General features: G+C 39.5%; 2 protein-coding genes and 1 pseudogene across 2 annotated transcripts; all 3 read left to right on the forward strand.

Annotated features, from left to right (window-relative positions):
- The first annotated feature begins 14786 nt into the window (after positions 1-14786).
- Positions 14787-25359, forward strand: HRG (histidine rich glycoprotein). Its single transcript, XM_090280123.1, is given in 8 exon segments — positions 14787-15047; positions 16914-17030; positions 17883-17973; positions 19044-19210; positions 20462-20542; positions 23247-23348; positions 24445-25245; positions 25248-25359. Coding segments are annotated over 8 exon segments (1647 nt in total). The 5' UTR covers positions 14787-14798; the 3' UTR covers positions 25287-25359.
- Positions 25360-29602: 4243 nt separating this feature from the next.
- LOC150021037 (T-kininogen 2-like) lies at positions 29603-58638 on the forward strand. The gene is given in 11 exon segments (XM_090275180.1): positions 29603-30019; positions 35318-35428; positions 36417-36501; positions 37776-37948; positions 39311-39418; positions 44235-44319; positions 45201-45364; positions 54598-54705; positions 54819-54905; positions 56332-56409; positions 58397-58638. Coding segments are annotated over 11 exon segments (1410 nt in total). The 5' UTR covers positions 29603-29824; the 3' UTR covers positions 58613-58638.
- LOC150021038 (kininogen-1 pseudogene) lies at positions 56417-58162 on the forward strand (annotated as a pseudogene).
- Positions 58639-66275: the final 7637 nt, after the last annotated feature.

Raw genomic sequence — 66275 nt, forward strand, 5'->3', positions numbered from 1 at the left:
TTCAGAGTGTAATCTTTATGTGCCATTTTTTTCACTAAATGACCGTATACTTATTTCCATTCTAGATACAGTCCAAGAGGCTAATATTTTTAAGTATACATGATATTTAATCATATTGATTACAATCAGCCCTCAAATTACAGAGCACTTAAGTAACTTCCAGTGTTTCATAGTTGTGAAGAAAAACACTATATCATTTTGTGTAAATTGATTTTATTCTTTTGATTATTTCTCTTGAGTATTTCTTCCACATGACATATCTGGACCAAAAAAAAAGGGGTATGTTTTCAACTATTGTTAAACTGAAAGTTTGGACAGTTCTCAGTGACAAAGGGCCACACATACATACTATTTTCTCAAGGCCTAACTATAGTATTTTTAAATCTTTATTGAGGTATAACAAACAATCAACTGCACATATTAGCAGTATGAAATTTAGCAAATTTTGAAACCATTTTGATATAAAAATAAAGAACATATCCATCTCCACCGAAAGTTTGCTTTTACCCTGTTATCCCACTCTGCTGCACTTCCCTTTGTCTCCAGAAACCACTAATGCACTCTTTGCACTATACATTAGTTTGAAGTTCATAGAATTTTATATAAATGAAATCATAAAGCATACACTCTTCTTTCTTTGCCTCTTTTAGCCAGAATAAATATTTTTAGATTTATCTATGTTGTGGCATGCATCAATATTTCATTATTTTTATTACTGAGTAATATTCTCACAGGTGGTTATACCACAGTTTGTTTACTCATTCATCCGCTGACGAACACCTGGGTTGTTTCCAGTTTATTTTGGCTGCTACAAACATTTGTATACAACTTTCATTTTAAATTATATTTTATTAACTACACTATTACAGCTGTCCCACCTTCCCCCCATTTGCTCTCCTCCATGCAGCAAACCCCACTCCCTCAGGCAATCCCTACACCATTGTCCATGTCCATGGGTCATGCATATAAGTTCCCCGGGCGCTCCATCCCCCATACTGCACTCTACATCCCCACGGCCACTCTGCAGCCACCCATCTGCACCTCCCAATCCCCTCACCTCTTCACCCACTCCCCCACACACCCCTCCCACCTGGCAACCATCAAAACGCTCCCCGCATCCATGATTCTGTTTCTGTTCTTCTTGTCCGCTCAGCTGTCTTTTAGATTCAATTGTTAATAGACGTGCACTCATTGACATTTTATTGTTCATACCCTTGATCTTTTTCTCAAGTAAGCCCCTTTGACATTTCATATAATAATGGTTTGGTGATGGTGGACTTCCCTAGTCTCTTCCTTGTCTGGGGCATTCTCCATCCGCCCTTCGATTCCAAATGACAGCCTTGCTGGGCAGAGCAATCCCGGCTGTAGGTCCCCGCTCCCCATGACTTCGAATGCTTCTTGCCAATCCCATCCAGCCTGCAAAGCCTCCCCTGACAAACCAGCTGACAGTCTTATGGGAACTTCCCTGTAGGCAACAAACCGCTTTTTTAGACTCTCTCTATATCTTTAATCTTTGGTGTTCCAATTACGATGTGTCCTGAAGTGAATCTCCCCGCATCCATCCCGCTCGGGACTCTCTGCACTTCCTGGACCTGCATGTCCATCTCCCTCACCAAATTAGGGAGGTCTTCTTTCATTATTCCTTCAAATAGGTTTCCAACCTCCCGCTCCCTCTCCTCTCCCTCAGGAACCCCTACCAAAAAAAAAATGTTGAAATGCTTGAAATTGTTCCACAGGCTGCCCATACTATCCTCGTTTCTTTTTTTTAATTCTTTTTTCTTTTTGTTGTTCTGATTGGTTGTTTTTTGCTTCCTTATGTTTCATACCATTGACTTGATTCTCAGCTTCATCCACTCCATTGTTTCCCTTTAAATTGTTCTTCATTTCACTTAGTGTATTCTTCATTTCTGACTGGATCTTTTTCATGCTGTTGAGGTCCTCATTATGTAACTGGTACAAATCTCTGATGTAGACAAGTGCTCATGCAACTGATTCATTTTTTTTTTTTAACACAGTGACTGCAGGAGAGTGAAATGCTCAATAGCATAAACCCTGGAGCTAGCTTCACCTGGACTTGAATCCCAGCTTTGACATTTCATAGCTCTATGACCTTAGGCTAAGTTAATCTTACTGTGCCTCAGTTTCCTTATTTGTAAAATAGGGACAACAAGAATACCTTTCTCCTAGGGTTGTTATAAATATTAAATGACTTAATATGTGCAAAATACTTAGAACATAGTAGACACTATAAAAATATTAGCTGCCTGTGGTCCTTGCTGGTGTTTCCTCTACTAGATGAATGAACTGAAATGAATTACAATGGCCTAATATTTCTCTAACAAGGAGTTTCAGTTTCCTGCAGCTGCTGTAACACATTATCACAAATTGGGTGGCTTCAAACAACAGAAAATTTTTTCTCCACCATTCTGGAGACCAGGAGTCTGAAATCAGGTGTCCATAAGACTGCTCCCTTTGGATGCTCTGAAGGAAATGCCATTCCTTGGGTCTGTCAGCTTCTTGTGGCTGTCAGCATTCCTTGCCTTGTGATTGCCTCTCTGTGCTGTCTTCCCATCACGTTTCCTCTGTGGATCTTTCTTCTCTTTCTCTGACCCTTTATTGTATAAGAATACATGTGATTGCATTTAGGGTCCACCTACATTATTTAGGATAATCTCTTCTCAAGATCCTTAATTTAATCACATCGTTTGCCATGTAAGATAAGATTCGCTTTTTTGTTGTTGTTATGATAAAGTCATATTTAGAAGTTCTTGGGATTAGAGAGTGGTTATACTTTATTTGAGGGCCACCATTCAACCCAGTACACAAGGTCATAATAAAATGTAAGTGGATGGGATGCACCACTGATTCATTCTGTGATTAGTCACCTTTGCTTTTGGCCTATGCATCCTACTCTCTAGTATGTCCAAAACCATTATTTACAATGATAGGTATGACATGAATACACAGACAAATTAATGTTCATTGTCAGTGTTTGTTAGTTCTTGGGAAGGACTCAGGGATGTGGGCCAAGTGTTCAGAGGACTGGTTGGCCTAATGCCCTCTGGCATACAGAGAGGCTCCAACAAGAAAAGACATCTTGGTGGGTTCTGCTCCAAAGGAAATAATTTGGGGGGAACTTTATTTTGTGATTAAGTGCAGCCTAAAATCCTCATCAATTCTGGCTTTAAACTTGGATAAATTTGGTGCTTATTTCAAAAGAGAACAGTGTGATGGTTCATTAATCAGGACTCTCAGTTTCAAGTGACAGAAAAATCAATTTAGATAGGCTTAAGTAAAACCTGAACTTCTTAACTGTCATAACTGGAAGATTCCAGCTTCAGCTCTAGATTGATGCTGTGGTTCCAAAGATACTACTATCAGGACCTGGTTTCTCTCTCCAGCTCTTGGCTCTACTTCTCTACTTCTTTTACTGGCGCCATTCTCAGAAAGGCCATCCTTTGGTTGTGCCAAGACAACTGTAGAATCTAAGAGCTTGTATCCTCTCAGATCCAAGGGATGTGTAAAAGGCCAGTTCTATAAAAAATGTAAAAAAACCAAAAAACTTAACTGGGCTTTGTTGGATCACATGCTTATCTTGAAACAACCATGGTTCTGGTTGGCTGAGGAGCCTGGAGAGGATGAACTCTTTCATGGGCTTAGACTAGGGAAGGAGAAATGGGGTAGTTACCATAAGAAGGAAGAATGAATGTTGAAGAATAACTACTATAGATGTGACAAGATCTTTGGACTGAAATGACTGAAAACAAAACCTGGATTCTCTTGAAGGGAATATGGGATTTCCCCCTAATTTTATACTTCTATTTAAATTCCCCTTTCCATTTGGAAATCAACGAGTTGATTTGAAGCAAAGGACCCTCATTTAAATCCCATCTCTGTTGCCCCTTTGTAGTTGTGTGACCTTAAGAAAATTACCACACATTTGTGAGCTTCATATTCTTTACTGGCCCAGCATTAAGATGCATGTGCACACACACACACACACACACACACACACACACACTCATGACAAATATCTTATTAGGACCATCCATCACCAGGATGCATTTTGCCCTTACAATTCTTTTCCTATGGTCTCAAAACATCTCTGAAATCCTTACCATTCAACTCTTTTATTGGGTTTAAAGCAAATGTGTTTCTAGAGAGCCAGGTAAAAAACAAAAACAAAAACAAAAATCTAGTAGATCCCAAGGAGAGGCAACATGAAGTCCTCCATCACTGACTACTCATATGCCATCTTGGAGGGGATGAGCCAGATAAAGTCATATTGTGAGATGATTTTTATTGCCACATGCAAGGCAACCATCAAGAAAAAGTGGTCTCTCCATCCTTCCACATCTGTTTTAAGATTTTTCTCTCACTACTTCTCTTGTCATCCAGGCAGGGCCTTCGTGTTCCCTGGAGATACTCAATGCCGTAGGGAATCTCTACATTGAAAAAGTATGTCTATAGTTTTTTGTTCCCTAAGGGTCTCCAGTTGCAAGATGACACCTCTCCTCCTTAACCACCATTCTCATTCTCACGGTGAAGTGGATATTCGGTAGGGAGAGTGACATGTGATCGCTGTTTGATTAAAGCAGTCATGTGAGGCATGAGTGCACAATGGGTTCAACTCTCTTTCAAGGGATAGTGTATATCTTCAACCTTCTATTTTGGTGTAAGAGATTTTTTGAGAAGGATACTGGGTCTCGTTTCCAGTCTCCTAAGATCAGTTGCAGATGTATCTACAACAGGTGCTAACTCCACTTCTGAAATCTTACTGGTCATAGGTTTTAGCTATCACTTAGAAGATAATAGGAAGAAGAACAAGGAAAATGGAATGGTAGGTTTCCAGAAAAGAAATGGAAAGATTTGAAGACAGGGACATTTCCAGGAAAATAAACCTTTTAGAGTGTGAGCATCCATGTTTCTGTCATGCATGACTGGGATCCCGAGAAAGTAGGAGAAAAAGGTAAAAAGGAAGAGAGGGCCCCACAGGAAATATGATGTGAGCAGACACAAAGACCAGTTTCACCACTGGTTTTAGGCTGTCCCTAAGCTTCTACAGAGAAGCTCAAATGACATCTTTCCTTGGTTGGGGAAAGAAAAACACACTTAGTCATTAAGTTCTAATATGTTCCAGTTACATTAAATTATACATCTAATTCTTTCAACAAACTTTTGTGAAGTTGGTACCATTATTACCCCTTTATCAGTGGGAAACTGAGGTTCAGAGAGATTAAGCTTCTAAGGGCATGTGGTAGTTTAAAAATATGTCCACAATTTTTTTGATATGACTTCTTTGAAAAGCTGGTACCCAAGTTCCCTCTCCTTGAATGGGGGCCAAAATTTGTGGCTTGTATTTAGCAAATACAATGTGACAAAGTGATGGTGTGTGACTTCTGAGATTAGGTCATAAAAAAAGATAGCTTTTGTTGGCATCCTCTCTTGGATTGCTTGTTCTGGGGGAAGCCTGCCACCATAATATGAGGACACTCAGGATGCCCTTGTTTGAACCCAATGTGGTTAAGTCCCATGTGAGGAGAAGATAAGGCCTTCTGCCCACAGCTGGCACCAAATGTCCAGCCATATGACTGAGCCATCTTAGATGCAGATCCTCCAGCCCCAGTCAAGCCTTCTGACAATGGCAGGTTTGGCCAAAACCTTACCTGCAGTCTCATGAGGAACCCTGAGTCAGCACTGCTCAGCCAAGCCGCTACTGAATTCCTGACGCACAGGAACTGTGAGTGAAACTACATGTTTGCTGGTGTTTTTAACCACTAAGTTTTGGGAGTAATTTATTATGCAGAAATAAATAAATAAATGATACAGTCATGTGTTTAGGAAGTAGCTCTTGTACCATTTTCTGTTTGCCTAAATTGTCACCTAAATAGAAACAACCAAATAGAAAGATGGTAAATAAAACTTAGAGTAATTTGTTACTTATATATTAAGTTCTTTTAAAATTTCTTGAGTATATACTTATTGAGTATTCTATACCCCAAGAACTATTCTAGATTCCAGGTTAGCTTTCACACAACTGAGCTTCTCTCAGGCCTAGCTCCTGAAACTGATTTGTGGATAAGTGTCGGGCTGGTGGCATCAAAATCATCTGGAGAGCTTTGGTAAATCCCTGAGAGAGTTTAATTTAGTAGGTATGGTAATTTTGATATTCAGCTATATCTGCCACTGACCTAGAAAACTTAGGGGCTGTCTCCAAAGTCAGAGACAGGTGTCCACAAACAACTGTTACAGTTGAAAACTGATTCTCCAAGTCAACCAACATTGCTCATGACATATATACCTTCACTGAAAATGATGAAGGAATGTATGGTGAGACTTATATATTGTGAAATGCTTGGATATGATGCTTCCTTTGGCTACATACATGCAATCAAGTTGGCACAACAAGGAAATCTTTTAGAAAAAAGAGTAGAGAAGGAAAACTCTGACTCCAAAAAACCTCCGCTGCCTTGCGGCATACCTCTTCAGGGGAAAGGCTAAGGGAGTAAACCCCGACAGAAAATCCGGAGCCGGAGTCCCTAAGGTGGTTTGACGTTGTAGTCAATACCCGCAACTCCTGCGGCGCACCTGAAGCCAAGCTGTATTGACTCCGTCTTTCCCTTGGACCCTTCAGCTGCGAAGAGAGGGGGGGTCTGCTGCATGGGCAACAGCAGACCCTCCATATCACCCTGCCCAGGCTCTGTAGCTTCAGCTTCACTGGAGAGGACACTTCAGCGTCATCGTAAGATGTCGATTCAACACGGGAGGAGACAGATACCGTGTCACTCCCGAGTTGGACTGCACAGCCATTCTCGGCGGTGCAGATAGACTCTTAAGAAGCTACACCATCGTCTCTCGAGACGGACGGCTGCCTACGATATATATTAGGTTTATATTCATATATACACACAGATATATGTAATACATATAGATACACACACACACATATATATCTTTTGAGGTATGAGAGGTATTATGGGCTGAACTGTGACCCCCAAAATTCATATACTGAAGTCCTAACCCCCAGTACCTCAGAATGTGACTATATTGGGATATAAAGTCTTTAAAGAGGTAATTAAGAGCCCTGTCTGGTGTGGCTCCATGACTGAGCTCCATACTGTCATCTGAAAGGTCACTGGTTTGACTTCCAGTCAGGTCATATGTCTGGGCTGCAGGCCAGGTCCCCAGTTGGGGGTGTGCGAGAGGCAACTGATATTTCTTTTCCCTCTCTTTCTCCGTTTCCCTCTCTCTAAAAATAAATAAAACCTTTTTAAAAAGTAAAGAGGTAATTAAGTAAAATGAGGTAATTAGAGAGGAATCTAATCCAATATGACTGGTGTCCTTATAAGAAGAGGTGATTAGGACACAGAGGAGCACAGGGAGAAGACCATGTGGGGACACAGAGAGAAGGTGGCTATCTACAACAGGTCAAAGAGAGAAGCCTCAGAAGAAACCAACCATGTGACACCTTGATTTCAGACTTGTAGCCTTCAGCATTGTGAGAAAATTAATTTCTGTTGTTTAAGCCACACTTTTTGTGGTATTTTGTTATGGCAGCCCTAGCAAACTAATACAACAGGGAATTTGCAGATAGAACTACTGTCCTCTGTCCTGGAATCTGTTTCTTAGAAGAGGCACATAGGCTTTGGCATAACTTGCTTAAGAGCAGTAGGAAATATTCATACTCAATTATTCTTATCTGCTTCCTCTAAGAAGAAAGAATAAGTAGGGTGTAGTGGAGTTTTAGGCCCTATTTCAATCAGGGTCTGGCAAAAAATACAATTTTACTCAGATAGCTTAACTCAATAGACTTTAACAAAGGGTCAAGTTAAGGGAACAACAAGGGATGCTGAAACACCTGGAAAAGAGCAACAGTGAGAAGCCTTGACCACTCTAGGCCTGAGAAATCTAGAGGCAGGGTGGCCCTACCCAAGCCCAGAGGGAGTTGGAGCTATTGGAGGAGGGGCCACCTGGCAGGAACAGCCCTGCAGAGGGATGTGCCGAGGTGAGCAAGAGCAGGGAATAAATACCTTGACCTCTCCTTCTCCTCCCATTGGCTTTTTGGCCCAAATAGTCAACTAGCTTGCAGGGGTGCCTGGGTCACTCAATCCACAGTAGTCAGCCTCCTGAAAAGACAAAGAATGGACCTGGGGGAAAACAGAGGAAAATCATTGCAGCTCTACACAGAATTTCCCAAAGGTGTTCTATAACACCCTTGTATACTTTTCTCAGTAAAAATGGGTGTGGAAGGACTCTGGACTTTGTGTCCCTTGTTGGATGGACAAGTGCACCATTAACAGGATGCAGGAGGAAAAGTAGGTTTGACTGAGGAGTTGCTGAGTTGACTTCCTTAAATCAAAGGAAGTATTGTTGTTGACTTCTATCATCTGACAATGTTGACTCTTGCTCTTTCTTTAAATTTTCTCAAGTAGACTTTGTCCTACATCCTCCAAGTCCTTCTCTTGCCCTTCGACAACTTCTCCTAAGGCATTTAGATTCCTCTTTAGCTCATCTCTTAGGTTCTGTTTCACTAGCTTTGGATTCTTGATCTTTTTTTGTTACTCTGCAAACTTCATGCAGGCAAGCTAATCCAATAGTCTTCCAATAGTCTCAAATAATCAGTATTCAATAGTGTTCAAATAATCAGTGCTTTGCAAATTGCTGATATTAATCTTCTATGCTAGAACTTCAAGATTTGGGCATTTGTAGTTATGTGATATTGAATTCTTTTTGATGAATATTTAAAAGTAACATCTTTAACAATATGAAAATGAATGATCCAGTTAAAAGATTTGAACAGACACTCATAAAAAAGATGTATAAAGGCAAAAAAGTGTAGAAAAAGATGTTCTACGTCATGCCATTAGGGAGTTAAAAATTAAAACAATGATGAGATACCATTATTTATCTATTAGAATGGACAAAATCTGAAACACTGACAACACCAAATGCTGATGAGAACATGGAGCAACAGAAACTCTCCTTTATTGTTGTTGGGAATGCCGAATGGTTACAGCCAGTTTGAAATATAATTTGGCAGTTCTTGCAAAACTAAACATACTCTTAACATACAATCCAGCAATTGCGCTGCTTAATATTTACCCAGATAAGTTTATAACTTATGTCCAAATAAAAACTTGTGCATGCATGTTTATGGCAGCTCTACTCATAATTGCCAAAACTTGGAAGCAACCTAAATACCTTTCAGTAGTTGAATGGATAAACTGGAACATACAAACAATGGAATATTATTCAGTTCCAGAAAGAAATGAGCTATTAAGCCATGAATAGATATGAAGGAACTTTTAAGACATATTACTAAGTGAAAGAATCAAATTTGAAAAGGTGACCTATCCTATGATTTCAATTGTATGATATTTTGGAAAAGGCAAAACTACTGAAACAGTATAAAGATCAGTGGATTGATGAGAGAGATGGATAAAGAGGCAAAGCACAGCATATTTTAGGGCAGTGAGACTTATCTGTATGATACTATAATGGTGGATATAAGATGTTACACATTTGTCTGAACCCAGAGAATGTATGACACCAAGAATGAACCTAAGCGCTGGCTGGCGTGGCTCAGTGTATAGAGTGCCAGCCTGCAAACTAAAGCATCACTGGTTCAATTCCCAGTCAGGGCACATGCCTGGGATGTGGGCCAGGTCCTCAGCTGGGGCAATGCAAGAGACAACCAACCACACACTGATGTTTCCCACCCCCTCTTTCTACTTCCCTTACCCTCTCTCTAAAAATAAATAAAATCCTAAAGAAAAAAGAAGAATGACCCTTAATATGAACTATGGACTTTGAGTGATAATGATGTGTCAATGTGGGCTCATTGATAATAAGTAAATGTACCACTCCAGTAAGAATATTGATAGTGGAGGAGGCTGTGTAGGGAGGGCGAGCAGGGAGTATATGCGAATCTTTTTTATTAAGTGTCTTCTTTACAAAAAGCGGGATATTATAAAATTCTTTCAAATGATTCAGTGATCTCCAAAGAAATCAGAAAATTTTAAGGATGTTCCTTTTAGCATTATTTGTGAGAATAAGAACAAATAATTGAAAACAACATGGATGGCCAAAACTAGGGGAATATTAACATATTTCAAACACATATAACATACAATAGACATATCTTTGAAAATAATCTTTCTGAATAATATTTAATGATTTGGGAAAGTCTTCATGGTATAACCTTAAGGGAAAAATACAATGTTTAAACTATATAACAAGAACTTGTTAAAAGTGTTTTCTTTGGGAAAGGGGTTGAAGAATGAGGGATAGGAGAGGAAGATTTAATTTTTACTATACACATTCTGTAACATTCTATGTTTTGTAACTGTGCAGAGATTATATTTATAACTAAAATTGTATAATTAAAATAACTCAAATTTGAAAAATAATATCTTATTTAAAAAACAAAACATTTATAAAGCTTATATGGCTTCTAGCAATAGCTTTCAAAAATAGAAGTTGTAAGTAAACAGTCACAGTGGAGGGAAAAAAACTGTATATACAGAATAATTTAAAGAATGTAAAAAAACCATGTTATATTCAAATAGAAAATGTCTATGAAGAAATATATAATTGTTAATAATTTTTCTTATGGTAGTAGAATTAGAGGTGAGTTTTTCTTTATACTTTTTGTATTTTCCACATTTATAAGGCTTACATGGCTTCTAGTAATACTCCTCAAAAATAGAGGTTGTAAGTAAACACTCAGCCACAGTGGAGGGAAAAAAAAGCTTTAAAGAATAAAAATTGTGTTAACTGGCTTGTTGTGATCCTGTAACCAGGATACCCAGAAAGAACCTGAATGTCAGAATGAATACATGAAGGTGCAGATCTACCTACCTCTGTCTTCCCTTATAACCCTCTTGTGAAAAGTCACTACTCCCCTCTCCATCCCACATCTGAGGCCATTCTCTGGCTCAGGAATGTCAGGAAGCTTTCCCAAAGCCACTGAGAAGCTAATGTCAGTTCCTAGATCAGACAGTTCCCCAGGATAGACTCTCTCTCCTACTCACCAGCATTCTGTCCCCTCAATTGGCTCCCTGAGATGTCTCATCTGAAGATACCCTGGTTATTGGTATCACTAGCATTGTGTCTCTATTTAATAATCAATAAAGCAAGGGGAAGAGAAGGCATGACTCTCGTGAGTACCCCCTAAGTCTCAGCAGAACAGTGACTTTTCCCTTTTCCCACCACTCTCCCTTCACTAGGATTTGGTTTGCCCCTGATAGTCTGTATTGGATATGGACAATTTAGCCATAACAGAAAGGCTTAACTAAGAAGATCAACTCACGGAAATATAAAACAGGTTTTGATTTAATCAATAGCTTTCCCTCTGCCCACATTTGGTTAGAGTCCCTTAATGACATCTTGGCCAGAGTCCATACTTCTCCTGCCATTTAAAGTTACACCAGAGTGGTACTGTTTGGGTATTTAAAAGCTGGTTTTTGTTCTTTTTTTAAGTATATTTTATTTTGTTGTTACAGTAGTTCCAATTTTTTCCCCTCTGCTCTCCTCTACTCAGTAGCCCCCTTCCCTCCAGCAATCTCATCCCCCTTAGTTCATGCCCATGGGTCGTGCATATAAGTTATTTGGCTTCATACTTTCCTATATTATTCTTAACGTCCTCCTGTCTATTTTGTACCAGCCGATTATGCTTTTAATCCTTGCACCATTTCCTCATTTCTCCCTCGTCCCCCACCCAGCTGATAATCCTCCAAATGACCCCATACCTATGATTCTGTTCCTATTCTGCTTTGCTTAGTTGGATTTTGTTTTATTTTTTAGGTTCAGTTGTTGATAGTTGTGAGTTTGTTGTCATTTTAGTGTTCATAGTTTTGATCTTTTTTCTCTTAAGTCCCTTTGACATTTCATATAATAATGGCTTGGTGATGATGGACTCCTTTAGCTTCACCTTGACTGGGAAGCACTTCATCCGCCCTTCCATTCCAAATGATAGCTTTGTTGGATAGAGTAATCCTGGTTGCAGGTTGCCTTTCACCACATTGAATACTGCTTGCCAGTCCCTTCCTGCCTGCAAAGTGTCCTCTCAGAAATCAGCTGATAGTCCTATAGGCACCCCCCTGTAGTCAACTCTCCGCCTCTCTCTTGCTGCCCTCAGGACTCTCTCTTTATCATTCACCTTTGGCATCTCAGTCATGATGCATCCTGGTGTGGTCTCCTCTGGGTTCAGCTCGCCTGGGACACTCCGTGCTTCCTGGATCTGTGTGTCCATCTCCTTCGCAAAATTTGGAAAGTTTTCCTCATTTTTTCAATTCTTGCTACCTCATTCTGAACTGGTTGACTTTTTTTTTTTTTTCCTGATGTTCCAAATCATTGATTTGAACTCTGGTTTCCTTCCCTTCACCATTGATTTTGTGTGGATTTTCCTCGTTTCACTTAGCATAGCCTTCACTTCTTCTTTTATGCATTTGCCATACTCAAGCATATCTGTCAAGCCTGTGAGAATCTTTATCACCAGTGTTTTGAATTCTGTGTCTATTAGGTTGTCTATCTCCTCATCTGTTAGGTTGGCTATCTCCTCATCGCTTAGTTCTCCCACTGGAACCTTGATCCGTTCCCTCTTTTGGGCCATACTCCTCTGTCTCCTTGTTCTGACAGGTTCCTGTGTTTGTTTGCCTCCGCATCCCAGGTAGAGCTGTCACTCCAGTTACATTGTAAGGGGTGGAGCCTTAGGGATTTGTCAGTACAGGGCGACCTGTTTCACCATGTTGTGTCGCTGTATGTGGGGGAAGGGTCCAAGAGGGAGCAATGCCGCTCACCCAGCACTCGCCCCTCTTCCAGGCACCCCTCCCACTCTCACACCAGACTGGCGCTCCTCCAGCTGCTGTCCTGGCTGTCATTCCCAGAGTGGGTGGGTCTGTGGACATTCTAGGACCATGGGGGCCCTTTAAACAAGCAGACTCTGCTGAGAGACTGGCAGTTTCTGCTTCCACCCTGATCGCGACTGGTCTGCACAGTCAGAAGCAACGAGGCTTGATTTTCCCCGGTACTGGGACTGTGGGCTGTGAGGTCTGGTGAGAAGCTGGGAACACTCCCCAGGTGTCCCTCCTGACTTTTTAAAACATGTGACTGTGCCTTCTGCTGGCCTGCCACTGGTGCCGCTGCTGCCACCGCTGCTACTGCCACCACAGCTTGTCCCCTCCACCCCTCCTACCTGTCTGGATGAGTATCTCTTCTTTATATCTTTGTTTGCTGGAGTTCCATGCAGTTTTATTTTCTGGAACTTCTAGTTGTCTCCAGTCTTGAGGTAGTTGTATTCCTTCTTAGCCATGGAGGGAGACGCAGTGTGTCTGTCTACGCCTCCATCTCGGCCGGAAGTCCTAAAAGCTGATGTTGTTAATGTTAAAAGTTCAATCACGAACACAATTCAAAATGTGTTTCTTCCACTGTTAGCACTCGCTAAACCAGTTTCTGACTCTGGGAATTGAAATCTGCTGTTCACGTACCCTGCCCTACCCCTCTCTCTTTCAATTCTTTCCCTCAAGTTTCTGCCTAGGGACCCAGTAGTTTTCAATTGTGACTGTACGTTGGAATCATTTGGGGGTTTTAAAACTACCACTACCTGGGTCCACCCTCAGAGACCCCGGTTTAATTGCTCTGGGGAGAGGCCTGGATATAAGAATTTTTCAAAGCTCCTCAGGTGATTCGAGTATGAAGTCAGGACTGAGCACCATTGCTGTTGACATTTACAGACACTCACCACAGAGAAGACAGCAGGAGGGAGATGCTGTCTGAGTGACTGGAAGTGGGGCAGGCACCTGGGCTGATTCTCTCTGGTCCTCTCTGATGCTGCTGGGTGCTCCTGGAATGAAGGGCCCATACAGGTATATTGGTTTCTTTGGAGGAATAAGGCTGAGGGATCAGCTTCATCCCAGCTCTGGCCCCCAATGTTGAGCCCCACCACCAATGGCATATCCTCTCTAACCCCTTCTCTGTGATGAGTGGACATCAGATGGCTTGACTTCTACCTTCATCATGGTTCTCTTGCACAGGAACCCACATTTTTTGGCACACTTTAAGGGCCATAGAGAACTGGAAAGATATGGAGTGTTGCCAACTTCCTCTTGGGCACAGTAACAATAATAATAAAAACAAAAACAACAATAATAATAACCATTTATTTTGCACTGGAATCTGTGCCAAGAATTGTATTGGTTACACAGTTTGTTTTCTTATTTAATTATCATGCAATCCTGCTGAGAAGTATTACTCCCCATTTTATATATGAGGAAACGAAGACTCAGAGAAGTTTCATAGCTCACCCAGCATCACACAGTTAAGAGAATAACAACACAGAGTTGAAATTTAGGTCTGACTTCAAACTGAACTCGGTTCCTTTTTTGTGTTAACCGTCTAACCCCGCCCTTAAATTATACAGCTGCTTTCTACTAAAGACTTCTAGTGCTTTAATCCTAAGACGGGACGGATGGTGGCAATTTATGGCTGAGACAGGCAGGCAGATGGAGGAAAATTACTTTACTCCTAACCCTACCCCCCACACCAACAAAGCAGTGCTCATGGTCAAAAACACACTTTGGATCTGGTACCTACTAGAAATATCCAGATTTGTGCAGATAACAGTTTTACCGACTCACCAGAGGCATGTCTCAACTTTCTGTCCCCAGGACCCATTAATCATTTACGGCATGTTGACAGACATTTTAACCAGGGGTCAAGGTGAACATTCCCAGTTACACAACAAAAATGGACAAAAACCATTTAATCAATAGTGTGTGTATGTGTGTTTAAAAGTCTGTATGAAATTCTCTGCTGTGGTATACCATAGCAAGGGATGGTTTTCACATTTTAACGCAATGAAGGCATTCACAGCAGCTCTGCTTTGCATCCTCTCGCTCACACTGCAGCGTTCCCGTGCTGTGCGTCCCATGGACTGCAATGCTACTGAGCCCCTGGCTGGGAGAGCCCTAGACTTGATCAATAAAGCACGTTGGAATGGCTACCTGTTCCAGTTGCTGAGGGTCGCCGATGCCCACTTGGACAATGTGGTAAGGAATTGCCAATGGCAGAGCTGAGTTGGAAAACCATGTACCAGGGGCAAATGTGACTCTAGCCCATAAGCCTACTTCTTTGCACAATGGAATGGCTTTGGTCAGGGTTTTCTGTTTAGTTTCTGCTGGTGGCTCTAGGCTGTCTTATTTTTTTTCAAACTAACATTTGTTATTAGTATGTCTTTAACTATGCATCAATCTGTGACTACTTATAAGCACTGATGCTGAGTCCAATCAAATGCTAAGTACTATAAGAGACAAATTAGAATGAACTGTGGTGCTTACCCTCATAGGAATAATAATCAGCTCACACACACACATAGACAAACTATGTAAGGTAGGATATATTTAAGTGGCCAAGTGAGTGGTATAGATGCTGGACAATCTAATGAAAAGTGATCTATTATGATGAATGAGAGAAGGCTTTATTTGGGTCCCCACAAATAAGCAGGATTTGAACAGGAAGATGGTCTGGGGAATTACAAGAATACCACCTCTCTGTGGGTAAGAAATCAGGAAGGAGGGAATTAGAGAGTAATTAAACATAAGCAGGGGTATTCCAGAAGCTCTGTGTGAGATTTGGACAACTAGCAGGGTGGAAGAAAGAATGTAGGCTTACCTTGATGCAAAGCAAGCCTACGATCTTCACACAGATCAGCAATTTTCAACCAGTGTGCCGCAAGAGGCACGCTGGTGTGTCACAAGTGTTTTTAAAACATGCAATACCTGACAATTTAGTCAGGGACACTGACCTCTTTTCCCTTAAATTGTCAAATAAAAAAATGACAACAGCCAACACAACAATAGTCACCCATTGTGAGTGAATAAAAATTATACCTGTTTTTTGTCAGATCAGCAAAATATTTAGTTTTTGGTGAGCTGCATAATTTTAATAATTAATTTATGTGGACCATGAAATGCAAAAGATTGAAAATCACTGACTTAGATCATATGCTTGTTTGGAATAGATCTGAGGGCTTGATAGAGATTATGGAGGGAGGCCTCCCTCCCCAACCCCCCAAAATAACCTACCCTTTGGAAGAACCACTAAAATCAGGGAGGCCACCACAGAGGACAAGCAGATAACTTTATACTTGCTAAAGTATTAGAAGTGGAGGCACTACAGTTTACAGAGAATGAGTGCAGGGATTTAGGACTCAACCAGCAATTCAGTGGCTACTAGTCCCATTCCAGGCACTCTGTCACATTATAGGACACAGAATGAATTGGTCCAGTGCTGAATGTGGTATAAGGGGGGAGGGGCACAGTGTGCCTGGGGAGATGGATGCAGGTGACATGGACATGAAGCAGAAAGCTATTTCACATGTTCAGGAATGAGGAGATGAAGATCAGACCCAGACAGTGGGATTTAGGGCAATGAGAATGGATAAAAGGCATGAGACAGTTCAAAGAAAAACTGTTCTGTAGGGCGGGGTGAGAGGATTGGTGTTTCTCTCTCATATCAATGTTTCTCTCTCTTTCAAATCAATAAAAAACATATCTTATGGCCCCAGCTGGTGTTGCTCACTGGACTGAGTGCTGGCCTGAGAACCAGAAGGTTGCTGGTTCAATTCCCAGTCAGGGCACATGCCTGGGTTGCAGACTGGGTCCCCAGTTGGGGGTGCACAAGAGGCAACCTATCTATGTTTCTCTCACACGTCAATGTTTCTCTTCCTCTCTTTCTCCCTTCATTTCCCTCTACTTAAAAATAATAAACAAACAAATAAATAAAATATATACCTATTAAAAATATATTTTCTGGTGAGGATTTAAAAAAATAAAAGAAATCAAGAGATTGCTTCTATTGAAAACATACTGAGCTCACTCATGTTACTTACCTGTTGCTTTCCTGGAATTTTTCAGGAATCCATGGTTGTCTATTATTTAGTCTTAGATGTGAAAGAATCTGACTGTCTGGTCCAGTCCAGGAAACACTGGCAAGACTGTGAACCAGCTATTTCTAGACGTCCATCTGATATAGTAAGTGAACATGATACCATTCTCCTCTTCTTATCATTCTTGACTTCTATCTACTCTATTTACTTGGTAGCTGTATGCTGAGGCTAACACAGCAAAAGAGTAAGACCAGTTTCTGCCTTTGGACTTATGAAGATTATGTCAACCTTGAATAATATTCTCTTGAAAACCATACCTAGAAACCCAATTCAAGATAAGTCAGTGGGACCTATGGTCCCTTGGCATAACATGACCAGCTGTGAGACCTTGTGCAAATCACTTAATACTGCTAGACTTCCATCTCCTAGGTTGTAAAATAAGAGGAAGACTTTGGAGTAAATAGATTCTAAGATCCTTTCTGGTTCTGAGAATCTATGGACCTAGGAACCTGTGAACTTGTAATTGTGTCTTATGAAGACTCTTCCCATTAGCAGGAATGGCCACAGGGATTAGTTGCAATTACCATGAGGAATGGGATCTTGTTCTGTACATTGAACATGAGTACTCAGGCACCAGGATCTCTGCCACAAGAGAAGAACACAAAGATGAAAAAGCACAGATCTAAGATTTCAGTTCCAGAAAACAAGACATGTACATACCTAGAAATTTTAGCATTTCTTCCCCCTGAAAATGTTTAAGATATAGTCATGATCTGCTTAAACAGTTTTCCTCTGGTTCTCATAAGGGTATTGGATGCCTAAAGCATCTAACTTACAGAAACACGTTAAGAAAACACAGATTTTTGAAACAGGATTTGTTGAGAGAAACCACAAGTAAATTTTAAATGGATAATAGGGTATGATGCTTCACCTTTTTGTTTCTTCATATCCAACCTGAAGAAAGCATTAAGTAACGACAAACACCTCTTTCTTACAGGTGATTGGACAATGTAAGGTAATAGCTACAACATGTTCGAGTGATTTTCAGGATCTTAGAGTGAATGACTTCAACTGTACCACAAGCTCTGGTATGGTAATCTATTAAAATGCTACTTAATTCTAGATTAATATAAAATTCAATCATACAGTTGTATTTAACATAACACTATGATGTATATATCAAAAATGAAGCCCACATTCATGGACTTATTACTCTCTTGAGAAGAGAAGCAAGAGGGGTTTCCACTGTTACTGGTGCACTTAAAAAAAAATTCCATATGTAAAAATAGAAATCTACACAAGGCAGTATACCATCATTGTAGAGAACATGGGCTCTGGGATCAGATATTCTTGAATTTAAATCCCAGCCTCTTCATCTACAAGTTGAATGGTCTTGAGGACCTCTTTAAGCAGTCCTCATTTGTGAAATAAAGCTAATAATAGTATTAGCTCTTTGGGCTTTATGTAGAATTAGATAAGATATCCTGTGTAGTATACTTCCAAAGTACTTAGCACTCAGCATCTAAAAGTTATGTACTAATGTCTCATTTAATTGTACAACAAGACTATGAAAATTATGATACTTTCTATTTTAGAGTTAAAATAAGTTCAAAGAGGTTCAATGACTTGGCCTCAGGAACACAGTCAAAATGTGGTGCACATAACCCTATTCTATGTTCTTTCTGTTTATTTTTTCAAAAAAAATTATCACAGAATTATTTTTAAAATAGCAAATCTCAAAATGATTAAGCATACAAAAATTCAACAACCAAGCAAATTTTTCAGGTTTCCTGAAAGAAGATTGAGCTGTATCTTCTCTCTCTGTACAAAACTTCCTGTTAATGGTGCTCTCCCTCCTTGGGAGAGATAGGAAGAGTTCAACACAATGTAACACTTTATGAATGACGAGAGTGGGGAGTCCTGAATGGGGTCACAACAGAACCTTGAGCATCGAAGGGATCTAGCTGTAAGGTTAGCTCTTCTGCTGATTGGCTGATTGGCTGGAACGAGTTTCTTACCCTCTCTAACCCTCAATTTGCCCGTCTGTAAAATGAAAGCCTTTGTTATTCTTGCCACCACACTTATATGCATTAAGTCACATCACTGGCATTGCTGTTTCCAATCCGCTAACCACAAAGCTGCCATCTTCTTTCTCCAGTCTTTTCCACACTGGCCAACACTAAAGACAGCCCAGTACTCCTTGATTTCTTTGAGGATACTGAGCTCTACAGAAAAGAAGCAGAGAAAGCCTTTGAGAAGTACCGAAGGGAGAATAGTGACTTTGCCTCTTTCAGAATGGACCAAGTGGAGAAAGTTGCAAGAGCGGTGAGTCTCCAGTAACGTCTAGTTAGAGACTGAGGGCCCAGCCTTCAGTCTTGCAGGTACAAACTTAGTAGCCCTGATGCTTTTCGGTGACCTCACTCAGCCAGTTGCTTTTTATTATTATAATTAAAATTTTTTCAATTATACTTAACATTCAATATTATATTAGTTTCAGGTATACACAAATTCAAAAAGATATATGCATCCTTATGGTCATGGCAGGATTATTTATAATAGCCAAGATATGGAAACAACTTAAGTGTTTAATAGAAACTTAGATAAAGATGTGATATATATATAACTCAGCCATAAAAAGGAATGAAACCTCACCATTTTGACAACATGGATGGACCTAGAGGATACTATGCTAAGTGAAAGAAGCCATTGAAAGACAAACACCAACTGTTTTTAAAATTGACACCCCTCTTTCAGTCTCAAGAGATAGGCAGCAGATACCACAGAACTGCTCTCCTGCAGTTATTTATTTTTGGGAGTTGTGGGGAATGTGATATCTAATAGAGAGGAGGTGAAACAAAAAAAATGCAGAAGACAGAGGGCATATTAGGGTTATATGAATCATTAAAATCATCTGGTCCTGACCTCCTTGTATTGCAATGGAAAACTGAGGCTCAGTAGTATGGCTGAAACTGGACAGTTCTTCCTCTCAGTCCAGGGACACAGTGCCTCCTACACAGAGTGGTCTTGTAGAAGAGCTAGTTGATATTTTCTGGTATTTTGAAAATATGAAATTAAATAGAGTATGGTACATACAGCAATGGAATAAATACAGTGCAGTTACTAAAAAGAATGTTTTGGACCTATCTGCATTGGAAAGAGTTGCAAGATATATTGTTAAGGGGAAAAGCAAGTTATGGAATAATACTTAGCCTATGATGCCCTTTATATTAAATAATTAGATATATGTGTATATATACCACATACTTAAGAAAAGGCAAGAAGGAAAAACATATCAAATGAATGACAGTGGTACCACTGAGAAGAATAAGGTGAGGTGCAGGAAGAAAGACTTTTCATACTATGCTTGATTATGTTGGTATTATCGGAACCTTTTCAAGGAAATAGTTTTCACCTTATCACTTATGTGATAAATTTTAAAAAGGAAGAGACAATAAGAAAAATGGCACATGCTGTTGATTTTGAATCCTCATAGTGCCCTTACAATATATTCAATAGTAGGTATCTACTGCCTTTTAAAAATTGTTCCTGAAACTGCTTTGATCCTATTTGTTCTAGAGAGGAGAAGAAAGAACCAATTACTATGTGGACTTCTCTGTAAGGGATTGCTCTCATCACCATTTTCCCAGACACCGTAATGTGAGTATAATAGATGTCTGTGAAATGCTAGGTAATATTTAGAGGCTACTTATTATGTACCCAATATACTTGTAAGGACTTTCGTCGGCAGCCGTCCATCTCGAGAGACGATGGCGTAGCTTCTTGAGAGTCTATCTGCACCGCCGAGAATGGCTGTGCAGTCTGACTCGGGAGTGACAATCCCTGCCGCACTTGTTACAGGTGAAGGCAGATGGCTGTTGTTGCTGCTGTTGACGCTGCTTCCGCCTCGATCTTTTCTGGGCCGCCTCCTCGTTGTGCGCAGCCTCCGCGCGTGACGTACCTTGCCTGACCGCGAGCCTCCAGGCTAGGCGGTCGTCTGCTTGAACTTCCCTGAAGCTACAGAGCCTGGGCAGAGTGATATGGAGGGTCTGCTGTTGCCCATGCAGCAGACCCCCCCTCTCTTCGCAGCTGAAGGGTCCAAGGGAAAGACAAAGTCAATACAGCTTGGCTTCAGGTGCGCCGCAGGAGTTGCCGGTGTTGACTACAACGTCAAACCGCCTTAGGGACTCCGGCTCCGGATTTTCTGTCGGGGTTTACTCCCTTAGCCTTTCCCCAGAAGAGGTATGCCGCAAGGCAGCGGAGGTTTTTTGGAGTCAGAGTTTTCCTTCTCTGTTGTAAGGACTTTACACATATGCTAACTTATTACCCACCCCCCCTGTGAACTAAATACTGTTTTTATCCCTGATTTACATATGGGGAAACTGAAATATGGAGAATTAAATGAATCATGAGAATATCATTTTATAAATATACGTGATATATACCTAAAATTAACACTAAGTTTTGTTTTTTTTTTTAACTCATGAAGATTAAAGACTTAGCTAAAACTAAGAACTAGAATGCATTAAGAATGTACACTATGCCCAACCCATGGACATGAACTAAGGGGGGTGGGATTTCTGGAGGAAGGGGGTACTGGGAGGAGGGGAGCAAAGGGGGAAATTGGAACTATTGTAACAACATAATCAATGAAATATACACACACACAAAAAAATGTACACTTATGGGTACTTTCATTCACTTTATCTCATTTACTCCTCATGGTGGCCCCATTTGATAAATGGGAAGGTAATAGGCTAAGTAAAGTAAGTGTCTTGCCCAATATTCACAACCAAGCTGATATTAGAATCTATTTCTATGCTCAGTCCAGTGGGATTTTTCCCTTAGTAATTTATAAATTGATACTCATGTGCCTTCAGGAAGATGTTATGAATGATATGCATCATTTGTATAGTAACTTATAGTTTACAAAACACTTCCACATATATTATTGCCTTGTTGGAGCCCCGTGACAACCCCATTGAGGAGAAACAAGTGTCTGCTTCCATTTCCCTGGGACAGAAGGGTCTAGAAGTTTAAACACTTAGCCAAGGGCACTTAGCTAGAAAGTGTTAGGACATAGGATTTTAATGGTAGTCTTCTGATTTCAAGTCCAGCATTTTTCTGGAGTGTAACAATGTATTCTCCAGGGCCAGAAGAGAGAAAGCATTTATTAATTCTTTTCTGGCTGTTCAACTTTTCAACTTGAAATACTTGTAGAATCCTGCTTAGTAGCCACCAGAAAAGACATTACATCCCCACTCCTACCCCAACTATCTTGGTGTGGATAATTCGAACCAAGTGCAGAAGCTTGGAGGCTGGCAAAGCGGAGCTCAGTCCAAAGTGCTTTATAGCATTATCTTATTTAATTAAGCCCTCCCACAACCTGTGGGTAGATAGTATTGTACTCACTTTACAAACAAAGACACTTTAAGAAATTTTATGCAACTTACCTAAACCTCACACAACTAGTAAATGACGAAGCCAGGATTAACATAGGGTCTGTCTGACTCCAAAACTATATTCATAACCTTAATACTTAACAGTCTCTTCTAAAAAACGTATCTTTTTGTAACTTTGACAGCTGGGTTTAGGGTTCTCTGGAGCAGAAGGGCTCCAGCCAGTTGTAGCCTCTGAACTTAGGCCAGCAGGCAGTCACTTTGACAAGGTCTGTGCAAACCCATTTTTATACTAGCTCCTTCTTTTTCAACACTTTTCTCTGAGGAACTGGTTGAAGTTGTACAAGTCTCACATTTATACCACTCTTCATTCCTTGTAGGCACAGGCAATTCAGGTCTTCAGTACAGGAAGGTTGACCTAAAGTCAAAGCATCAAGGACATAATACTCCTTACTACCACCCAAGAGGAAGCCCAATGCTAGTGACCAGTCATGGAAGAGAACCACAGCAACTTGTGCCCTGGCTGGCCAGTGTGGCTCAGTTGGTTGGGCATAGTCCTGCAAGCCAAAAGGTTGTAGGTTCAATTCCTGGTCAGGGCACATGCCTGGGTTGTTGGTTTGGTCCCCAGTTGGAAGTAATCGATCAATATTTCTCTCTCACATCAATGGTTCACCCCTCTCTTTCTCCTTCCTGTCCCCTCTCTCTAGAATCAATACAAGAAAGAAAGAAAAAAGAACCACAGCAACTTGTAACGAAAACCTTTGGAATCTGTACTCTTCCCAAAGTGTTGACTAGGAAATTTTGATAAATAACTGGTGGAGATATTTGATAATATTACCCTGATTTTTCTGGAGCTCTCTCCTTTTCACATTGGCTGGAAGTTCACAAGTCTAGGACACCTTCACACTACCTACATATATACACACAAATACACACACACTAATAGGCTTCTTTCTTATTTGTAGGTCTTTGGGTTCTGCAGATTAGATTTGTCCTATGTTGTCGGAACCTCTGACATGGAAACTGCAAAGGATGTAGTCATAAAATGTGAAGTCTTCAACCTTACGGTGGGTAGCCTAAGAAGACTGTCTTGAGCAGTGCCAGACTCAGTGATATCTTCACACAGTGTTTTTTGTTCTTATGGCTGTGTGTGTGTGTGTGTGTGTGTGTGTGTGTATGAGAGAGATGAGATATGATGGGGGGGGTGGTTTAAGAGAAATACAGAGAGAACAGCCACTGGGGGAAGGAGTGCAATTGCTGGTATAACACACAAGTGTGAAATTTTTTCCAAGAATTGCGAAGGGTAAGATTTGGCATAGAAGTAAAATCATGACCAATTTAACCAACCTTTAATGAATTTGAAAATGGCCCTTGCAGATAGTACTGCAGTGCTGAGACTTAATAATTCTAGTTTTATTATTAGGCAAAGAATCAAAGGGGAAGGAGTCAGTTTCAAATTTATCTATAAAGGTATATAAAATAAGATGCAAAACATTATTTATTGAGAATATGTGTGTATAGAAACCTTTGTTATACACTCAAATATTCTTCACAATATATTTTATTCAGTAAAAAAAAACTGAAAATAATTCAAACATCCATGTGCCGAACCAAAAAAACTGTGGGGAGAGCAAGTTAGTCGGAATGAAGATGGCTGCATAAATTTTTTTAAAAAAATTAAAACCTGAATAAGGAGAGTGGAGAGATGAATGAAGTGCTCACCCTTTCAGCAGTAAGATATGCTTATACCATAGAGTCTCGGAACTCTGTTGAGAGCCTAAATTATAAGGCACTAGTTTTGCAAATATTGGTCTACAGATGAGTACCATTCTATAGTATAAATTTACCACTTTATGTTGAAATGAGAAAAATAAAGGTAATAAGAAAAGTTTTTTGTGCTATATTTCATTTAAAGAATCATCCTTTACTCTGAAATGATCAAATATTATTCCCATTGTGAAATGACGGTGGAAGATGACAGTTTTTGTTTGTATTTTAAATGTCAACTTTGGCTAGATAAAAACTTGAGATTCCTTTTCTAGTTTCCTACTTTTAAAATTTATTTGTGGAATCCAAAAATATGGTAGCCATTGGCCTAAATCAAGTGAAACATCTAATTTCTCCTTTACATGGCTATATTCACTTTTCTGTGTCCTTTACCAGAAACATAGAAACTTCAGTGATGTACAGCCCCATCTGGGCCATCCCCCCCATGCTGGTGCTCAGGAGCACTCTCCTACTGACAAGACTCTATGTAAGCACAATGGATCCAGAGATTACCGCCATCCCCACAAGCCTCATAAACTTGGATGCCCACCTCCTCTAGAAGGCAAAAATCACTCAGACAGACCACCACTTCAAGTAGGAGCTCCTCGACTATTGCCCCCTTCAAGACGTCATCACCTCCATTCTGGTACCAATAGAACCCACACAGCCTCTCATAATCATAGTTCCAGTGAGCACCATCCCCACGGACACCATCCTCATGGGCACCATCCCCATGGGCACCATCCCCATGGACATCATCCTCATGGGCACCGTCCCCATGGGCACCGTCCCCATGGGCACCATCCCCATGGTCGCCATCCCCAGGGACACTCCCCCCATGGCCATGATTTTTATGGCCATGAACCCTGTGACCTACCATCTCATAGCCAAGGTCCCCGAGACCATTACCACTGGGGCCATGGCCCCCCACCTAGACACTCAGAAGAAAGAGGTCAAGGTAGAGGACACTTTCCCTTCAAAAGGAGACAAATTGGATATGTTAACCGACTCCCTCCATTAAAGAAAGGTGAAGTTCTTCCTCTTCCTGAAGCCAATTTTCCCAGCTTCTCATTGCCAAACCACAATAATCCTCTAAAGCCAGAAATTCATCCTTTCCCTCAATCAGCCTCTGAATCATGTCCAGGGATGTTTAAGAGTGAGTTTTCACAAGTCTCAAAGTTTTTTGCACATACATTTCAAAAAAAAAAAAAACCCTGAGTTCCTTGAAAAATGAGTAATGTTCTGAGTTAGAACCATAAATAAAATGTAACCAGTAAAAAATGCAAAGTTACAAATTACTTTAACCTTACTCTCCTATTTACCCTGGCTGGTTTGGCTCAGTGGATTGAGCGTCGGCCTGCGAGCTAAGTGTCGCTGGTTCGATCTTCCAGTCAGGGCACATCAGAGAAGGAAAACTCTGACTCCAAAAAACCTCCGCTGCCTTGCGGCATACCTCTTCAGGGGAAAGGCTAAGGGAGTAAACCCCGACAGAAAATCCAGAGCCGGAGTCCCTAAGGCGATTTGACGTTGTAGTCAACACCGGCAACTCCTGCGGCACACCTGAAGCCAAGCTGTATTGACTCCGTCTTTCCCTTGGACCCTTCAGCTGCAAAGAGAGGGGGGGTCTGCTGCATGGGCAACAGCAGACCCTCCATATCACCCTGCCCAGGCTCTGTAGCTTCAGCTTCACTGGAGAGGACACTCCAGCGTCATCGCAAGATGTCGATTCAACACGGGAGGAGACAGATACCGTGTCACTCCCGAGTCGGACTGCACACCCATTCTCGGCGGTGCAGATAGACTCTTAAGAAGCTACACCATCGTCTCTCGAGACAGACGGCTGCCGATATGACTCTCCTATTCAGGATAGGACAAAATGTGGGTCGGAGAGGAGACAGCGTGAGATGAGCAAGGCAAATGGAGAGGAGAGAAGAAAGCTCAGTGTCACAAGTCAGAGTTGATTCTCTCACTGGCTACTACACCACTCAAGACAACTCTTTGCTCCTCAGAATTTCTCTATTTCCTGGACTTAGCCCCTTTAATTCTAGTATCATTCCTTTATTAATACATATGCTATAGCTGGGCATACCAAGAAAGTATATATTGTCATATAAAGGATTCTTCTTATAAAAGTGGTTTAAATTCTCTCCTTTTTCTTTCTTTTTTTTTTTTTTTTTGGTCCTCTAAATTTCATTTTTGAAAAATAAGTTTTAAATTTAATTATAAAGCAAACAAAGCTCAGGTTATAATTTGCAAAGATGTTTACAGACATGAATCATAACCATAAATTTAGGTGCACCAGAAATATCACTTTATTTTCAGAACATATTAATTTTTATTTCAAGTTACCACCCTACTGGGCTAATATAAAACTTAACCTCAGTCCTTCTTGGCGCTCCCACACCCTGCTGTTCCCCACACAAAGTTATGTCACAGTTCAAGACTCTAACATAGTCTAGGGTATTTGGGTAGTGGCACAAGAAAGAAGTCTGGTTCTTCATCACTGGGCTACCAGGTTCCCCTGCTGAGGGATGCTGACCAACCTCTTCACATCACTCTTCGGGTATAGTTTATCTGCTACTTCTGTATCAGACTGGAGATATAGGAGTCTCTGTAAGACTACTGATGAGCATGACTGCCAAGAGATATCATGTGACTGTTCTCTCCTTGGAGTCTTGCTGTCTGTCTTTCAGGCTACATGTCCTGAAAGCGGGGCAGAGGTGTCCTCTGCTTCCAGACCCCCAGACTCCTCTGTTCTTCTCCTACCTTCTCCTCAAGCTAGGGACTTTCTAGCCTCAGAAAGTTTTCTTTATTCATTTTGGATGACCAGGGACTCTTTTTCCACACTTGAATTTTCTTTCTTGTCCCTTTTTTCAAAATCAGGCTCAAGCATTTAGACACCAGCTAATGAGACTTTAAATTCTATCTGACCTACCTAAGCAGTTTCAGGTGTGTGGTGATGGCAGGGGTAGATTCTAATGGGGGAAGGGATAGAAAGAAAAAAAAGTAAGAGCGAAAGAGGCTTGGGTACATTCTTAGGCTGGGAAGAAGGAGGGGCCTACAAAGATAAAGAAGCTGAAGTGGGAGAGTAAGGACATGGCTGATGTACTTGTTCCAGGAGAAGCTGAAAAGGAGCAGAAGGCTGACCAAGTGAAGACTCAGAAATAGGACTTTGAGGAAGGTGGTCAAAATATACAAACTTCTAATTTAAAGATAAGTAAGGACTATGAATGTCATTTACAGCATGGTGACTATAGTTAACACTGCTGTGCGATATATGGACAAGCTGTTAAAAGAGTAAATCTTAAGAGTTCTCATCACAAGAACTTTTCTCTCCTTTTTATTGTGTCTATATGAGACAATTAGTATTAACTAAACCTATCGTAATCATTTTAAAACACACATAAATCAAAGCATCATGCTGTACACCTCAAACTTATACAGTGGTGTATGCCAATTATTTCCTAGAAAAACTGGAAAGAAAATAGAATTTGGGAGTGTTTTCAGGTAGTGCAATAAATAGGAAAGAATGTGACTGTGAAGACGGCTCATCTGGATTCTAATCCTACTTTTACAATTTATTGACTATAAGATCCTAAAACAGTTATTAAACCTATTTGGGCCTTATTTTCCTTCCCTTTGAAATGCTGATGGTTGCAGCCAATTCCCCTTTCCTCCCTAGACTTCATTTCCTCAAGCTACATAATGAGACCAAAAAAATGTAATAACCAATATGACACCAGCACTGACCAACAGAGCAGACGCCACAACCGGTCAGAGCTGTCACCAGCCATAAACAACCTGGGTGGCAGCAGCTGAAGGTGGGCTCTGCAGATCCCACATTCCTTCCCCAGGGGCGAGCACACAGTGGGCTGCTTGGATAGAGTAAAGAAAGGTGAAATCCAGGAAGGGAAAAAAAAAGCTTAATAACTCATAGAGGCGTGTGACTAGTGTTTTGTAATTTACAAAGTACTTACACAAATATTGCTTGAGTTACTGAAAATAGTCCCTGGAAAACGTAGGATTGAACATTCTCAATTCATTTCAATTAAATGCATTTATAACATGCAAACACTGCTGCTGCGGGTGAATGGTGGGATGAGAGACAATCCTGACTCTAGGGAGCTTACACTGTGCTGGAGGTTTAGACAAGATACCGTTGATAGCTGCTTTGTCTAGGATTTTTCCTACATGACAGCTAATAAGTGTATGAATGTTTAATGTTTGTTATGGTCAGTAAACTGTGGGACTGGAATTAGAACCGGATCCGCCTCCTCCAAAGTTACACGCTCGCCTGTCTACATGGCCGCTCTCTGTTTCTGAGTCTTCACTTGAAACACCCACCGTGACCAGCCTTGTGCTCCCTCCCAGCAACTCCTGGCCTGAGCACTTCAGTCATGTCCCACTCTCTCACCCTCAGCCTCTTCATCTTTAGGGGTCCCTCTTTCTTCCCAGACTAAACGTGCCCAAGTCTCTTTCACCCTTAGATTTATTTACTACACCCCCCCCCACACACTAAAATCTACCTTCTGCCATAACCATGCACCTGAATGTGCTTCAGTAAGTCAGAAATTCTTAACCATCCCACCCTAATGTTAGATAAATTTTTTAAGAAGTAATTACCAAGTTTTGCATATATATTATCTTATTTATTCCTCAAAAAGAACACCTTGTTAAGATTGAAATTTTTCATTTTTCCCAATAAGGAAACTGAGGTTCAGAAAGGCTATATGACTCTGACATGCTCAGGATCACACAGCAATTAATTAGCAGAACTTGGCAGGACTCACAGCCAAGTTCACTTATCTGCCACTCTGCTACAAGGCCATCATTCAGCCCCCATTGACCCCTCTTTTCCAGGGACTCTCAGGAGACAAAGCTAGAGACCCTATCCACAACAAAAAAGAAGTGAAACATATTTTGTGAGGAAGAGGGTAAGACTTGAGGGCAAGCATCTACTAAGGGTTAGCCCACATCTTTAACTTACCCCTGCACTCCTCTTCTGAATAGTCTAACTTTGTCATAAAGGTCACTTAGGCTTGGTGAGTGAAAGAGTCCCCTAATGTCCAACAACCAGAAACAAGAAGGAAGGACAGGGTAAGCGAGCTTTACTCAACCCATGTCTCCTCATGCTTCTCCCCTTTCTCCTCTACTCTGGGGAGCATTTTCCTTTGTGCAACTAATGCGACTGCATGGAGAGAGGCTGGTCTGGCCAGAGACCATGCTGAATGCCCATTTTTTATTGTTAGTTGTGCCACGTCCTGGTGTGGGACTCCCTGCTCTCGCTATATCCCTGTGCATGGGCTCCCTGGGTGTGCAAAGATATTTTACTGAAAGATGTCTGTGCATGGTTGTATTGTCACACATACTGACCTTCATAAATGACTTTGGGAAATCATTTGGAAAAGGGAATAACACGTGGTTGTTGTTTTCTCCTCCTTTATTAGTTTCTTACCTGATTTGCTATACAAAGTTGTGCAATTGCCTGGAAGTTTGCTCTGTGCTCCCACATGATTCCCAAATGCAAACAAGCATTTGTTGTCACTGACCCCAGTGTTGTAATGTACCAGCTTGCAACCTGCTTGGAGAACCCAGAAGAGCTGTTTGTCCTTTTCTAATAGGACAAACAGAGGGTGAAGCAGGAGTCCAAGCAGGTCCCTGGGGTGCTACACAGAGAGAAGACAGACAGAGAAAATAAGAGGCTAAAAAGAGTTAACATCACCTCCAACGCATCTCCTAATTGTTGGTGAAACTGCCAGAGGGAGACTGTTAAATTATGAAGTTAATTGCCATCCTTTTCCTTTGCTCCAGGCTGCTGCCAAGTTTAACTCAGGAGTTCCATTGGGAAGAAACCAACTGCAATGATGAGGATGTTTTTAAGGCTGTGGACACAGCTCTGAAGGAATATAACAGTAGGAGCAAAAGTGGCAACCAGTTTGTGTTGTACCGTGTAACCGAAGTCAACAAGACGGTGAGTAAGCTGTGTTTAACCTTGAGGTCATTTGGGATTTGTGCTGCCATTTGGAACCCAGGACACACACACACACCAATCACCAAAGAACTGGTGATCAAAGGTAGAAGCTTACAGCATTTACAAAAGACCAATCCCACTCTCTGGGCTAGGGGTGGAGGGCAGGGTATGACTAGTCTTCGGGCTAGTGATCAGAGGACAGATATCCTAGGGTGAAATAAAAGAAAGGTAGATGGAGTCATTTAAAGGGACTATGCAGAGTAATAGAATCCCGAAGCTCGGTCAGGCCACAGCAAAAAGATTTACCGGGTGACCAGCCTCAGACTAACCTATAAAGACCTCCACCTCAGATGAGGAGGGGCTGAAAAAGCAGATACATCTAACAAACACTATATAAATTTCCTCTGTGTAAAACTTTAAAAAGTCAAAATTACAGGAGCAGAAATGGAATGGTGGTTGCCAGGGGCTGTGGAGTGGGGGAAGTGAGGAGATGTTGGTCAAGGGTACAGACTTCCAGTTATAAGATGATTATGTCCTGGGGATATAATGTACAGCATGATGACTAGAGTTGACAGTACCGTATTGTATACCTGAAATTTGCCAAAAGGCTAGACCTTAAGTGTTCTCACCACACACGCAAAACAGGTATTTATGTGAGATGATGAGGTGTTAATTAACCTATTTGTGGTAATCATTTCACAATGTATTTGTATCCCAAATCACCTTATTCTATACCTTAAATATATACAATTTTTATTTGTCAATTTTGCCTCTATAACTCTAGCATAAGTGAGGGGCTGTTGGGTACATCTAAGGAGTCACAAATGAGATTAACGTGGTTCTGCTACATTTGACAAAATCTGCCATGAAGTCCCTGTGCTTGAATGCATCAAGGAGAATAGCAATGTTCTTGCTGGTTTTGAATATTTTTAAATCATTGATTGATACACTCAGGTTGAAGAAATTCTGTCAGGATGTGTGATTTCAAGAAATACAAAATTCAGACCCAGGTGGCATGGGGTCTATGGGTGCTGTGGGGAAAGACTAAGCTGGGTGTGGGGGTGAGCAGAACTTGGCTGCTGTCCCTTCAGCTTTCTCCCTGGGAACAGAGGCCTGATCTCCTTGTGTGGCACCGGTCTGCTCTGGGTCACCTTCCCTCTGCTGGAGCCCAGGTGTGTACAACCCAGTCTGGCTAGTTCCAGCTCCAGATCCAGTTCCAGCTCCAAGTTCAGCACTAGCTTCACACAGTCCCAGATGAGGCAACAAGGTCCTCTAAGGTCTATCATGAAAGATCTGCATTCTGATGAAAATGAGGAAGAATCAGATGAGGCAGAGAATAATGACAATGACTCCAAAAATGAAGAGACCTATGAATAGAAGAGACAGCCCAAGTCCAAGTGCTAGCTACAGTGAAAAGCAGTTCTACTTCCTCCCCCTATTTCATGAACCCCTCCCACCCTCATTAAAAACCAGCAACAACCAGAATCTTAAAGTGAAAAGCCCAGCAAAGCAAAGGAGTTCAGATAAGCAAATAAAGAATGGTGAACGTGACAAGGCAGACCTAGGTGAACTGGTAGAGCTTCACCAAAGGTTAATGATATTGAGTGAAAGACACATTGTGCAGCAGATCGTGAACCTCAGAGAAAACTGGACACTTTCATATCACAAACACATTTCATTTTGACCTTTGTTGTTGGATAAAGCCAAAGTCCATAAACTACAGATTACCTGCAAGCATCTGGAACATCCTGAGGATACAACAACTGGATGCATCAAAAACTTTTGGGAAAAAAAACAAAACAAAAAAAAGGGTTTTTTTTTTTTGCTGTTGTTTGTGATTTTTTAATTTGTTTGTTTATGTGAAAACACTCAGAATGGTGCAACTAAAAGGGAAAAAATAAAAATTAAGCAACCTTCAGGTTTATTTTTCTTTAATGCCAATCATATTCTCTTGATAAAGGAGAGATTAAGCCCTGACAGTCATGGCTCAGTTGGTTAAGCATTGTCCACTGGGTGAAAGGTTGCCAGTTGGATTCCTGGTCAGGGCACAGGCCTGAGATGTAGGCCTGGTCCCTGGTTGGGGAGCTTGTGAGGGTCAATCAACCAATGTTTCTTGCACACATTAATGTTTCTCTCTCTCTCTTTCTCCCTCCCTTCCCCTGTCTCTAAAAATAAATAGAATCTTAAAAAAAAAAAAAAAAAAAGAAAAGATTAAGCAAACCAGTCTCAGCAGACCACTCTTCTCTTCAAAGAAATCCCTGGGTAGAGTGACCCTGGATAGCCTTGAAAACAAACAAATCAAATCCAACACAAGAAAACTTAAAGAATGTGCATGGTACCTTGTAGCTCTCTCCCTGCTGGTTCATGTCACAGGATGAATGCATATTCAACACACCGAGTTATTACCTAACTCATCTATTTATTATCGCATACAGATATTTTAAGGTTGTGGAGAGAATGACACCGCAGGAAGTATAAGTGCTTGGTCCCGTGGATGCTCTATTGGCAGTGCCCTCGGCATCCCAAACCCAGTGCCCTTACTCATGGGCTGTGCCACTCTCCCTCCACCAGCTTGTTCCAACTCCTCACCTCGTGGCAGTCTGCATGTCCCACCTTCTGTTTTCCAGTTCCAGAAACAGATGATGCGGGGACCAAATTACCACCCTGATTTTTTTGTTGGTGGTCTTTTTCCTAAAAGTGGGGGTCCAGTCCCAGTTGTATCCATATGATGAACTTGGACCATGATAGAAAAAGCAGCAGATAGGATCATATGACATGCTGTCTAGACTTTGTCAGTCAACCTGTTGGACTATTAAACAAAAGTGTACACGTAACTGTCCTGCATCCAGCATTGCTGAGCTGTCATCAACCATCTGGTGCCTGTTTTACTGTTAGAATATTAGGTAAATATAAAATAAAGGAATTCCACAGGATCATCATTTTTAAAAAAGGAATTCTGAAGACCATTATGCTCAGTGAAATAAGCCAGTCGGTAAAAGACAAATATCGTATGAGCTCACTTATAAGAGGATTCTGATGAACAAAATAAACTAACAAAAAAACCAGAAAGGCATGGAAACATGGAACAGACTGACAGTGACCAGAGGGGAGAGGTGAGGTGGAAAATGATGGAAAGAAGGAAGGGACTAGTCAAAGAAGATATATGAATGACACAGGGACATGGACAATGGTGTGGGGATTGACTGTAGGTGTGGAGGGGGGATGGGCTGGGTGGAGAAGGACAAAGAGGGAAAATTGGGACAGCTGTAATAGAATACAAAAATAAAAAATATATATAAATAAATAAGGAATTCTGATTCTGTTTTCTAAGAAATGTGCAAATTCTCAATTAGGATCTATTTATCAGTAAGAGTTTCAGCCTTCCTCAGATGCCAGTGAGTTATTCATCTTTACCATAAAATCTGTAATAAAAGATTTTTGCTTGTTTATAGATGATCCTCTGAGATTCTTTTATATTTGGAAAGTTAAAAATCTTTCTTTGGGGGAAATTCTTGCTTACTCTCCCATAACAGGTTACGTATTAACTTGTAGATTAAGTGCTTTGATACCTGTTTAGTCACTTGCTTATGTTCCAGAATGGTGTCTTGTATTGGTGAATATGAAGATGGTATGGAAGAGGCATATTTTTATTCTTTTTTTGTTTAATTTTTAAATTTTATTCTTTAAAATTTCTTAAATTTTTATTTATTTATTTATTTATTTATTTATTTATATTCTTGATGTACATCATTTTGAAACTAGAAATCTACCTTCTGGCATACAAAAGAAAGCAAATTACTTTTGAAGAAAAAACAAAAGAACAATACCAAAGTTAAAAAAAGGAATTAGAAACTTTCAGTGGTTTATTTAAATGAATTCCACTATGTCTCTATGATAGTTTACTTCGGTGGGAAAAAAAAAAATCCAACCACTTGACATAATGAGATGAAAGAAAAAACCCAGTGGACATTGTTTTTCTGAAAATAACATTGACCCATTCTGTTTTACAAACTAGTGTAATCATGTGAGCCCTGGTGCCCTCAGCAACATTGTATTGGTGTTGTCTTCACTGGCTGACATCCATGACAAATGTGTTCTTTCATTCTAAAATGTCCATAGAGTCACTTTTTACTTTGCTATGTGTACCACTACCACCTACTGCTTGATCCAAATCTGAGACCTGGAAGGAACCTCAGAGATGATCTTGTCTGACCCCCTCATCTCCCAGATGCAAATACTCTGAGGCACGCAGGCTCAAGAGAACACTGCCCTGGGACTCAGGAGACCTGGGATCAGGGCTGGCTTTGTAGGGAAAGAACCATTATGTTCTGTTTCTGTAAGTCTGCTTGCATATTTGCATCAGATAACTTTTTGAACAGTTTGCCTGTGAACGATCTGCCAATGAGCATTGACTTCTGCTTGTGCTGGCGGAATTCCATAAAAGCCTGTGAGATGTGCAGCTTGGGGCTCAGATCTTTGGAGGCTACTCCTCTGGGCCCGTGCACACCTGAATAAAAGTCTGTTCCTCCACCTCTCTGAGTGCCACTTGAGCTTCTCACAACCTGTAGTTTCCCCCAAGGGCTTGGCCTTTCCAAGGTGGGAGGCTGCCTAAGCTATTATGCCCTATCAACTGGGCCTCTTGTCTCTCACCTGCAAAGTGAGGAACTGGGCAACATCACCTCTCAGGTCCCCTGATGCTCTGACATGTCTGAACATTGCATCTGAAAGCTCATCTAACAGAGAACCTTTGAGCTCTAGAAGTTTAATTTATTATTTTGTGACATGCTAGACAAAATATAAAACAAAACAAAGCAAATACATATACTAAAATGATCATAACTAATCCCACTATTCAGAGATAACTGTTAACATTTTTTCAAAAAATAAAAAATGTCCTCATTTGTTTGTTTTCTAATTGTAGAAGTAATATATGTTTGTTTTCAAATGATATTCTGACAATACAGGAATGTTTGTTTAAAGAAAAGAGTGAGAGACAAATATTTTAATAGCTTTACTGCATAACTTTCCAGACTTTTAAAATCATATATGTACATATAAATTGGCTTCTACAAAAATAGGTTAATACTAAGGATACTATTTTGTGACTTAAAGATATATTTATAAATATATTATAAACATTCTTCCAAGTATTTATAACTTTCAGTACATTGAATAAATGTTTTGCTCTTGTTGAATTACATCAATATCAACTATTTATAAGTATATCAGTTCCCACTCAAATGGTTGCTGTTACATCAGTTGGATGAACCTTACGTATCTTTGGTTGCTTTTTTTCAGAATGAGCAGGAAGGATTATATTCCATCAAGTACCAAATCAAGGAGGGCAACTGTCCTGTTGAAAGTAACAAAACCTGGCAGGATTGTGACTACAAAGAACCTGAGCAGGCTGTAAGTGTGATGTTCCAGAGCCTCCAGTTTTCTCCGTTGGAATTGCCAGATTATTTTACTAGTGCTGGGGATGATGAGTACTGTTGAGCCTGTTTGTGAGGGGTGCACGTTAACCCTCAAATATTTATAGTCAGATGCTTGATGTCTGTGTTCTTGTGTAGACAGAAAAGGCATGGAGAGGCCAGCCATTAAATGTGGAGAAAGCCCTCCCATGAGGAGGGGATTCCTATGACCAATTGGGAAACATGGGCCAGGTCCCAGAGAGTGAACAGATTGATATTTGGGCTAAGAGTGAAGGCTGGTAGGGGATACCATGGATGCTTAATTTGCACATACCTGAGTTTGCATCCTGCTCTGACTCTAACTGACTGGTCACTCTGAACCCAAGGGCTCCCTTGTAAAATGGAGACAAAATTGACCTCATTTGATTGTAGGAGGTTGAAAGGAGCTCCATTATGAAAGGACCTTATTTTAATAACAATGGCTGTGTTAACCAAATGCCTAACCTGTGAGTGCTACAGGACAGCTGGTTGTTTGGCCTTAAGTGAGGGAGACTGCAGACAGTATCTGCCAGGAAGCAAGTCACTCTTTGCACAGAGCGTGGACTCATCTCTTTAGTGTCAAAATGACTGCATCCGCTGTGCATTTGAACACCGAAGGTGAAATAAAAGTCAAGAGGAGAGTTGAGCTGGCTGGTTCTAGGGCACTGTGTTCACCTTGGTGACAAAAAAGTATCTCCAGAGCTCCAAATGTGAAGCTGCTTTAAAACCTCCACGTTTATACCGCCTCTCTTCCCAGTGCCTCATGAATAGCAATGGATTGTAAATAATAATGATTAAGTTACAAAAACATTCATTTTTGTGTCTCAAAACTCTCTTAGAAAAAAATCTTGACGAGTATTAGATAAAAAAACGCCATATTGAGCAACAGTGCACTTTTCCATCTGAAAGATTAAGATAAATGTTTTCTTTTTTTCCCTTGCTTTTAGGCCACAGGAGAATGCACTGTGATTGTAGGAGAAAGAGGAAATATGGAACTCTCTGTGGCTACCCAGACCTGCCAGATTACTCCAGGTAGCTGATATATCCGGTAGTGCTGCCCTGGGGGAAATGAACCATTTCTCTGTGAGGCCAGGAGCATAACCTAGACAAAGTCCACTCCAGTTTTTTAACTTTGCCCGCTAACCTGATGCCACATAACTTCTGCAAGGGAAGCAGTGAAGAAAGCTGACCCACATACTTATGGACTGAAAGTCAAAAAACAGTTGATGGGGGAGTTGCAAACATTACTTGGTAACTTAATGAAACTCAATCCTGTTTTAATATTTATCATTTTGTTAAAAAACCCTTCAGTGACACCCCATTGTTACTGCCAACCATTCTGAATTCACCTGAGTGGATCCAGGTATACCCTAAAATTATGCGGAGAACGTTGTGAGTACCTCATTTTCCTGAAGAGGGCGCCACAGCTTTCATCGGCTTCTCCAAGGAGCCCATGACCCTGGGACAGCCCAGTGAGGCCCAGGCTCAGCAGCAGAGGGCTCTCTCCACCAACCGTTCTCACCTCAACCAGCACTCCCTGCTTCTTGCTTTAAGCCCTGGTGAAATGTGTACACACCACGTCCCCCGCTGCTGCCCCAGACTCACCCTGCTTTCTTGGGAGCCATCTGTTCCTTCTCCTCAGGCTTCACTTCTCATGTTGCCCAACTGACCTTGTCCGCTTTTTACCCTTCTTGGCTCTGGCTTTTTCTCCTCAGGAAAATCTGTCCTGAATTCACTCTGGGCTCCTGTCTTTCCAAGCCCTTGTCAAATTAATATTGAAATATTCATCTCCAGTTCTGTCTCTCCCACTCGACTTTGCCCAACTCATTCACCACAGTGACCATTACTAATTCATGTGTCCATGTAGCTCAGCACCTGGCATGTTACAGCAGGTGCAAAATATGGGCACGTTGGCTGAATTGAATTGACAAAATGTATTTTACCCTGAACCAGGCTTCAAGGAGTTTTAATTAACAATGAAGAATAAATAATAATATATCTGTAATGGTTTACTTTTTTATGAGAGTAAATTCGTGTATTACTTTTATAATTTATAATGACTTTTAAGTACATTTCAAGTAATTATGCACAACAGTATGTATGTAAGATGTTCCTAAGTCAGTGATAGGTTTTTTCCCCCTGATTAAAAAGCAGTCTTATGTTCTCTTTTTCTAAGACATACTAGAATTTATTAGAAAGTTCGTTTACTAGGGCTATTGAAGTTGTCTTACTTATTTAGGACAATGTATCTGAATGTGGGTTTTGCTCATTAATACTGCTCTTTTGCCTACTCTTCATTTGTCAAGCCGAGGGCCCAGTGGTGACATCCCAGTATGACTGCTTGGGCTGTGTACACCCCATATCAACTGCCAGCCCTGACTTGGAACCTGTTCTGAGACATGCCATTCAACATTTTAACAACCACACTGATCATACCCACCTCTTTGCTCTGAAAAAAGTGAAAAAGGCTCACACACAGGTTTGTTCTCTCAGTTTTTATTTTGCACAGAATTGTTAAAATTTGTTGGATCTTTATATTTAAGGTTGCATTACCTAAAATACACCATTGGTCAAAAGAAAACATGAAATTCTATGACTGGTGGTAAGGGAGCAGAGTGGGCAAAGGAAGAGCTTTCTCTTCAGTCAAAGTTATTTGGATACTGCATTATGTAAAGGAGAAAAATAGGGCTAATGAGACTCCTTGCTTTGAGATTGTTTTTAATAAATGGGTAGTTAGCATTACATGTTCTTCTTAGAGATGGTGAAATGAAAAAGTCATTCTGGCCTTAAGGTTTCTCTTTTAAGTATTTATTTATTTATTTATTTCCTCACCCAAGAACATTCTTATTGATTTTAGGGAGAGGGGAGGGAGACAGAAAGGGTCAGAAACATCAATGTGAGAGAGAAACATAAATTGGTTGCCTCTCCCATGCACCCTGACTGGAGACTGAACCCACAACCTAGGTATGTGCCCTGACTGGGAATTGAACCTGTGGCCTTTCAGTTTGCAGGATGATGTGCAACCAGCTGAACAATACTCACCATGATGGCCTTAAGGTTTTAAGAAAACTACATCATCACCTAGCTATCATGAGTCAAACATGGCTCTAAAATATTCAATGGTAATCAAAAAGGTTGATGCAGATTTCTGGGTACCCTCTAAAGTATAATTTTCATAACATCAGGAAAAAAAGTAAATACTTTTAAATCTGGTCTTTTCACTGACTGTTCACTAAGTCCTTACTTACTGACAGTTTACTGGGTCCCTTGTATTTCAGTCTCTAATTATGAGGGACTCACTTTGGTCAGTAAGATTCACTGCTTTTAATAGACCTTCCAACTTGCCTTTATGCAAAATGCATGTTCTATTCAAATATATTTATATCCAGCTATCAGGGTAGGACTTGTCCAAGATAAAGCAGAAGAGAGCTTATTGCTCTACAATCTAAGAACCTGAAAACCTACCAGTAAAGGCCATTCTAGCTCCAAAGTTTTTTTAATCATCTAAAAAATCATTATTAAATTTCACAAAATTCAATAGGACATAATTTTTCTGCTGCATGGCAGAGGAAATATTGCTAGGATTTACTTAAAGAGACACAGTAACTCCATCTATATATTGTTTTTCATTTTGAGATGTGTAGTGTGTGTGTGCTTGGGTCTGTGTTTAAGGGTAGGAGAGTCTTAAAGTGCTCAATATTTACTCAATCATGATGTTTGTCTAGTAATAATAGTTTATACTTTTGTGTACTTGTGATATGCCCAGCAGTACTCTAAGTTCTTCAACACTGTGAATAATGTGTAAACTGCCCTTTAACTATTCAATTCAAAATTGTTTCAGGTGGTGGCTGGATGGAACTATGAAATTACTTACTCAATTGAGCAAACTAATTGTTCCAAGGAGAATTTTCTATTCTTAACTCCAGACTGCAAGTCCCTTCTCAATGGTGTAAGTAAGTGAAAATGTAATTATGAAGTTATTAGCATTTGGTGTCCAGTATTTACATGAATGGGCATACTCAGCTGTATAGGAAGATTTGGTCACTAAAATTTGGGCTGACATTCGTGAGTTCACCGTCACATTCACCATGTCACTGGTCAATCTGCCTTACCTACCTGGTCAAAAAACCTGTACACCTAGCAATAAGCATCTACAGATACAACCAGGGCCTGAGATAAAATGATGCCACGTCAGGTTTGTCTGTTCATGTCTTCACACTTTCCTGTCTCCCTTTCTTCCCCTTGTGCTCAATGTCCTTCTGGTGCTCCTGATCTCTAAGCAGGACAATCCCTAACTTCAAACATGTCTCTGCTTATTTTCTTACCTTCACTCCCCTACCTTTAATAAACACACCCTGAACCTCTATCACTCTCTAGGATTATAACTTGTTATCAGAACCTAAATTATGTTAGAAGAGTATTCAGTGCATGTTCAGATGACGAAGGCATGATGACCTTCTTGGGAATATTTGCATTTTGGCAGAAGGCTGTACTTTAAGCAAGGGATTGCTGAATACACTTTATTCTATTATTCTCCTTCTAAATTTGATTGTATGGGAAGAAAATGAGAAATCCAGATAGCAAGATGGTAATTTCAGCACTGTTACTAATAGAACAACATTGAAAATAACTTATTTTCAACATTAGGGAATGTTTAAATGAATTATAGTGTATCTACTCAGAATATGTGCAACCATTATAATTATGTTTACAGAGTTTTAGTGACTTAGTAAAATGTTTATGATATGTTAAGTAAAACACAAAAACACAGAATTAAAAACTATACATACAGATTCAATTAAATATATAAAGTAAATGTAAACATTAAAAGTGATGGAGGAAAGCATTTGAGGTCTTGCTCCCTGTCAATTATTAGTTTGGCTCAAATAAACTCTTATGAAAAATTTTTTACTGATGAAAAAGTATGCCAAAATAAGAAACATAGTTAACTTCTGGTTGGAACTATGGGTGCCTTTTTCTTATTCTTTGTACTTTTTGGAACTCTTTAAAATTTTCCAGTATTTCTAATCAAGCATGTATTTATTTCATCAGTGGGGAAAAACTTAAAAGGATACTATTAAGACTGAAAAGACAACCTACAGAGTGGGAGAAATTATTTACATCATATATCCAATAAGGACTTAATATGCAGGATATATAAAGAACTCCTACAATGTAGCAACAAAGAGACAATCAACATAATTTTCAGATGGGCAAAGGACTTAAAAATAAGCATTTTTCTAAAGGAAATATACAGCTGTGGCTGGATGGTTAGTTGGTTGGAGCATCATCCCATACACCAAAAGGTTGAAGGTTCGATCCCTGGTCAGGGCACATGCCTAGGTGTAGGTTTGATCCCTGGTGGGGGCATGTACGGGAAGCAACCCATCAATGTTTCTCTCTCATATTGGTGTCTCTCTCTCTCTCTCTGTCTCTCTCTCTCACCCTCTCAAATCAATGAACATATCCTTTAGTGAGAATTTCAAAAATTAAGAAATTTTAATAAAAAATAAACAAATGGCCAATAAGCATGTGCAAACATGCTCAACATGGTTAGATGCTATCTCACACCTCAAAAATGTCTATAATGTTTTTTTTTTTAATTTGGAAAATAACTCGTTTTGGTGAGGATGTGGAAAAATTGAAAGTTTTGTTCATTGCTCATAGAAATGTAAAATGGTGCAGCCATTGTGGAAAACAGTTTGGTAGTTTTTCAAAAAGTTAAACATAAAATTACCATATGACCCAGCAATTGTACTTTAAGGTATATACTCAAAAGAATTTAAAACAGGGACTCAGACAGATACTTATGAGCCATTATTCATTGCAGCATTATTCCAAAAAGTGGAAACAATTCAACTGTCCATCAACAGGTGAATGAAAAAACAAAATGTGATATGTATATATAAAACAATGGAATGTTCTTTAGCTATAAAAAAGAAATGAAGTTCTGACATGTGCTACCACATAGATGAGCCTTGAAACATCATGCTAAGTGAAATACGCCAGACACAACATATACAAATGCATAACAATAAAAGTAAATTAGAGTTTACCAAAGGCTGGGAGGAGAGAAAACAGGAATTTATTGCTTAATGAGTACAGAGTTTATGTTTGAGGTGATAAAACTATTGGAAATAGATAGTGGTGATGGTTGCATTGTAATTAATGTCACTGAATTATACACTTAAAAGTGCTTAAAATGGTAAACTTTATGTTACATATATTTTACCATAATAAAAAATAGTAAAAAGGAGAAAGAGAACCCGTCTAAAAATGTATGCTTTAGCTACTATTTAACTTTGTTAGTTTGAGTCAAGTCTGGCCTTTCAAGCATCTAACACCACCTTCTGTGTTTTTATGGTTTTTCGTTAGTCATTTGATATTTTATAGGTTTAAATGTTATCTAGCTTTAATCTTTTTTACATCTGTTTGTAAGGTCTCAAATTAGTTTTCTCTTTGCAACACAGAGCTGCCAGGGCTCCTGGGAGTTGCAAAGCCAATCATATTTTTGTTATCACTTCTCTGAGCTCCCACTTCCTTATTGGTAAAATAGGGAGGAATAATAGCACCTATCTCACAGCTGTTGTTAGAATAACTAAAGGACATAAAATGTAAATGAAACTTTGGCTGGTATGACTCAGTGGTTTGGGTGCTGGTCTGAAAACTGAAAGCACTTATTTGAATCCCAGTCAGGGCACATGCCTGGGTTGCAGGCCAAGTCCCTAGTTGGGGGTGCAAGAGGCAACCAATTGATGTTTCTCTTACACATCAGTGTTTCTCTCCCTTCTTTCCTCTCTTTCTTAAAAATAAATAAAGAAAACATTACAAAATGTCAATGAACTATTTCGCCTGTAATTGGTAAGACTGAAGGACTTGCTATTCAAAGCTTTGGCCCCTGAATCAGCAGCAGCAGCATCACCAGGAAGCTTATTAGAAAAGCAGAATCTGAAATCCCACCCCTCACCTACTGAAACTGCATATTAACAAGATTCTCAGATGATTCATTTGCACTTTAAGGTTGGAAAAGCACTGATTCAAGAGGTCTCATAAACAGTCCTCAGGCCATGCTGCAGATTAGAATCACTTTGCCAGCATTAAAAAATAACTATTCCTAGGCCATTCCCCAGCATTGTGACTTAATTGGTCAGGTTGGGTTTTTGGAGTCAGAATAAAAGCTTCTAGGTGAATCAAATATGCTGATAGAACTGAGGGCCTCAGGACTACTTTCAGTATCCTTCTCCCCATCCAAAGTTATATATATATAACTTTTTTATATATGTTATATATAACATTTTTTAACGGACTGTTTGTGTTTTTGGTGTCGAATTTTGTTCTTGTTTTTAAATAAGTGTTGGTTGCATATAGTTTCCCAGAAAAGTATCCATTTGGGGAGAATTTAGGTTAGTATACACTTGTTCATAATTATTCTTTTATGTTGTTATACTTCTCTGTAACCTTCGATACATTACCATTTTTGCATTTGATTTTTCCCTTACCCCAAGAATAATCATTTGGATTTATTTATTAATGCTAGTACTATCTATTTTCTGGGTCATCAGTTTTGCTTATTGTTTCTTCCCTTTTGTTTTCCTTAAGGCTATTTATTATTATTATTTATTTTTCTTTTCTTTTCTTACTTCTTGAGAGAAACATACCAATTTGGGGTTATTTTATTTGCTTGTTGCCCCTCTCTTTTTAAAGTTTTATTTTATTTTTGCCTTTTTTTAAAATTTGAAAGCATATAAAACAGTGATTTAAACTAAATGCTGCTCTGGCAACATTTTGTAAAATTTTTATTTTTCTTGTTTTGTTTTTTATATTTTTCCTCATTTAGGGAAGACCCTAACTAGCCAAGTGTGTTTAGATTTCCAAGTAGTTAGTGTTTGTTTATTTCTTTAAACTTACTAATTTTCAGAGATTTTTTTCTTTTTGGTTCTGAGGTCAAAGAAGATGGCCTGTATTGTTTTGGATTTGAAAATTTATTGAGTCTTTCTTGTAAAATAATGTAAAAGCAATTGAAAATATCTGTATCACATTTATAAAAATCTCATTTAAATCATACATATCACATGAAAATATCATATAAATAAATTATGTTACTCTAGTCTTCTATAACCTTATTTATTTTTTATCCTTTTAGTCTGTTAAGATTTATAGTTACATATTAAATTTCCCCACCATCATTATTTTAATCTACTTCTATTCATAAATCTAATTTCTGCCCTTATGTATTTTGCCTTCATGCTTCTAGACTATCTTTTATAAAAACAAGATTTTTTTTACAGCCATTATGAGTTTTTTGTTACCTTAAATTTTACTTTGTCCAACATTAATCATACTCTAACTTCCTTTTGTCTACTTTGCCTCCTATAGCTTTGCTCATCCATTATGTTTAATCTTCCTTGTCCTTTTATATTACAAGATATTATTTTTGACTATTTAATATATTAATTTTGTTTTAACACAATCTGAAGGTCTATGCCATTCTCAAAAATTTTACCCATTCAATTATATTATTATTATTTCTATAATAGGTAGTCTTGTCATCTTATTTCATGTTTCTGTGTTTGTGTATATGTGTGTATTATTGTTAATGCTAATATCTAATCGTTTCTTATTCTATCTTTTGCAATTGGACTATGTTTTGTTTTGTTTTCTATGTAAAGCTGACATTTTATATATATTTAATTTTACTAGTAGTTTATTTTAAAGGTTCTTAAAATATTTTTAACTTATACGCTTATATACTTATTAAAAACTAGGATACTGGTGAATGTACAGATCATGCATACATGGATCTTCAGCGAAGAATTGCTTCCTTCTCACAGGAGTGTCACCTTTCTCCAGGTAAGGGATAATATGTGTTTGTGTTCTAATTTAGTACATCTTGATCTCAGACAACTAGCTAGGTCTTTTCATAGGAACTGTGCTTTGGGTCCCATGATATGCCACAAAGTCTTTGTGATCAACAGACCTTTCTGAGAACACTGTCCCCCATTTCTGCACAGCTGTGCTGTAGCAGAGGCAGCTGAGACTGCTCTACAAGTGCCAGAAGGGAACATGGTGAGAGAAGGAGAGATTTATGTTTCTTGGGGAAAGCTGGCCTCTCAATACATTGCCAGCTGGTCTTCCTTGTGTATAAGATATCCCTATGTCAGGTACTGTAAATTGGAGACTGTATCTCATTTGTAATAACTCAGAATGAAATCCTTTCAATTAAAGACTATTTCCCCCTGCATGTTATAATCGAGGGAAGGGAGATGGTGTGAGTTTATGGTGAAATCAGTATTTCTTATACCAAGTGTTGGCTTTTCTCATACTTGGAAGATATTTTCTTATGTTCCACGATGAGAAACATCGCTGAAGCTGCCTTATCATCAGAATCATAGGACTTAAAATTTTCCCACTAGACAGTCATTCCTTTTCAGTTAAGCATTGCTTTTTACACTTCCTGTCAAAATGCAAACACTTAGAAAAAGTGCAGTGGATTGATTGAGTCATGAAATAACACCCTCTGATTAAGGGTTTCCCTAAATACACTTGACTCTGAGGAGAAGAAAAGAGGAGAGACAGTAAGGCAAATGTGAGACAGACAACCTCCACCCACTCACTCCTGGGCTCTGGGCTGCCACATGGTCCTCTAAATGCACGGTGGACCATGTGCAGGAGAGGTACTAAGCTAGATTGCTCCTTCAGTCACATGCTGACTTAAAACCTGATTCTTTCAGGGAAGAATTCTGTACCACGACGTTGCTTTGGCTGCCCTTCAGAGGTACCTGTGGACAGCCCACAACTAAAAGAACCTCTGAAACATTCCATCACAAAGCTTAATGCAGAGAATAATGGAGCTTTCTATTTCAAGATTGATGCTGTGAAGAAAGCAACAGTACAGGTCTGTAAATTATGCTACAAGAAAAAAAAAAAGTGATGTCCTAGCCTGTGTGCAAATTGCTTACTAATTTGCCACTGGTCTTGTCTCTGGTTTGGGAAACAGTATACCTGGTGAAAGGAATTTGGATTTCAAGTCTCAGGTTCTCTGCATGCTTGATGTGTGATCTCAGACAAATCACTTAGAACATTCTTTTCATTTTCGGTCCGTAAAGGACAGGATGAGGATGAAATAAGATACTATATATCAATGCATTATTTTTTCAAACTCTAGAGCATTATATAAATTCTGCCAACTATTATAGAATTAATAAAATGTAGGGCTATGAAAAGCAGGACTTACTTTCTGCCATCCCAGGCTCATTTCTTATGTACCATCACTTAGGGCCTTTGGCTTAGCCGTATCAGTCAGTCTAAATTCCCCCTGACTCTTCACACTCACACCTCCATGTCATTGCGCCCCTTCCTGGCTGTCCTTCCAGCCCACAAATGTACCCTCTAAGGATTTGTCTTTCCTTCCATGCCCTGTTAACAGAGGATAAGGAGAGTCCCAGTCTGGGTGTCTGCAGAACCAGTTCTACCACAGCATCTGGCCCTCCTGTCCTGGGTAACCAGGGCAATCATTCAGACTCACCCAGTCTCTGTGGCCCCATGCACTGGATGAGAAAAGTCCCAATTGCTTCCAACTCTCCGACAGCATATGACTAATTTATTCATGGACCCATTCCTGTTATAAACCTCAAAATTAGCCTCTCTAATTACAAGCTTAAGAAAAGTAATCAAAATAGAACCAAACTGTTAGAGCAAACCAACATGCTTTGTAATCTGATGAAAAGAAAAATATCTTCTCTTAAAACAGTCATACCTTTGGCTCAGTAATTGAATTTCTAGAAATCTAAAATAAAGTCTTTATAGACAATGATATTCATTGCAGCACTAACTATAAAAGAAAAATGATAAACTGTCAAACTGATCAATAATATAGAAATAGGATATCAAGCAGCAGTTATAAAGCATCTCTGTAAGGAGCTCTTGATTTGGTAAATGGCTTGTCTTAAAATATGCAGTGAATGAAAAGAAAGAGGCTATACAATTGAATATACATTCTGTTGTCAATTGTGTTATAAAAAAGGACAGGAAACAATGCTGAAAAGACACAGATGCCTCCAGCTGTTCACAGTGGTACCTTCAGGTGATGGCACAATGAAATGAGCTACTTGTTTTCATCTTCTAATTTCCTTTTTTAGTTTTACTACTGGGAAAAAAGTAAACCTAAGCAAATGGTATTAAAATAAGTCAGAACTGACACCTGAATCTCTCTCCTGCTCAGGCACTTACTCCTGTCCCGGACACCACAATCTTTTCTCCCTCATTTCACTGGCACATGACCTACGTTAGGCTTACTCACAGGATACTCCAGTCCATGCTACTCTTGCATTTGTCAGCTCTGCTTCTCACTTCCTATTTCTGCTTCCTTGTGAAATTCCCTTGTTCTTCACGATGCAGGGATAGACTAGTACTCTGCCATACATTGCATGTCAGAGGTTTGCTGTCAGGAGAGACCCACTTGCTCTCAAACATGACTATGTAGTCCCCTTAGTACTTACAGTTCCCTGTAAATTAACTAATCAACATTCTAGCATGTGTGTCTGTGTGCGTGTGTGTGTCTGTTTATGCTGAGGATGCCATGGGAACAACAGGTAATGCTATAAATTGAAGGGAACTGATATTCATTCCTTCAATTGTCAAATCAATCTGGAATATGTGAGAATCTCAAACTTTCTTATGAAAGATGAATCTTTACTGATTTTTGCATTTAAAGAGAACAATTTGGTGGTTCTCTCATGGTCATCCAAGGAAGCCCTGGTGGAAGAAGCCAAATTGCTGGAAATCCATTTACCATCTGATGAATTTGCCTAGAGCCAATCTCCAAATGATCGGTTTGCTAAATTGCTAAAGATTTATTTATAGTTTAGTCTTGGCTTGGATTGGCATATTTGGTGCTATTTGGATGTGTGTTCATTTCAAGTTGGTTTCACATTTTCGATGCCAAATATTTCTTAAAACCTCTGTTTGCCCATGTGAATGATTGCAATAGCTGTCAGAGGCCACGTATTTTGCCCTGCCTCTACTGCTGCTGTCCCCGCTGTTGCCCGTATTCGTCCTTGTCTTTGCTCAGATGAACATACTTCAAGAGTCTGTGGGTGCACATTCTGGAATTTTTTCTTTAACAAAGCACTAGAAATATCAAGGCTTATATACATGTTGAAGACTTCTGATGCAAATCACCAAACTATTTGCAGTTATGTCAATTTACATTCACATCATCCGTGTATAAGACAGTGATCATCTTGATTTCAGTTCCATTTCTACCAACAGTGATTGAGGCTGAATGCTTCCCACATGTGACCAATACCAGATATCACTGCTGTATTTCTTCTTTGACAATTATGAAAGATTAAAAATGCTGTTGCATTGTTTTTTTATGTGCATACCTTTGGTTATTCATAAAGGTAAACATTTTTTTCAGTCTTAATGATCATTTTAACATTTTTTTAAATACCCATTCATGATTTTTGTTCATTTTTTAGTGTTTGGCTTTATATGCATAAGAATATTAATGTTATCCCATGTTTTTCCCTGTTGTCTTTTTACTTCATTTGCTCTAATTTTTGAGAATCAGTTTTCATTATTTTTTGGGACAAAATTAGACATATTTTCTTCCTTTAGATTTCCTTCTCTGCTTATTACCTAAAAGAGGCCTTCCTCACCCCTGAATCTGATAAATATTTATTTATATATTTTTGTGTTTATTTCATTATTTAATTTTTAATCCATTTAGAATATTTTGTGCTATATGGTATTATCTATTTTTTAGGATTTTATTTATTTAATTTTAGAGTGAGGGAAGGGAGGGAGAAAGAGAGGGAGAGAAACATCACTGTGAGAGAGATACATTGATTGGTTGCCTCTCACATGCCCCCAACTGGGGACCTGGCCTGCAACCTGGGCATGTGCCCTGACTGGGAATCGAACTGGTGACCTTTGTGTTCCCAGGTCAGTGCTCAATCCACTGAGCCACACCAGCTATGGTGGTAGTCTCTATTTTAAAAACAACACTCCAGCAGGAGGTCTTAAGCAAGGAAGAATTCTGAGAAGAATGATACCCGATAATAATGGCAATAGTTAAAAAATAAAATGACAATAAATACATATTTATCAATAATCAACTTAAATGCAAATGGTTTCAGTGATCCAAATGAAAGACATAGGGTAGCTGAATGGATAAGAAAATAAGACCATATATGTGCTGTCTCCAAGAGACCCACCCCAGATGAAAGATTCACACAGACTAAAATTAGAGGGATGGAAAATGACATTTCATGCAAATGGAAAGGGGAAGAAAAGCTGGGGTAGCAATAGTTATCCAATAAAATATACTTTAAAACCAGGACTATAGTAAGAGACAAAGAAAGACATTACATAAGGATAAAGGGAACAATCTAACAAGAGGATATAGCCCTAGTAAAGATTTATGCACCCAACATGGAGCACCTAAATACATAAAGCAACTCTTGATGAACATAAAGGGAGAGATAGAAAGAAAAATAGTGTTATAGTAGGTGATTTTAACACCCCATTAACTTCAATGGATAGGTCTTCCAGACAGGAAATCAACAAGAAGGCATCAGCCTTAAACAACAACACACTAGTTCAAATGGGTTTGATCGATATCCACAGAGCATTTCACACCAAAACAGCAGAACATATATAGTTTTCAAGTGCACATGGAATGTTTTCTAGGGTAGAACACATGTTAGAACACAAAACAAGTCTCAATAAAATTAAAAAGATTGAAGTCATATCAAGCATTTTCTCTGACCACAATGCTATGAAACTAGACATCAATCACAAGAAGAAAAGTAAAAAAATATGCAAACATATGGAAGCTAAATATCATGTTATTAAACAATGAATTACCCTGGCTGGTTTGGCTCAGTGGATTGAGCGTCGGCCTGCGAGCTAAGTGTCGCTGGTTCGATCTTCCAGTCAGGGCACATCAGAGAAGGAAAACTCTGATTCCAAAAAACCTCCGCTGCCTTGCGGCATACCTCTTCAGGGGAAAGGCTAAGGGAGTAAACCCCGACAGAAAATCCGGAGCCGGAGTCCCTAAGGCGGTTTGACGTTGTAGTCAACACCGGCAACTCCTGCGGCGCACCTGAAGCCAAGCTGTATTGACTCCGTCTTTCCCTTGGATCCTTCAGCTGCGAAGAGAGGGGGGGTCTGCTGCATGGGCAACAGCAGACCCTCCATATCACCCTGCCCAGGCTCTGTAGCTTCAGCTTCACTGGAGAGGACACTCCAGTGTCATCGCAAGATGTCGATTCAACACGGGAGGAGACAGATACCGTGTCACTCCGAGTCGGACTGCACAACCATTCTCGGCGGTGCAGATAGACTCTTAAGAAGCTACACCATCGTCTCTCGAGACGGACGGCTGCCGACGAAACAATAAATGGGTCAACAATGAGATCAAGGAAGAAATCAAAAGATACCTTAAAACAAATGAAAATGAGAACACAACAACCCCAAATCTGGGGGACATAGGGAAGCAATCCTAAGAGGGAAATTCATAGCATTACAGGCCTATTTCAAGAGTCTAAAAAAGTAATACAAAAGTCAATGAATCCAAAAGCCAGTTCTTTGAAAAGATAAACAAAATTGACTAACCTTTAACCAGACTCATCAAGAAAAAAAAAGAGAGAACCCAAATAAATAAAATTAGAATTAAAAGAGGAAAAATAACAGCTGACACCAAAGAAACACAAAGGATTGTAAGAAAATATTATGAACAACTACATGCCAACAAATTGAACAACCAAGATGAAATGGATAAATTCTGAGAAGCATGCTATCTTCCAAAACTAAATCAGGAAGAATCAAAGAATCTGAAGAGACAGATTACATCTAGTGAAATTGAGGTACTAATTAAGAAACTCCCAACAAACAAAAGCACTGGATTGGATGGCTTCTCAGGTGAATTTTACCAAACGTCCTGAGAAAAACTAACACCTCTCCTTCTCAAACTATTCCAAAAAATTCAAGAGGAGGGAAGACTCCTAAGCTCATTTTATGAAGTCAGCATTATCCTAATTTCAATACCAGATAAAGACACTACAAAATAGAAAAGAGAAAATTATAGGCCAATATCCGTAATGACAATAAATGCTAAAATCCTCAACAAAATATTAGCAAACCAAATAGAGCAATACATCAGAAAGATTATACACCATGATCAAGTGGGATTTATTCTGGGAATGCAAGGTTGCGACAACATTCGCAAATCAATAAATGTGATACACCACATAAACAAAATGAAAGATAAAACCACATGATCACATCAATAGATGGAGAAAAAGCATTTGATTAAATTCAGCATCCATTTATGGTAAAAACTCTCAGCAAAGTGGGAATAGAGGGAACATACCTAAACATAATAAAGGCCACATATTAAAAAAAAACCTACTGCCAAATTCATACTCAATGGGCAAAAACTGTATGTGTTCCACTTAAGATTGGGAACAAGACAGAAATGTCCACTTTCACCTCTCTTATTCAACATAGTACTGGAAGTCCTTGTCATAGCAATCAGATAAGAAGATGAAATAAAAGGCATCCAAATTGGAAAGAAAGAAGTAAAACTGACTTTATTTGCAGATGATGTGATACTGTACAAGAGAACCCTAAAGATTCCACCAAGAAACTACTAGAACTGGTAAATAAATTCAGAAAAAAAGCAGATTACAAAATATCCAGAAATCAGTTGTGTTTTTATATGCCAATAACGAACTATCAAAAAGTGAAATGAAGAAAACAATACCATTCATGACTGATTCAAAAAGAATAAAATACCTAGGAAAAAATCCAACCAAGGCTGTAAAAGACCTGTACACAGAAAATTATAAGACACTAAAGAAAGAAATAGAAGAATATATAAATAAGTGGAAGCACATACTGTGTTCATGCATAGAAACAATTAACATCATTAAAATGTCCATGCTACCAAAAGCAATCTATAGATTCAACACAATTTCTGTCAAGATACCAATGATGTATTTCACAGAATTGAAACAAATATTTCAAAAATTTATATGGAACCACAAAAGGCCTAATATCAAACTATACTATAAAGCCATAGTATTTAAAACAGCATGGTACTGGCATAAAAAACAGTCACATAGACCAATAGAACAGAATAGAGAGCCCAGAAATAAACCTACACCTTTAAGTCAACTAATAGTCAACAGAGGAAGCAAGCACATATAATGGGCTAAAGACAGTTTATTCAATAAATGATGTTAAGAAAATTAGATAGATACATGCAGAAAAATTAAACTAGGCCACCTTTTTATACTACACATAAGAATAAACTCAAAATGGATTAAAGACTTAAATGTTAAACCAGAAGCCATAAAAATCCTAAAAGAAAACATAGGCAGTAAAATCTTGGATATTGCTTGTAGCAATATTTTATCTGATATATCTTCTCAGGCTAGGGAAACAAAAGAAAAAATAAACACATGGGACTACATCAAACTAAAAAGATTTTGCACAGCAAAGGAACCCATCAACAAAATAAAAAGACAACCTACAAAATGAAAGAACATATCCACCAATACATCTGATAAGATGTTAATATCCAAAATTCATAAAGAACTTACAAAACTCAACAACAACAACAAAAAACAACAAAAACAAAACCAAACCAAACCATAATCCAGTTGAAAAATGGGCAAGGAACCTGAATAGAAACTTCTCCAAAGAGGACATACAGATGGACTATAGACATATGAAAAGCTACTCAATGTCACTAATCACCAGAGAAATCCAAATTAAAACCACAATGAGATATCACCTCACACTTGTCAGATGGCTACCATAAAGGGGAACCCCTTTACACTGTTGATGGGAACACAGACTGGTGCAGCCATTGTGGAAAATTGTCTGGAGATAATGCAAAAAATTAAAAATGGATCTGCCTTTTGACCCAATGATCCCACTTCTGGGAATTTACCTGAAGAAACCCAAAACACTAATTCAAAAGGACATAAGCATCCCTATGTTCATTGCAGCATTATTTACAATCACCAAGATATGGAAGCAGCCCAAATGTCCATCAGTTGATGAGTGAATAAAACAACTATGGGACATTAACATAATGGAATACTACTTGACTGTACAAAGCAAAATTTTACTCTTTGCAACAGTATGGTTGGAACTGGAGAGCATTATGCTAAGTGATGTAAGTCAGTCAGAGAAAGACAAATACCATATAATTTCACTCATATGTGGAATCCAATGAACAAACTGAACTAATAAGCAAAATAGAGACAGATTCATAGAGAGCAGGTTGACAGATACAGGTGGGGGTTGGGTGTGGAGAGATTGAGCAAAAAGGAAAAAGGACTCATGGACATGGACAACAGTGAATGATCTTGAGGGAAAGAGGGATAAATGGTAAATGAAAAAATACAATAAAAAATAGAAGAATGATGCCTAATAATAATGGCAATATGGACTGGATCTTGAGGTCCTAGAACAGAAGATTTACATCAGCGTAATTTCTTCTTCTGGACCTTGAGTAGAATTGAGCCTTCAGTTGTGGCTTGTGTCACATATTGTCAAGTTTCTTAGGCATTATTACCTTGATTAATGTTACTGTTTAAAAAATTGGATTAAGATGTATTCTGAAATGAGCAAGAAAACTTATGATCATAAAAGTAAACTCTTCTACAGATTTCCTCCCCATTTACACATACATATCTGGAGTTTTAAAAGTTAATTATGAAATTTTCATTAAAAATGTAACCATAATTACCCTGCAAGACAATTCTAGAAAAGGTAGAGGGGAGTTTAGTGTTTCCTATGGCTCTGTTCTCTTGCTCCTCTATTTTTCATCCCAACATGCTCTCTCCATGCTTTAAAAAGCACAGGGACAGGGAAGATTGCTGCAGTTTGCCATTTCAAGTGAGATTATATTGTGACCCTGTAACTTCATTTTTTAAAAATAATGGTCATGTCTCTAGGTCAACAAATATATTAATGCATTCTGTTTGACAGGTATATGATACTACACACACATATACCATTATGGCCTTAAGGTTTTAAGAAAACTACATCATCATCTAGTTATCATGAATCAAACATGGCTCTAAAATATTCAATGGTACCCAAAAAAGTTGATGCAGATTTCTGAGTACCCTCTAAAGTATAGTTTTCATAGCATCAGGAAAAAAAAGTAAGTCATTTAAAATCTGGTCTTTTCACTGACTGTGTTCACTAAGTCTTTACTGACAGTTTACTGGGTCCCTGGTATTTCAGCCTCTAATTATGAGGACCTTGCTTTGGTCAGTAAGATTTTCTGCTTTTAATAGACCTTCCAGCTTGCCTTTATGCAAGACACAAGTCCTACTCAAATATATTCATATCCAGCTATCAGGGTAGGACTTGTCCAGAATAAAGCAGAAGAGAACTTATTGCTCTACAATCTAAGAACCTGAAAACCTACCAGTAAAGGTTTTCTAGCTTTTACATTCTACCTCCAGAGCATGTGTTTAATTTTTTAAATAAATAAAGTATGACTCTTCTAGAAAAGATACAAATTGGGTCACAATATGTTAATTGTGGAGACAGACTGTATAATGATTAAAACTGTTGCTAGAGATTGAAATGGTTTCCTAATATAAAGAAAATTAAGAGAAGCAAACTGCAAAATCAAAATAATTTTTCTAATCACATGTGTTAACCCACATAATTTCTATAGTAGAAATAACTCAGTATTTCTCTGATTTAAGATCTGGCAGGAAAAGGTAGACTTAAAAAAAGTTTAAGTTTTTCTTCATCCTCCCTTTCAATTCTTTTACAACTTTAGCACATGAATGACTAATGAATTTTTCAGCTATTGAACAACAAAACTCAGAAAAGTATAAAAACAAATATTATAGCCTGTTTTTTCTTTTCTCATGTAGAAAAGGAAATGAGACCAGCCAACAGCCAAATATTTCACATGAGCATACAAAAAAATCTTGTCAAACATTTGTGATTTTACTGTATAACTCTCAATTGGTTGGTGTGTGATTACAATTTTAATATTTTCCCCTAAGATTTCATAGGGTAAAAACATGATTTATTATACAATATTAATTCAGCTGCCACTTGTGCTAATTTATTTTCCAGATAGTGGCTGGAAGAAAATATTCTATTGAGTTCACCGTCAGGGAAACCACATGTTCCAAGAAAAATGATAGAGAGTTGACCGAAGATTGTGAAATCAATAAACTTGGAGTGAGTAGTAATACAACTCTCTACTTATTCCTTGGAAATCTACGTGATGTCTGAAATTTAAGTGTTTCATGAATGGCACTATTCTCTCTTTGGGCTTTTGTTTTCATGGACAGGAAATTCTAAGCTGCAGTGCTAATGTTTTTGAGGTACCATGGTTGAACAAAATTGAATCTACTATCAATTGTCGATCACTAAGAAAGGTATGGTTCCATTTACAGTCAGCTTGGTTAAATTTTGATGATTCTGAAAAGTTCTATTTTGGGGTTAAAAACAAACCATTATTTAAATGAATTGGGGGACTATTTCTTAAAATGGTGAGAATTATCACATTTCTGTACTGACCTCCTTTTCTCATGGATAGAAAAGAAAACAGCAGTGCTCTTAATCACTTCCCACACATTGTCAATGTCCCATGCTTCAGTGGGCTCTCTCTCAGTGAAGGGCAGGCAGCCCCTGCTGAGGAGAGCAGACACTAGCTCTGCAGCTTCAAGGTGTGCCTGAGGTGCTCCTTTGGCATCTGCTTACGTCCAAGGAACTTGAGAGAAATACAGATCTCAGACCCCACTCCACATTTACTGAATCCAAATCCATATTTTCACATGATCCCCGGGGATGCACACCCATGTTCAAGTGTGAGAAACATTAGTTTGTACCACTTTTTCTAATTCTTGAGAGGAACTTGGGAGACAAGTAATACTTTTCCCATTGTCAAGGGATGAGACACTACAAATTACAAAGATGCTGAGATGCTAGAGTGAGTAATGTCATTACAAAGTGCTTCCGCTCTCCCAGGCACGGTATTGAGGACTACACATATTTTTCTCCTGACAACTCCATGAGGCAGTTGCTGTTGGTATTCCTATTTTAGAGATAAGAACAGTGAAGCTAGTGGCACTCAGATTCAAGTCTAGGTCAAACGGAGCCCTCCACCTTCACATGATGCTGATAACTGGGTCTGGATTGTTGGACTCTAAAGACCATGCTCTTTGCGCCACTGAACACTGCCTCCAGCCCTCATGTCCTCTCTGGTAGTGAACGTGCAGGAAGAGGCAATCCATACCTTCTGTGCAAGTTGCCTCTTCTCACGTTTTTCTCATTTAGGTTCTTGCCAAGTGGAGGTGTGTATTAGTGTGACACAAACATTATACAAAGACTGTGCTTCAAGCTTGTGAACATGTCCTAACGTGTTACAGCCTGACAAACTGATTGTGCATATATGCTTCATGTATATTCAATTCTTAAAGCTATTTGTAGCACTTTAATTAAAAGCTAATAGAAATAGTATCAATTAATAAATAATGTGCCATAGCTTTACATAATCATAGGCTTAGAAGGAACCCTAGAGATTATGTAGTTCAACCTTCCAATTATTTCAGATGAAGAAAAAACTCTCTAGCTTAGTGTATAATTAAGAAAAATAGTCAATATCCAGAAATTATAAAGCCAATCAAAGAAAAAATATACATTCTCATCCTTTCTGTAATACTAACAGAGTATTTAAAACCTGGCAAAAACTTGCTCCATTGTCAACCAAGGTAGGTAACATTGCCAGGTCTGAGTCCCTTCTTTCTTCATTGATAGTGTGGTTTTCACAGCAATGCATTCATCTTAATATTTCCTGTTTAGACCTCAATGCTGAAAAGACCTCCAGGTTTTTCACCTTTCCGATCAGTACAAGTGGAGGAAACAAAGGAAGGAACAACTGTAAGTCCACCCCACACTTCCATGGCATCTGTACAAGATGAAGAGCAGGATTCAGAAAAAGAACAAGGACCCACTCGGGAACATGGCTGGGGCCATGAAAGGCAAATAATACATGGTCTTGGCCATGGCCATAAACATGAGCATGACCAAGGCCATGGTCACCAAAGGGGACATGGTCTTGGCCATGGACATCAACAGCAACGTGGCCATGGTCATGGACACCAACGGGAACTTGACTATAATCTTGAACACCAAGGGAGGCATGGACTCGGCCATGGACATCATAAAGAACATGGCCTAGCCCATGAGCATAAACATGAGCATGGCCATGGCCATAGCCATGGAAAACATAAAAATAAAGAAAAGAATGGAAAGCACAGTGATTGGAGAACAAAGCATTGGGAAAGTTCTTCTGAAGATAGTACTATGTCTGCACAGACACACGAAAAGACAGACGGGCCAATGTCCCTCCCTTCCCTAGCCCAGTCAGGTGTAGCAGGTACCTTTCCTGACTTTCAGGACTTAGATCTCATTGCAGATGTGATGACTAATATACCACCAACTCCCACACAGAATGATGATGCTTGGATCCCTAAAATCCAGATAGAACCAAATAGCCTTTCATTTAAACTGATACCTGATTTTCCAGAAACAAGCTCCCCCAAATGTCCTGGACGCCCCTGGAAGCCACTTAATGGAATGAATCCAACTGTGGAAATGAAAGAAGTTCAGGATTTTGATCTCTCTGATGCTTTGTATTCTTAATGTATGCAGCCATAGGGGTTTCTTTAACACTTCTTCAACCCCTTTCCCCATTGTCCAAATGCCTGATTATAATGCACCAAACACCATGAAGCTTCAGAGCAGCCTAGGGAGAAGTGGTGTGACTCCCAATGGGGAAACCATCAATTCCCATGGACTACATAAAACTGTGTGCAGAATTCAAAATACTTTCTGAGTCTTCCTCACAAGTTTTCTTAACTAGCTCAAAAAATGGGACACACAATGTGCCTTGTGGCCTACAGAAATTTGCTTTTCTAATAACAAATGTGTACCTTAGAATGATATCGGTTTTCAAACAAAAATTCTTGTTGTTTTGAGTAAACTGTGACTTCTGATCCCTGAACACCTGTGAAAATAAGGAAAGTGAAGAGACTGCTGAACTTCTTAATAGGGCAAACATAATAATAAAAACCACCAAAGGTCAAAGAAAAACAACACGAAAGACAGATTGGTCAAAGGGAGGACAGGGGGGAGTAAACTATTGACTTCCTGTTTCCAAAATGGGTTAGTTATATCAAATAGTCACTCCCACTTGACAAAGTTATTCTGATAATTCTCTTTCTGAGAATGTTTCTCATAAGTCAATAATTTCTGTTTCCTCATTAACTACTCTTTGCAACAAGACTTTCAAATAGGAGTTTTCTGTTATTTGTTGCTGAGGCTAGAATGAGTAATTCTTAGTTTTTAACAGCTGTGAGTTGCATGCTAAGAATGGAAAGCAGAGGATGTAATATAGATGCAAGTTTGTGAAGGAAACCTTTTTTATAATTGACAAGAAAATACCATGAGATATGATGCAACATTTGTTTAGAAAATTTAGAAGGAATTGTCTCTCTAAGCCACACTTTATCATTGCATCATATTTTTTTCTACAACATTGGAAAGCACTGATTTTTGTAAAAAAACAATATGATTGTCTTTGATAGCTTTAATGTGAGGAAGCACATATATTATAATCCTTGCTGTGTTTGGCCTGTGAAAAACAAGATAGGATTTTAAACAACTACAGTGGTCTGTGGATGTATGTGTCATTGCTACTTCAATATATGGGATGAAATATTTTTTATTTCATTTCAAGTATTATCTGTATTTTTCAATAAAGAACCAATCACGCCAGGAAAAAGTGTCATCTTTTCAACTGGTCGCTTCGCTCTTCTCTTATTGTTGATCACACCAGATTAATGGAATTTTACTATACTTACAGAAGCGACTAAGTCACTGCGAGTACAAGGGCCGATCTCAGGAGGCAGGGGCATAGCCAGCAGCTGAGAGTGAGCTCTCTTGCCCAGAGGGCAGCATCTCCGTGCCTGGCACAATAGCCCCAACAACCCACCTGTCAGCAGCCCTGCACGGAAGGACAAGAAGGTGGGATAGAATGCAGTGGAGAAGAATGCCAATTTATCACTTTGTTTCTGGGTGAAATAAAGTTTGATCTTGATGTTCTCACTCTTGGTTAATTCACAATAGTCTGCTTTCAACCACGCCCATCCTGCAGCAAAGTCCACCACAATCTAAGGAACATCTCACCTGCCCTTCTCCCTTCTCCTGATTCTCAGCCCAAAGTAAAGAGTAATTTGTCTTGAATATTATGCTGAGTGAAATAAGCCAGTCAGAGAAAGATAAATATGATATAATTTTACTCATATGTGGAATCTAATGAACAAACTGAATTAACAAGCAAAATAGAGATAAACTCACAGAGAGCTGGATGACTACTAAGGTGGGTGGAGAGTAGGGAGTGGATGGATTGAGGCAAAAAGAAAAAGGACTCATGGGCATGAACAACAGTGGTGATTGCCTTGGGCAGGGGGTATAAGGGGACTAAATAGCAATAAAAATTATAATAAAAAAGAATAATTTGTCTTATTTTATTATTTTTATGATCTAGATAGTTACCTCAAAAAAGAGAAAAAATCTTTGTTAATATGATGTCTACTAACTTCTCATTACCAGAAATATCTAACCTAAAGAAAGTTTAATGAAAATTTAAAATTATCTTTCTGGTTTGAACAAAGGTGAAAATAGAAATATAATAGAATAAAAAGTGATGGAGGTTTTTAATTTTCTGTAATAAGACTCATTTACTGAGTGACTTTTATAGCCATTTAACCTGCTAAACAATTTCTGTCTAGTGTGTGACTTAATCCTCACAACTACTCTGAGGTCCCTGTGATCACCTTTCTTCCACAATGAGGAAACTGTAGCTCATTGTGCCCTGCTCAGGGTCACACAGTAAATATGTGACAGAGCTGGCATTCCAATTCAGACCTCTGAAACTTCATTACACCATGTTATCATGAGGCATTATTACCAATGTTGTCATTACAAAAAAATCTGAGGTGATCAATATCTCAACCCTTAATAAATACTGATTGTGGCTGGTGCTGTTCTGAGTCCTGCTCAGAGTAAACTATAACTGAGTAAAGCACTGGCATGGGCCATTTATTGTATTCCTTGCACTAAAAGAAGAGAAATAAGTGTTAAAGACATAAATTCTTTCCCTCAAAGGACTCACAGTCACTTTCAGAACTGAGAACTAAAGCATGTGGACCCAATTTAATCAATGCCATGACCATTTGTGGAGCAGTAAACAGACCTGACGAATGTAATAGGAAGGTGTGGAAGAGGTGGAGGGAAAAACTTCGAAAGATGAAGTCCAAATGGAAGTTCGAATTTGAGGTAGGAAGTAGAGAGCCTGTTATAGTTCTCAAGCTAAGACGTGTTTACAGAGTGTATAAGACCCATCATTCTGAAGCTTCTGGGGGGATTGATTAGTCAGGTGAGACTGGTCTCAGGCAGTGAGTAGTCCAGGTTCTTGAACAGAAGGACCACTCAGAGCTGGTATAGAAAGCCTACAGTTCTCACTTTACTCAACAACATGAAGTAGTTCCACTTTAGACCTTTGCTAGATAAAATAATCTCAAGTTTCCTGTGACCCAGTGCCTACCTTTCACTCTTTTAATATCTGCACCCTCCTCCCACTCTTAAGACAAAGGCACACCCAAGTCTCTGACCTTGGGTCTGATACCACACAGCTTCATCCATTTGTGCTTCTCTCAAGTGCAGGAAGTTCCTCTTGTTGGCCCAACCCACATTCCTCACATTGTCTAGGCCTAACACCTCAAGCTGGAAGCCCTTCCTGGCTTTTTACACCTTCTTCCATTTTCTGCTTCTGAGCCTCATCTCAGTCTGTCCTGCACTCACCCCACCCCCACCCCAACTCCCTGCTGGGGCTCTGTGGAAGAGGCCAGACCTCCCCAAGGCTCCTAGGGGAAGACTTGAGGGATTCTAGTAGATATGATAACAACCCACTTTTCTAGAAATTTCAGTGTCTACCTATAATAAGTTAGACGATTAGAAAGCAAAATATTATCTAAACATCTTCCAAAAATGTTCTTGTTAAATTATTTACCTTTAGCCTTTATTTTACAAGAATTTCCAGTTGACCACTATGTTCTGGGTTTGCAAAACTTTAACTGGAGGTATTACCCAGTATTTGATTTGAGGCAGTGCACTAAATTTGTTAAGAACCACAGTTATCGGCCAAGATGGAGACCTAGACAGACTTGCTGCATCTTCCTTCACAACTAAGAAGGAATATAACTACCACAAAACTAGAGACACCCATAAGTTCCAGAAAATCAAGCTGCAAAGTCTATCAAATAAAGATATAAAGAAGAAATATTCATCCAGGCCGGTGGAGGGGCAGAGCTGGGGCAGAGAGGACATGGCACAGTAGCAGCAGCAGTGGCAAGAGCAGTGGCAGCAGCAACAGTGGCAGGCGGGCAGAAAGCTCAGCTACACATTTTAAAAAGTCAGGAGGGACACCTGGGGAGTACTCCCAGCCCTAGACCAGACTGCGCAGCTCATGGTTTAAGTGCTGTAGAAAATAGAGCCTCGTTGCTTCTGACTGTGAAAACCAGTGGGGGTTGGGGTGGAGGAAGAAACTGCCAGTCTCTCAGCAGATTCCACTTATTTAAAGGGCCCCCACAGTGCTAGAATGTTCTCAGACCCACCCACTCTGGTAACGATGGCCAGGGCAACAGCTAGAGAGGTGCCAGTCCCCTACAAAGTGGTAGAAGTGCCCGGAAAAAGAGCAAGTACTGAACGAGTGGCATTGTTCCCTCTAAGACCCCTCCCCAACAAACAGCGCCACAACATGGTGAAATGAGTCGCCCTATTCTGACGAATCCCTAAGGCTCTGCCTCTTACAACATAACAGGAGCGAGCTCTACCTAAAACATAGAGACAAACAAACACAGGTGCCTGTCAAGATGAGGAGACAGAGAAGTATGACCCAAAAGAGGGAACAGATCAGGGTTCCAGTGGGAGAACTAAGTGATGAGGAGATAGCCAACCTCACAGATGCAGAGTTCAAAACACTGGTGATAAAGATGGTCGCAGGCTTGACAGATATGCTTAAGTACAGCAAACGCATAAGCGAAGAAGTGAAGACTATGCTAAATGAAGAAAAGAAAATCCACACAAAACCAATGGTGAAGGGAAGGAAACTGGGGTTCAAATCAATGATTTGGAACCTAAGGAAGAATAAACAGTCAACCAGTACAGAATGAGGACACAAGAATTGAAAAAAAAGAGGAAGGGCTTAGGAACCTCTGAGACAACTTTAAACATGCCAACATCCAAACCATAGGGGTGCCAGAATGAGAAGAGGAAGAGCAAGAAATTGAAAACTTATGTGAGAAAATAATGAAGAAAAACTTCCCAAATTTGGGGAAGGGAATAGACATACAAATCCAGGAAGCACAGAGAGTCCCAAACAAGCTAGACCCAAAAAGGACCACACCAAGAAACATTATCATTAAAATGCCAAAGGTGAAAGATAGAGAGAGAATCTTAAAAGCAGCAAGAGAAAAGCAGAGAGTTTCCTACAAAGGGGTACCTATAAGACTATCAGCTGATTTCTCCAAAGGAACTTTGCAGGCAAGAAGGGACTGGCAAGAAGTATTCAAAGTGATGAAAAGCAAGGACCTATAACCAAGATTACTCTATCCAGCAAAGCTATCATTTAGAATGCAAGGGCAGATAAAGTGCTTCCCAGGCCAGGTAAAGCTAAAGGAGTTCATCACCACGAAGTCATTATTATATGAAATGTCAAAGGGACTTACTTAAGAAAAAGATCAAAATTATGAACACTAAAATGACAACAAACTTACAACTATCCACAACTGAACCTAAAAAACAAAAACAAAATCCAACTAAGCAAACAGAATAGTAACAGAATCATAGGTATGGGGATCATTTGGAGGGTTATCAGCTGGGAGGGGGAAGGGGGAGAAATGGGGAAATGGTGCAGGGATTAAGAAGCATAAACGTTTGGTACAAAATAGGGGGAAGTTAAGAATAATATAGGAAATGTGAAGCCAAAGAACTTATATTCATGACCCATGGACATGAACTAAGTGGGGTGGGATTGCTGGAAGGAAGGGGGATACTGGGCAGAGTGGAAGAAAGGGAAAAAACTGGGACTACTGTAACAACATAATCAATAAAATATACTTAAAAAAAAATAGAACCAGTGTTCTGCAGTTAGACTGGATTCTAAAGTTAATGATAGTGAGATATGCTTAACATGGTATCCATACATCCCTTTTTGCCTTTGCAGCCATACATGAATATCAAGGGTTGTGATTAGCTCATATCAAGTAACTGGAAATATGTCATTTTCAGGTCCACGGTTCTCAAACTTGGCTGCATATTAGAATCACCTAGTAAGCTCCAGACCACATGAATCCAAATATTTCTGAGTTGTTCTGAGTACCAGTATTTTTCAGAATTTCTCCATTGATTCTAATGTTCTGAAGGGGAGAACAATTGATTTATGCCTACTGTTTCCCTTTAATCTTAGTTGTCTAGTTTTGAAAATAGGAGGGTTATTGATGGATTGATTGATGGTTGGACAGACAGGCAGATAACTAAGTTTTATATGCACTAAGATTATTGCAATAAGAATGGAGAGTATGAACTTCTGGTCAAAATGGTGGCATAGGTAAACATGGCTCACATCCTTGGACAACCACATCAAAATCGCAACTCAAATATAGAACAACCATCATTCAGAACTGTCAAAAATGGAGCTGAATGAAGCCTGAAAAGTACAAAATTAAAGAAACTACATCCATCCATACTGGTAGGAAGGGACAGGCTGGTCCCACATCCACATGTGGCGGATAAAAATTCAGGAAAGATATCTCAGGAACAAAGAGTCCCGGCTTCACATCAAGACTTCAGCCCAGGGTTCCAGTACCAGGAAGATAAGTCCCCATAACTTCTAGCTGCAAAACCATTGGGAATTGAGTCAATAGAAGAAACGTCTGGAGTCCCAAGCAGTTACTCTTAAAGAACCCACACATGAACTTACTCAGACTTGCTCCCTCTGAGCTCCAGCACCGGGGTAGCAGCTTGAAAAACACCAGCGGCATACAGGAAGAAACTGAAGTGTCTGGCATGAAGGCAGGAGTTGGAGGACAGGTTTCTCCAAGACATAAAGTTGAGAAGAGTCCGTTGTCCCTTTTCTGAGCTCTCCTCCCACAGATCCACAGAACTGTCAGGCAAGTAGCATAGTTGAGACTCCATCAACCTGGCTAACACTGTTTGCCCTGCCCTGGAGATCCCCTGAGACTTCATCCCACCCAACTTTTGGGCCCACGCAAGCTGTTAATCCTGACTTTTCCATGTGAATGGCTGGTCTGAGCTCATGCCTCACAACTTCCTAAATCCTTTCAAACAAGCAACAGCAGGCTCAGTAAGCCCCAGCCCCTGTACCTCTTGCTATGTGGCCCCAGGCCCAGTACTAGCAGCAGCCAGCCTAGAGTCACAGCTTGTCTTCACCTGGAACCTCCAAGCCCAGCACAAGTAGCACCCAACTCAGACTGGTTTATAGCTCAGGCAGGGTGGCCCCATGCAGAACACAGGTGGAGGCTGACCTTGGCCTACACCACGTGGAAAACCCCAGACCCTAAGCACCCAGTGGACAGCTACAGACCATGTCAGAGCACCACCACCCTGCCCCCACATAGCTGAGCCCCCACAGAGGGTGGAGATTGGTGGTCCATGGTCACATCCAGTTCTTACAGCTGACTAGCCTGGGTAAATCTCTCATTGACCTGCCAACAGCAATCAAGACTCAACTACAAGAGGAGGGTATGCTCACCTCACATGAAGAGCACACCATTAGTACCCAGCTTGGGTGATAGAGGAGGCTCTGCCACTGGACCCTACAAGACACCTACTCCATTAGACTATGGTACCAAGACAGGAAGCCATAGCAGCTCTACCCAATACTAAGAAACAAACACAGGGAGGCTGCCAAAATGAGAAGACAAAGAAACATGGCCCAAATGAAAGAACAGATCAAAACTCTAGAAAAAGAATGAAACAAATGGAGATAAGCAATCTATCAGATGCAGAGTTCAAAACACTGGTTATAAGAATGCTCAAGGAATACAGTGAGGACCTCAACAGCATGAAAAGATCCAGTCAGAAATGAAGGATACACTAATTGAAATAAAGAAAATTTACAGGGAAACATCAGTAGCGTAGATGAAGCTGAGAGTCATATCAATGATTTGGAACTTAAGGAAGCAAAACAATCAATCAGAACAACAAGGAAGAAAAAGAACCCCCCAAAATGAGGATAGTGTAAGCTTCCTCTGAGACAACTTCAAGCATTCCTACACTTGTATCACAGGGGTGCCAGAAGGAGAAGAGAAAGAACAAGAAATTGGAAATATGTTTGAAAAATAATGAAAGAAAACTTCCCTAATTTGAGGAAGGAAGTAGACTGCAAGTCCAGGAAGCACAGAATCCCAAGCAAGATTGATGCAAAGAGAACCACATCAAGATACATCATAATTAAAGGTTAAAGATAAAGAGAGAATCTTAAAGGCAACAAGAGAAAAGCAGTAAGTTACCTACAGGGGTGTTCTCATAAGACTGTCAGCTGTATTCTTAAGAGAAACTTTGCAGACTGGAAGGGATCACCAACAAATATTCAAACTCATGTAAAGCAGGGACCTACAGCCAAGATTGCTCTATCCAACAAAGCTATCACTTAGAATCGAAGGGCAGATAAAGAACTTCCCAGACAAGAAAAAACTAAAGGAGTTCATCATCACCAAACCATTATTGTATGAAATGTTAAAGGGGTTTATTTGAGAAAAAGAAGATCAAAAATATGGAGGGGGTATAGGAGTGAAGAGATGAGGGGATTAAGAAGTACAAATAAGTAGTTACAGAATAGCCATAGGGATGTATAGTACAGTATAGGAAATGCAGTAGCCAAAGAACTTATATGCATGACCCATGGACATGAACAATAGTACGGGGGATTGCCTGAGGGAGTGGGGGGGTGTTGGGTTAAGAGGGGCAAAAGAGGAAAAATTGGGACAACTGTGATAGATTGATAAAAAAAATATAATTTAAAAAAAGAAAAAAAAAGAATGGGGAATACAAGATGGGTGTAAATAGCCTTTCAAAGACTTATGAACAAATTGCTGACTGAGTATGAGAAATGAAGGACAGGAATAAGTCAAAGATCACAAAAAGTTTTCCACTCTAAGTGTCTATGGAAATGGGAATGCCATTAACACAAACAAGGAATCTGAGAGCTGGTCTGAGTTTCTTGTAAAAATTAGACCCCCAAATCCCAAAATACACATATTTTAAGATATTTCAACAGCTAAATAAACATATAAAGTTATTATGCAAATAAATGTAAAACACTACGGTGACACACCTCAGATTGTTTCATTTACTGTGATATTTGTGGCACCTGCCATATTAGCAGGAAGTATCATTAGATAATCACAAACTAAGCTTGTGGAAAACACGTGGGAAAACTACAATTACAGGATTCCTTCTCATGTCACGAAGAACAGAAATAAAAGAAATTATTTTCTGAAAGTAATCTTAAATTCTATTTTTACTGATGAGTTAGAATCTAACAAAAGATCTTTGTTAGGACAGCTTTTCTGTCTCCTATCTTCTCTCTGTGGCGTTTGGAGGTGGTACCATTCTGAGTCTATGGAAATGCCATGATTCTATCATGACTATTTAAAAAA

The sequence above is a fragment of the Furipterus horrens genome, unplaced genomic scaffold (genome assembly GCF_987537825.1).
Source record: "Furipterus horrens unplaced genomic scaffold, mFurHor1.1.pri manual_scaffold_1, whole genome shotgun sequence".
Lineage (NCBI taxonomy): Eukaryota > Metazoa > Chordata > Mammalia > Chiroptera > Furipteridae > Furipterus > Furipterus horrens.